This window comes from Amborella trichopoda, chromosome 11, assembly GCF_054954075.1.
Source record: "Amborella trichopoda isolate Santa Cruz 75 chromosome 11, AtrichopodaSantaCruz75HAP2 v2.0, whole genome shotgun sequence".
In the NCBI taxonomy this organism is placed as follows: Eukaryota; Viridiplantae; Streptophyta; class Magnoliopsida; order Amborellales; family Amborellaceae; genus Amborella; species Amborella trichopoda.
Genome location: NC_142346.1, coordinates 16473457 through 16545545, shown reverse-complemented (window position 1 = coordinate 16545545; position 72089 = coordinate 16473457). Strand labels below are relative to the sequence as shown.

At 39.3% G+C, this 72089-nt stretch overlaps 1 protein-coding gene and 1 long non-coding RNA gene across 6 annotated transcripts; both read left to right on the top strand.

Annotated features, from left to right (window-relative positions):
* Positions 1–22550: 22550 nt before the first annotated feature.
* Positions 22551–26449, top strand: LOC18444878 (L10-interacting MYB domain-containing protein). 3 transcript variants are annotated; one of them, XM_020673942.2, is made up of 4 exons: positions 22551–22673; positions 25003–25353; positions 25422–25993; positions 26118–26449. In XM_020673942.2, exons 2-3 carry the CDS (start codon positions 25015–25017, stop codon positions 25983–25985), a joined length of 903 nt encoding a protein of 300 aa, XP_020529601.1. In that variant the 5' UTR covers positions 22551–22673; positions 25003–25014; the 3' UTR covers positions 25986–25993; positions 26118–26449. The 3 variants fall into 3 exon arrangements, with proteins under 3 accessions (XP_020529601.1, XP_020529604.1, XP_020529605.1); XM_020673945.2 differs by having other exon boundaries at positions 24993–25353; XM_020673946.2 differs by having other exon boundaries at positions 22622–22911.
* A 1721-nt stretch (positions 26450–28170) lies between these two features.
* Positions 28171–49310, top strand: LOC148779775 (uncharacterized). Of its 3 annotated transcripts, XR_016044749.1 has the most exons (4): positions 28171–28309; positions 46703–48086; positions 48450–48548; positions 48657–49310. It is a non-coding gene; the product is annotated as an uncharacterized LOC148779775 (long non-coding RNA). The 3 variants fall into 3 exon arrangements; XR_016044750.1 differs by lacking the exon at positions 28171–28309 and having other exon boundaries at positions 48450–48553; XR_016044748.1 differs by lacking the exon at positions 28171–28309 and having other exon boundaries at positions 48445–48553.
* Positions 49311–72089: the final 22779 nt, after the last annotated feature.

The window sequence follows — 72089 nt, the reverse complement described above, 5'->3', positions numbered from 1 at the left end:
AGGATTAACTCTTCTATGAGGTTATTTAATTCGTTTATTCAGAGTATGTGTTTGGTGGACCTGCCTTTGTTAGGAGTTTCTTATACTTGGACGAATAATTGCCATGGGAATCTTATTATGATAAAGATTGACAAGTTTTTGGTCTCTAGTGAATTTTTGGAATGGTTCCCCTTAACTGTGGTAAAAGAGCTGCCCAGGCTATCTTCAGACCATACACCCCTTCTCCTGTATTACAGCTCGCCTTTAGGAGGACCAAAGCCCTTTAGACTGGAGATAGGTTGGTTGATGGAGAAGAGGATGATGAATCTTATTAGAAGGACTTGGGAAAATGCAATTACTTTTGGTTCCCTAGATTTTCAGCTGCATAAAAAATTGCTTCATGTGAAACACAAGTTGATAGAGTGGAAGAAAGATAATAAGTATTAGTTGAAGGCTAAGATTGATCATCTTTTGGAGGATATTCAGGGGATCAATCAAGCAATCCAAAGTGGAGGGGCTTATTCTGAACCACTTGTTAGTGAGAGAACTGAAAAAATTAAATTTTTAAATGAGCTACGCCTCACTGAGGAAATTTATTGGAGCCAACTGTAACAATCCTAAACTTTCAAAAAAAAAAACTATTAATACATTTCAATTCGTTTGAACATGATGGTCCTTAGGGACCATCGTTACTTTTAAAAGCTTTTGTTTTAAAAGCTTTGTGTTTCCTTGCTCTTGCCACGTCCACTAAAGGACGTGGGCTTTAGGTGTTTAAAGCATAAACTAACGCTCACACCTGTAACGTAATAAAAGCTTTAGGTGTTTAAAGCGTAAACTAACGCTCACACCTGTAACGTATTAAAAGAATAAAATACTATGTTAGTAGAATTTAAATTTAGAGCGGTGAAGACTCCTACCTTAGAAAACTTATGAGATTTTTCTCTCTGGTCGAAACACAGTGAACTCCTCTCTCGAGCCGAATTTTTATCGGAATCTCCCTCTCAAATATTTGTGTGTAAGTGACATCATCTTCCTGAAAAATAGTCTGTTTTTAATAAATAGTGATATTTCGGTCCAAAATCTTTATTTTATAAGTTTTGTGTGTAAATGACCTCATTATCTTGAAAAATAATCCATTCTTTTTAAAAATGAAATGAAATAATTATTTCTGCTTATTATCATGAATTTTAGGCGCGATAAATTTTATGCGCACGTGACCTCATTATCTTGAAAAATAATTTTTTAATAAAAATTGTGATATTTTATCTATGTTAGAAATTTTTAATGCTGTAAATTATGAAAAATAAATTTATTTATTTTTCTTGTCTATTGTTAGAAATAAATATGATATTTCTGCTTTTAGTAAAATTGTGATATTTCTTTCTACTGTTTTGAATATTTAGACATTGTAAAATTCATGTGCAAATGACTGCCTTATTATTTAAAAATTGACATTTTTGCAATTGATTATAGTATTGTTGTGAAATGTTTATTTGTGGATTGATATCCCATAAATTGTGATAATTCTGTATTCTTGAATTTCTATAAGAGTTTTTCTATACATATTAAATTGGCAATTATGTTAGAATACCTTTACAAACTGCTACCTTTCTAAATTTGAGCCCAAAATATTTGATTGGTTATTTTTGAAATGTTATAGAGAGTGACTGTTATTAATGGTTTAAGTGAAATTCATATTAATGATTTCAGTGATATGTTGAGTACATGATATTGCTGCTTTCGAATGTTTAAAGAGATTTAGAAATAATTTAAGTATGCAAGTGGACTCATCTGGTTCGCCGGTGAGGTATAAGTGGACCTATCTGGGACGCCGGTAGGGATTAAGTGGACTCATCCGGTACGCCGGTGAGGTATAAGTGGACCTGCAGGGATTAAGTGGACGTATCTGGGACGCCGATAGGGATTAAGTGGACCCATCAGGACGCTGATGGGGTATATAGGTGACCTACTTGGGATGCCAGTAGGGTATTTCGTGAAATCCTTTGAATTATGCACTGCCGTTAAAAGTGTTATAAGCATTTCAATTACTCGGATTATACTTAATTATGCATTTATTGAAAGTGAAACTGTTGATGCATTTCTGTTAATAGATCTCATTTTGGAAAATATTGATATCTTTCAATCATGATTATTTTTAGGATTATGATGATCACTTACTGAGTAGCCAAACTCATCAAACTATGGTAAACATTTTTTCAGGATAACTGCGGATTCATTTTGAGTGCTAGTCAAGATCAACCTTGGAAGATATTGTTGTTGTGCTAGCTTTCTTTTGTTACTTTGTAAGACCTTGTCACTGTAAATTTGTCCTATCAATAGATGTATATATGTTTTGTCTGTCACATCTCAGGAATAACAGTATTGTAAATTCTTGGGGTGTGACAATTATGGTATCAGAGCAATAGGTTTAAGATTCTTAGGAAATTTAAAAAGAATGTACTTAAATCACATTTATTATGTGTACAGACCGGGACAAAGTCAAGATCCAGAATAGCTGAGGCTAATATGGAAGGAATTCACAAAGCCTTGAAAAATATGGTTACTCTAATGCAACATCAAATGGAAAACAACAATCCACTCAGGCAGTCAGTTACAGGAAATGGTGAGAGTAATATCAAACAATTTAAGAAATTGAACCCACCTTCTTTTAAGGGTGCTGTAAACCCACTGGAAGCCGAGGGATGGATTATGCAATTGGAGAAAATATTCGAGGTAATGGAATGTCCTGATGATAGGAAAGTGGCCTTGACAGTCTTTATGTTAGAAGGTGAAGCACAACACTGGTGGCGAATGGCAAAAGGAGTATTGGTCAAAGAAAATAAACCCTTGACTTGGGAAGTATTTCTAGAGGCATTTAATGAAAAGTATTTCCCAGATTTTATTCGAAAACAAAAAGAAATGGAATTTCTAGAATTAATCCAAGGAAATAGGATAGTAGCACAATACGAGGGCAAGTTTACTGAATTGGCTAGGTTTGCACCACATATGATTAACAATGAGGCAAGAAAGGTGAAGAAATTTGAAAGGGGTCTCCGGCCAGCTATTAGAAGCAGAATATCAGTCTTGAAATTGAAAACTTTTGCTGAAATAGTGCATCGAGCCCAAATTGTCGAAAAAGATTTTGAAGATTACCAAAAGACGAAAAATCAGAAAAGTCTTGTTAAACCTACATCATCTAATCGACAACAGTTTGAAAGGCCAAACAAGAAGCCAAGGCCCTCGCCATTTCAAAACCCAATAGAACCATGTAGAAAATGTGGGAAAAATCATGGATCAAGCCCTTGTTATTAGAATACCGGAGCCTGTTTTAAATGTGAAAAATTGGGACACCAGATTAGACAATGTCCTAACTTACAGACACAACAGCTTCCGAAGCAGGGAGAGATAGCTCCAAAGCCTCAGATGAAGGGAAGAGTATTTTCGATTACAGAGCAAGACGCTCAGGCCTCAAAATCAGTGATCCAAGGTACTCTTACTATCTTCCAAAAAGCAGTTCATGTTTTGATTGATCCTGGATCTACTCATTTATTTGTGTCACAACACTTTGCATGCCACTTAAAGGTAGAACCAGAACAATTAGAATACATTCTAGAGGTAGCCAATTAGAATACATTCTATAGGTCCTATCAATAGATGTATATATGTTTTGTCTGTCACATCTCAGGAATAACAGTATTGTAAATTCTTGGGGTGTGACACCAACGGTCTAGGATGAAGTGGCTGAAGGAGGGTGATATGAACACTAAGTTTTTTCACTCTATAGCCAGTGCACGTAAGAGACAGAATGATATTTTTGGGATTAGGATTCAAGGGGTAGTGCAACATGATGTAGATGGACGCAATTTAGCGATTATTGATCATTTTCGCAAGGCCTTTTCATCTGAAGTCTACACTACCCCTTGTTTGAGTCAAATCCCCTTTGATACTCTGTCAGAGGAGGCTATGATGCATCTAGAAATGGAGGTCTCTATGGAGAAGTTGAAAGCTGTAGTCTTATCTCTGCCGAGTGAAAAGGCTTCAGGACCTAATGGTTTTCCTTTATGTTTCTTTCATAGGTTCAGGTCTATGCTATCACTAGAGCTTCTAGGCATGGTTCGAAGCTTCCTTGAGAGAGGTGAGTTGTTTAGAGCGGTCAACTCCACTTTCATTGCTCTGATTCCTAAAAAATCAGTTATTACGGATCTTTTTGATATTAAACCCATATCTGTGTTGACTAGCCTTTACAAAATTGTGGCTAAGGTGCTGGCTATGCGACTAAAAAGAGTTTTGACTATTATAATTTCAGGCCACAAACTGCTTTTATTCAAGACAAGCTCACAACAGATAGTGTCTTAATTGCACAGGAATGTATTCATTCTAGAGTGGGGAGTAATGAACCGAGATCATTATCAAGTTGGATATGGAAAAGGCATACGATAGAATTGAATAGAGTATCATGCTTGAAATTCTTAAGTGTATGTGGTGAGAAATGGTGTAAATGGTTTTATGGTTGCATTTTCTCCGACTCATTTTTCCATTCTCATTGATGGGTGCCCAAAAGGTTACTTCAAGTCTTCTAGAGGCCTCTATCAAGGTGATCCTTTATCACCCTTTCTATTTACTATTTATGATGAATGCTTTAGTTTGATGATATCTAATGTTATCAATAGGGGGAAGTTTGTAGGCTTTTCTGTTGGGGCCAACAGCCCTATTATCTCGTATTTACAGTATGCAAACGATACCTTATTCTTTGTGGGCTAAAAAGGAATATATTGAATATATTGGCAAATTTTTGAGGTGTTGTGAGGTGGTATTGGGGCTAAAAGTTAATATAGCCAAAACCTCTTTGGTGGGTGCGAATTTCCATGGGGGTGTTTGAACGTATTTTTCAACACCTTGGTCCCTAGTAAGAAGCAGGTTAATAAAGCCTACAAAACAGTAGAAATTTTTGACAGTCTCAGAATGGGTCAAGATCGTCATCAGCACTCCAAAAGACCATCTGTCAAGTTTCGTCGCATTTCAACATGTCTAAGGCAGTGAACACAAAGGAACAACTTTCGAAAAAATGGCCTCTAGCACCTTGAAATGGATCCTACAATTGGAACTACATTTTCAGTATCTCAAATCACTGTGGGACCACTGCCGTTAGATCCGACACATTCGAAACCCCTATGAGCCAAGTTTCGGCTTAATCAGACACTCTAGAACAAAGACATGAGCAAAACATTGAAACATGAGGGATCGCACACTACTACCGTGTGGCCTCACTGCACTAAAACACCAATGATGGTGGTTGTTTTTACAGTCATGGGCAGTCAATTTTGGGGCCTATAACTCACTCGTTCCCACTTGGATCGCTCCCAAATTTGGTGAGCGTATTCATCTCATCAAGACGAACAATTCGATAAGTGGCAAGACCCGTGACGATGTCCGAGTAGGGAGAAAAGTTAGAGATAAGTTGTTGATCTGTGAAGAAGTTGTAGAAAATTCAGCAGCGACATGCCTCGCTCGATGGACCAAATTGCGACGCTCGCGCAACAGATCAATGCGAAACCAACTCCATTGTGTGTGTAAGGTCTAGAACTATCATTGGTCCAAACTTCGTACATGATGGACGGTTAGATTTCATGCATGAAGATCGACGAAGTAACTGAAATTCCGGCTGCAGAATTCCACCGACCAAAACTCAAAAGTTGTGAAATCTTCGTTCGGGCTCCAAATCATGTTTTGTTTATTGCCACACTATCGTGACAGCATGCTCAATGCACTACGAAAAAAAATTATAGATCCAAAGTTTTCAAGATTCAAGCAAATTTCAAGTCTCGTGATCATGGCTCAAAAACATGATTCATGGCTCGAAGTTGGTATCAAAACGATCGCCATGCCGAGCCCTACAAGAAAACAATAATCTTTCGATCAAATGGGCATCAGAACACCTCGGGTCAGCTATGGAAGATCACGCAAGATCTCGAGCAGCAGCAGCGACTATTCTGGAATTCCACACATTGTTAGGCAGGGAAAAACAGTCCTTTTACACCCATTTTTATAATTTCTTTTAATTCTTAATTTCCAGAAATTAGGTCTAATTTTGATCAATTCACTCATATTTGGGCACAATTCTATATAAACAGGTACTGCCTCATTGTAAGCACACAAAGACACACATGGACCCCCTCTAGATGCTCAATTCATTCTTGGAAGATTCAATAAAATTTTCGTTCTTACTTGAGCCTGTGAGTACATCTTGGAGAGAGAGAGGAGATAAAAGAAAAGAGTTGGTACCCTTCGAGTAGAAAACTTTCTCTCTCCTCCCCTCTCTTCCTCTTTCTCTCTCTTCTCTCTCATTCTCTCTCTTCTCTCTCTTTTTCTCTCTTCTCTCTCTTTCTCTCTCTTCTCTCCCTCCTCTCTATTTCTCTCTTCTCTCTTCTCTCTTCTCTCCTCTCTTCTCTCTTCTCTCTTCTCTCTTCTCTCTTCTCTTTTCTTTCTTCTCTCTCTTTCTTTCTTTCTCTCTCTTCTCTCTCTTTCTCTCTCTTCTCTCGCTGTTTTCATCTGTATCTCTTTCTCTCTCATCTTCTCTTCTTTCTCTTCTTCTATCAACTGGCAAGACCTAAAGCCGGTTGGTCTTCTCTCTCTTCTTCTATCAGTCGGCAAGACCTAACATCGGTTGGTCTTCTCTCTCTTCTTCTATCAATCAGTGAGACCTAGCACCAGTTAGTCTTCTCTCTTTGCTCCTATTAGTCGACGAGACCTAGCGCCGGTTGGTCTCCCCTCTCCTCTTCTATCAATCGGTGAGACCTAGCGTTGGTTGGTCTTCTCTCTCAGCTCCTATCAGTCAGCGAGACCTAGCACCGGTTGGTCTCCCCTCTCCTCTTCTATCAATAGACGAGACTTGGCACCGGTTGGTCTTCTCTCTCCTCTTGTCAGTTGACGAGAATTAACGCCAACTGGTTTCCCTCTCTTCTTCTGTCAGTTGGCGAGACTTGATGCCGGTTGGTCTTCTCTCTCCTTTTTTGTCAGTCGGTAAGACTTAGCACCGACTGGTTTTTCCTCTCTTCTTTTGTCTGTTGGCGGGACTTAGCGCCAGTTGGTTCTCTTTCGCTCTTCTCATCTGACACAATCGGCGAAGCCTAGCGCCGACTACTTCCTCTCTCTAGCGCTGATTGCATCTCTTCTTCCTTCTTCTCCCTCCTCTCTTCCTTCATCTATCTCCTTTCATCTATTCCCTTCTCCTATTTAACCATTCCTCTGCTGCTCTTTCATTTGGCCAAGAGGGATAGAGGTTAGCATCTCATGGCGGTCTTGTCGTGTAGCCGCAATATTCTTGTACTAGGTTCACTTAGCCCGCTTTACTGTCATGACAGACCGACCATCGTGATTAGCTAGTTGATATTGGCAATAGCGTTTCGTAGCAATCCAGTGAGCTGGTCTCAGTTACCAAGCTCATTTTGCTACCACATTATGCCAATTATCCACCAGCCTAGTCATTGCTCTAATCTTCTCGCTTGGTCGAATCCTTCTCTCCCCTTGTCTTTCTTTCTTGTTTTTGAATGCGCATGCTTGTGTACGTTCTTCAAAGAGGAAAAGGATAAGGCCTGACCCACCTGTCCGATAATTACATGTATGTGATTGCAGGAAAGCAGAAAATAAGAAGAATACGAGTCGACTAAGGCGATTGTGAACCAGTTTCATTATTGGGGGGCTTTCTTTATGATCTAAGAGGTCGCCCACGCGAGTCAGGCCGAGTAAGTCCCAAACCCACCTTTTAAGTTAGTCTCTCACCGATTGGTAACACATGCGCCTATTTTTTAACTAGGTTCCCGAGAGAGCGATCTCACAAACATCCTCTCGAAACCCAAGACGCGTGTCGCCTGATCCTCCAGGGATCCGGAGGGTGAGATCAAGGCACCTTACCAGCTTGGCGACTCCACTAAGGACTTACTACCCCTTAGTCGGATCGTTCATGTTTGGCTAGTTTCTTCTTTATCTACTTTCATTCTTTTTTCACATTCACTTATGGCTGCTAGATTCTGTAACCCATTTATCCGGATTGAGGATTTTTTATCCCCTTATTCGAGAGTGTCCAAGGTCCTTCAACTTCGTTCTCGACCATCCTCTTGAGAAAAGACCCCTTGTCTAGCTCTCAGCTCTTAACCTGAACGGGTGTGAGGAGGAACTTGAAGGTCCCTCACTCCCCATCTCTTCGCTCTAGTGGAAACTCCACCAATGCACCATGCATGGGCAGCACTTATGTTTCCCCACACAGCATGCACACTCCCCATCTCTTCGCTCTAGTGGAAACTCCACCAATGCACCATGCATGGGCAGCACTTATGTTTCCCCACACAGCATGCACACAGCCACTGGCAAGTCACTTGCCAGTCGTGTTTCTGAGGTATGTCGGAAGGCAGCCCAATCCCTTTCTGTAAAAGGCAAGCAAGTAGTCATTGCTTCTGCCAGTCGCCATAAGGATACCCCCCACATTCCTACACTGTTGGTCTCTATCCTTAGAGGTTCGATACATCGAGGCAAAAACCCCATGATCTTCACCCCTCACACACACCACAAGGCTCGTGGGTCACCCACTCGAGTCACACCTCGAGGCAACCCTTCTGTTGCCTCGAGACTGTGTTCAAGATCAAACCTTCCAAGGCCAGATCCTGCACATGCCACTCATGTGCATCTCACTGCTCGGGGCAATGCCATTATTACGCCAACCCGAGTACACAGGAGACGACCTTCTCGTCCTCCTCCTATGCACACACAAGCGTACCCTGTAAGGGGCAGGCCTACACCTGTTCTCATACAGACACCTGCTCATAGTTCTTGGCCTTCTAAGGCCATATCACTTGCACGAGCCCTGGTTGACCCTCTGGTCTCCCGTAATCCTTCTTCAAGGGATGCACACATGTCACCATCTCAAACGTCCCCTCATCCTCGACTCAGGTCTCCTTCATCGAGCAAGCACCTTCAACCTTGGTACTTGAAGGTTTTTCCCAAGAGTACCATCCTGAACCAGCCCCAACACTTTGGTCATGTCTCTGGAGCTCATAAGAGAGCTCGGGGTATAGACCTCATGAAAGATCGAGTCCTTCATCCTCCCCGGTCCGAGATGACTCCAGTTCCTGACCCTCATCTATTGTCGCGCCTGATGGAGACAGCTCTCTCCTCTGCGAGAAGAGTTGACCAGCCACAACCTAGATCACAGTTTTGGCAAAAGGTCCATCAAAACCTCAAGGCTAAATGCGATAGAGGTCTACAAATTTTGACTAAGGAGGTGACCAAGACAATCAAAACAATCAATTTTGACGACCCTCTTCACCTGAATCCCTTCTACCCCCTTTAGACGATGAAACCTGAAGAAGAGCTCAATGAGCCCTGTGTTGTGGTTACTGCCGCAGAAGAAGACCCCGCCACTCAACAGCCACGGTCCCAAGACCGTCGTGAAACGACAGCTCAACCAGGTCCCAAGACCGTCGAGAACCAATCCAAACACGATCTGCGTACAAAAGTCGAGTTCAGTCAAGGCATGCTGACTGACTTACCATGTACGACCCATAAAGCTCATAAATCCGTTGTTGCCACTAACGTCGGCCCCCATAATGAAACGGTCATCGTAATGGTCATTAGCGAGCCTAGTGATGCGCAGGAGGATCGCATGAACAAGTTTGAGGATATGGTGCATGCGATGATGGAAAAGATCGATCGTATTGATGTTGCACCCGTCGACTAACCATGAGGCCAATTCCCATCACTCTGATGGTGTACCTCCATGATAGCCTCCTCCGTCTACCTCACAAGACAATTTTATACCTCATTTGGTTTTTTAGTCAGATATTGACGCTATGGTCACCCATACCCTAAAGAATAGACAAATTCCGGGCATACAGGGTGCGACGCCTTATCAAAGACCATATCATTCCTATATTGATCAGGCCTCGTTCCCCTCAAAATATAAGAAAGGGAAGTTTCCTCTATTCAACGGAACCACCGCCCCAAACTAGCATATCGCGCACTTCCAGGCAGCATGTCGAGAAACCGCAGCTTACGAGAGACTTCTTCTCCACCAATTCGTTGAGACCCTTAATGGCCCAGCATTCCAATGGTATGCCTGACTTCCTCTAAACTCGGTGCATACATGTGAGGAGATGGAGAAATTGTTCTATCAACGATTCTATGAGGTCGAGAGAGAAGTTCAAACCATCAAGCTTCTCACCATGACTCAAGACCCTGATGAGCCCGTAGATCAATTCATATCAAGATGGAGAAACTTGGCTTCCCGCAGGCACGATCCTTTTTCCTCTACATGTTGACATAAACCAGTTTATCTTTCAAGGCTTAGTCCTACTAAAGGTATGCAAGACCACATTCTCTACTGCCGGTCGTCTACCATGGATAGTGTGATGCTCTACAACTGTCACAAGTACTCAACCATCGTTCAATTGGATTTATAGATCATCTATGACCAAGTCTCATTGGACCATATCACATTTAAATTTATAAAAAGATTGACTCCAGGTGAAAACTCTTTCTGATGTGTGCAAAATGGATTCTAAGTACAAGGATGGATGCCCACCACCAATTTTGAAGTCACTGCCTTCTTCATCATCGCACTCTTTGCCTGTCAATACACCTCCTCCATCGCCTCCATATAAACTGGTGTATACCTCCTCATACCTCCTAATCATATACCTTAGAAGGAAGCAGTCCAAACTTGCGTGCGGAACATGCGACCTGAAATCACTCTACATGTTGAGGCCTCTAATCCGACAGCCATCTACAAGTTCAGCGAACAACTGGGGCAATGGTGGCTCTCTGAATAACACACGGGGCAGTCAACAAAAAGGGGTAATTAGTGCAACCGTTATGGTCACTGATTCAAAGAAGGCTCTCTCCCAAACTTTGGACCTCTCTAAAGAGGTAAGCACGACGAAAGTAACACCCTAGGCTAGCAAGCAGGAACAGGCGCACGATCGGGTACCTCCACCACTCAGTTATGTTCAGAGTGACTATTTCACCAGACATATGAATAAGGAATATCCCTTCGAGAAGGATTGGGTCCCTGTGCTGCTCCAGTTATTATGAGCATAATATGATCCAGCTTCCAAAAGCCAGGTTCCTTAAGCAATCTGGCCTTGACACTCAGACAAATTATTGTGCCTACCATCGGAGGATCAATCATCCCACAAATGACTGCTACACGTTGAAGGATATCATTGAGGCCCTGATTTTGAAAGGTCAGATAAAGCTTGAAGATTTAAAGAAGGCCTTCGGAGCAGCTGAGGCCTCCCATGTCGTAACCATTCAAGTGGAGGACGAAATGCCGGGTATCCTCTGCGCCATCTTCATTATAATGCTTCATGAAGGCATAATCACGCTAAACAGGCAAGGCAACCCCTTTGCCTTGCTAAGGGGACTGAAGATCGTTGGTGCCCATTGCATCAGATAAGAGGTCAGTAATTGTCAAAATGTACAACTTTCCTTGACATATTCGCAAAGAAGATGCGAGAGTGTCAAGAATGTTACAACTTCCCCGTCAGTGATCCCCAAATCACTTCCTCATTGGGGAAAGAAGATCTCACATGGCAGGACCTTCCTATCAATGACTCAAACTCTGCAGAACCCTTGACTTCCCGGCTATGGATGATCTACCATGGCCGAAGCAGACTCAAGTCCTCAAGCGGATCGCCAAGCTAGAGCGGTTTTCCATCTTAGCGAGAGGAATCAGACATCACTTCAGAAAACCAGAAAGAGATGGGCACCAAGGGCTGCTCGCCAAAGAAACAAGACCGCTCAACCCACAGTCGAGCAGGAATTTCTCAGGCCCCTTCGTCCGTTGCCAACTTTGCTAGACTTCATCGCCGGCACGATCCTTTTTCCTTCTTCATCCTCTCAAGAAGACGTTCACATTCCATCTTCCACTCAGCGATGTTAAAGCACTCCCCAACAATCTAAGCAAGGGAAAGACCTAAAAGACCCCTGCAACCGTCCAATCTTGGTGATGACGTAAAAAGCTGCCCAGATCGGTCTGATGAGGGGAATGACCTTAAAAGTCCCCCACTTTCTAACCCTTCTACACCTTCTTCTCCTTCTTCTCCTTCTTCTCATTCTCTTTCTCCTATGTCTTCTTCAGGTACGACCTTGATGTGCCCAGACTTCGAGGCTCTCGACCGTGAATTCGAATGAATCAATATAACTAGGATGCAACGGAAGCGATTGAGAAAGACCCTAGCATAGGCAGCAGGATTCTTAATAGTTGTTAATGCCCTGGCAACTAAAGCTAAGGAAGTGTCACCTACCACAAAAAAGCGTAAGAAGTCGAAGCCAAAGAAACCCCAATGGCCACCTGAGCCTAACTTTGACAGAGATTAAGAGAGTCGAGGGCGCAAAGATTCTATTCTCAGGGAGCTTGCCACATGGTGCAAATTTCAGGAGCTATACCCACCGCGGGGTTGATAAATCTCAGATCAGGGAGGATGTTGTAGCCTCCATCGCAGAAGTCGGGCACCTTGAACTTCCCCAGTCCACCACTGTCCCTTAATCCCAAAGACTAATCTGCCTATCCTACAACTCCCTGGACTTCATCTTAAGCCCAATACCTTAAAAAATCCCCCTACCCTCCGATTTCCTGGGATCCCTTTGTTCCCATACACTCAGTCTCTTCTAGAACCTCAAACTTCCATCACTCAAACCAAGCCCACTGTGCAATCAAGTCAGCCAGCCAGCCAAAATAAACCCTCTTTACCCAATCCTACTCCTCAACCCAATATACTTGCCAAATCAGTGGCAAGACCAGGAGCACAAGGCCTTAATCAAGAGAAGGTGAAATATGATGTGATAGGGCATCTACGGAAGTTTCCTGCCCTTCTCAGTGTCTACGACGCCCTCATGCTTTTAAAGGATTACCGGATGGCTTTGGTTCAAGCTCTCTGTGACCTAGAAGTGTACGAGACCAGAGTAGAACCTATTGAGGTAGACCCGGCATTTCTACTAGGATGTATGACAATGACCTTTTAAGATGACAATCTGCAATTAGGGGAAATGTTTCATAATCGCCCTCTCTTTGTTACTGGCGAATTACATGCATGCCCCATCAACCGAATCATGTTAGATGGAGGGTTGGCAGTCAACCTCATCTCAAGAAGGATCCTTACTCGATTAGGGTTGGGGCCTGAAGATCTTACCGCGACCCACATCACAGTTCAAGGTTTTAACCAATCAAGAGAGAAGCCGGCTGGCGCAATACGCCTTCATTTTAAGATCGGTGAACTGAACGTTTACCCCCAGTTTCATGTAATTGACACCGACACTTCTTACAACATTCTCGTCGGTCGGCCATGGCTCCATGATCAGGGGTGGTTCCATCAACATTGCACCAATGTTTCAAGTATAGCCGAGACGGGAGACAACATACGGTCTATGCTAACAAAAGACCATTCCCTGTGGCCGAAACTCACTATGCATATGCAAAATATTATTTCACAGATCTGGCGTTGCCTCAGAACCTGAGTGATGAAGGTCACGAGGCTACAAGCAAGACTGCATCTCTGTCTCATGAAGATGTTGAGGATGTTGGGAGGACATTAGTCAATATGTTCAAAGAGGAAGAAAGGCAGGGCAAAAATTAACCCCTAACTACTCTTCATTCCAACATCCCAACCATCATCCCTCAAGAAACTCCTTCTTCCTTTGAAGAAGAGTCTACGTCCTCTAGCCCCAGTTCTATGTCACCTCGGCCTGAAGATGATCCAAAGGTCACCCCCGAGATTGAGCAAGCCATGGGGGTAGAATTCCTGGCTCCAAGGATCCCCTATATGCCAGACCATCAGAAAGTCCTGCATATCCCCAATGCGTTCTTAAGAGTCGGAGCAGTACGACAACTGTCATGAAAAATTTTCAAAATCTGGTTGCTATAAGTATAGAGGATGTTCCTCAGACCGTTGTCCAACTAAAAGTTTTACTTTTCCCCGACCTCTCAAGAGAGAAGTTCGATGGAGGGCAACCTCGTTCCCCTCAAGGGCAGGATCCTTTAGCAAACTTGAGAACGGAAGTTCGCAGTCTCCAAAGTCAGCTGGAGGTCATGCATATCGCTTCAAAGCATCTCAAAAGAGTTCATGCCAAAGACTGAAAGCTCTGATGAGCCTGAAGTAAACGCGACACTAACGGAGGTCAAAGCTCCTCCTGACTGGACTATCTATAGCAATTAGGATCACCAAATCATGAGGAAAATGAACTATGAGCCCTTGGCCAATTAGACATTGAAAAGAGAAAAAACAACAACTCCCTATTTCGAAGCTATCCAAGCCGCAACAACCCACCATGAGGCTAAACAAGGCCTAGGGTATTAGTCTCTTGGGACAATGAAATTGTCGAGAGGCATTCAAAAGAATTACATGAAGTGCGGCAAAAGTAAAGAGAGAATAAAATCATGCAATAAAGTTAATCAAAAAGAGAAGCGCTTTATTCATCAATCAAAACTTTTACAAGTACAGAAAAAAGGGGAATGACATGCTCATAAACAATCAATCATCTTGTTGATCTCTGCGCTGCATGCTTCAGGAGGAGTCTCGGTGCCTTGAACACGTGCCTTCAGCTCTGCCATTGTTTGAGTCGCCTTTGTTATCATCACAGTTTTCGACTCAATTGTGCCATTTGAGTTCGGACAAATCTGCAACCAAAGGGGCCTCCATGGCCTTCCTTTGAGCCATCTCCGTCTTGAGGCCCGTGAATTCTTCTTTCAGTATTCGCATTACCTCTCTTACTTCGATCATTCTCTTGAAGCTCCCTTGTGCCTCTTTCTTGAGGAACTGTTGACGATCAGCTATCAAGGCTTTCTTCTCAATACAAGCATTTATCTTCTCGTGACTGCACAAGATCGACTCTTCCAAGGAGGCTACCCTTCTGGTTTCTTCCTCATGATGTAACACTCCCAATCACCAGCTCTCCAACTCGTTTAGAGTTACACCAAAATAAGAAAGCACCTCTGGTGCAGTCCTAATCGCAATAGTCCTAGCAAACGCCCTCAGCCTGGCCAGACCTTCTCTCAGCTCATTGAAAGGTAGCTACCCTCATTGAAAGGTAGCACCCTTGACGTCGGTTCGTCTTCTCTCTAATCTTCTATCAGTCGACGAGCCTTAACGTCGACTGGTTTTCTCTCTCTTCTTATGTCAGTTGGAGAGACTTAGCGCCAGTTGGTCTTCTCTCTCTCCTCTTCTGTCAGTCAGCGAGACTTAGTACCGACTGGTTTTCCCTCCCTTCTTCTGTCAGTTGGCGAGACTTAACGCCAGTTGGTTCTCTTCTTCTCTTCTCATCTGACACAGTCGGTGAAACCTAACGCCGACTGCTTCCTCTCTCTCCCATCTCCTAAAACAGTCAGCAATGTCTAGCACCGACTGCATCTCCCTCCTCTCTTTCTTCTTCTATCTCCTTCCGTCTATTCCCTTCTCCTCTTTAACCATTTCTCTGCTGCTCTTTCATTTGACCAAGAGGGATTGAGGTTAGCATCTCGTGGCGATCCTATCGTTTAGCCGTAATGTTGTTGTGTCAGATTCGCTTGGCCCGCTTTACTGCCACCACAGACTGACCATCATGCTTAGCTAGTCGATATTGGCAATAGCATCTAGAAGCAATCTTGTGAGCTGGTCTCAGTTACCGAGGCCGTTTCACTACCACGTTACGCCAATTATCCACCAGCCTAGTCACTGCTCTGATCTTCTCGCTTGATCAAATTCTTCTCTCGCCTCGTCTTTCTTTCTTCTTTTTGAATACGCATACTTGCGTACGCTCATCAAAGTGGAAAAGGGTGAGGCCTGACCCACCTGTCCCATAACCTTTGCCATATATGTATGTGATTGCAAGAAAATAGAAAATAAGAAGAATACGAGCTAAGGGAGACGATTTCGAACCAGTTTCATTACTGAGGGGCCTTCTTCATGATCTACAAGGGCGCCCATGCGAGTCAACTTGAGTAAGTCCCAAATCCACCTTTTAAATTCCTCTCTCACCGGTGGTAACACCTGCCCCTGTTTTCGAACAAGGTTCCTGAGAGAGCAATCTCACAAATGTCCCAGGTCTCTCCCAAAACCCAAGAGGTGTGCCGCCCGATGCTCTAAGGATCCGAAGGGCGAGATTGAGACACCTAACTAGGGGGTTGGCAGAGGAGTCGGCTATGATACTAGAATGTAAACTGGAGAATTTCCCTATTACTTATCTGGGGCTTTCGATCTCTGATTCCAGATCCCCGATTTCTGTTTGGGTTCGTGTTTTCCAACGTGCTCAAACTAAGTTGGATTTGTGAAAGCCCAAGTATTTGTCGCTTGGAGGACTTGTGACTATGGTCAAGTCGTGTATGGCAAACTTAGTGTCCATTCTGAAAATGTCAGCTAGTATAATCAAGAAAATTGAGAAGATGATGCGTAGTTTTCTGTGGGGCTCATTTGAGGATAGGAGGAAATATCATTTGCTAAGGTGGGATAGAGTGTGTACTCCTAAAAGTGAAGGAGGTATTGGTATTCAAAGATTGGTGTTGATGAATGAAGCATTACTGACCAAATGGTGGTGGCGCATGTTTTTTTTTAAAGATCAGCTTTCGTGTAAGGTTCTCATTGCAAAATATGGTATTGATAGGTTTGGAGTGTGGATTGGAGGAGGTAGAACAAGTGCATCAAGGTCTGTATTTTGGAAAGTCATCTTTCTTTTCAAGGCCTACGTACATAGAGATATAAGATGGAGTGTGGGGAATGGTTCTCTAGTTCCCTTCTGGCATAATAAGTGGCTGGGTGATAGTCCGCTGAAGTTCTCTTTCTCGCACTTATTTGCTAAGGCAACCTCCCCTAATTCTTTGATATGTGAGAACTTTCGAATGGTTGGCGAGCAAGTTGTATGGGATATTCACTTTCCTTACAATCGAGTTAATGACCTTTTTGTGAATCAGGTTTCAAGTTTGTTATCTAAGATTCATGAAATGGTCTTAAATGATGATATGCTTGATGAGTTTATTTGGGAACATAATAAGGATGGTCTTTTTTCGGTCAAAGCAATGTATGCTATATTGTTCTATAATTGTCACATATGGTCCTTACCTCAAATTTCACAAATTTGGAAATGGGCAATCCCTCATAAAGTGCAGTGTTTTATGTAGTTGGCTGGGTTAAATAAGGTGCTCACTATTGATAATCTCATTAAAAGAGGGAAGGTATTGCCAAATGTGTGCTTGTTGTGCAAAGAGGATGGGGAGTCCATTTCACACTTGCTGCTTCATTGCCGATTTGCGACCAAAATCTGGAATTTATTCTTCAGAACTTGAGGCTTCAGTGTGACTCTACCTCAGAGTGTGTTGGGTATAATTACTCAGTTAGTCCTGTTGGCTTTGCCTAAGATGGGTTTGAAGATTTGGCAAATTATAAGAGGAGCAGTGTGTTGGGAATTGTGGAAGGAACGCAATAGGCAGACCTTTGAAGGAAGTTTCCTGCCTTATGAATGTCTTATTTAGCTTATTATTCATACATCTTGGAGCTGGCTGTCAATCATAGATGAGGGGAGAGCTATTAGGGAAATTGACGTGAGGCTCAATTTAGCTAATTTGGTATTCTCAAGGGGTGCTAGAAGGAGACCGGTTGGTAAATGGATACCTCCTTCTCGAGGTAGTTTGAAGCTAAATTTTGATGGTAGCTCCCATGGTAACCTAAATTGTGCTGGTGTTGGAGGTGTGGTCCATGATTGGAGTGGAGCTATTGTTACGGCTTATGCTAGACCCATTGGAACAACCACTTCAAATATGGTTGAGTTCCAAGCATTACTCATGGGTTTAAAGTTTATTAAACCCATGAATCTGGACCAATGTATAGTGGTTGAAGGTGACTCCCAAAACGTCATCAGTTGGTGTAACAAGGAACAAAGAGTCCAGTGGTTGTTGCGATCAGTTTGCATCCAAGTGATTAAGTTGGAAAGGGAATTGTCATTATCTTTTCAACATGTTCTGAGGGAATCAAACGATGTTGATGATCGCTTGGCTAAAAGGGGTGGTTTCGATGGATGCTATTTCTATTTTGAATGATGTAGTGAGTGTTTGATGTAATATTTTTCCATTATTAATAAAAGTGATAACATTTGTCAAAAAAATAAAAGGAAAACAAAAGGGTCATTTTAGTTTTTATTTAGGTAACAAATTTATGTTCAAATAAGTCCAGGGGTTGTAAGATAGAAAAAATAGAGACCTTTTGCTTACAAGTAATATTTTTATTCCCTGGGTCTCAAGAGATACAGAAGTAAAAAATAAGAGATAAGGAGATATTTTTCTTTAATTTAATATTAGACCCTTTTTTTTACACTCTATATCAAAAAAATTTTGATATGGGATTGAACAAGTTTTTATTAGTAGGCCTTTCCTAAACAAGTTAGTTATCTCATCCATGACAATACTACTTGATAAACCCTTTACAACCCTCTAATCCTTATTCAATCTTTTTCTAAACCCACTTGTCATCGTTAAAAGCGAGGTGTAAGAGTATTTTCACTCCCCAAACCTGCTCCGATGGAATTATACTACCTAGTAGCCGCTCAGGTCAAATAGCTACTCAAGATAATATTTCTAATTTATAATTTTCGGATCCACCTAAAAATCATCAGATGGTTATTTCCCAAAAGAAAAGAATTTTTGAGCATGCAAGTCGAGAAATTGGATGGTCTTTGTTCAATATTTTGACATTAAAATTTTTAGGCTCTCATAGGGTTTAATTCAAGCTTTCGTTTTTAGACAATATCATTTAAAGGGGTACAAAACCCCGAATAAAAATTGTCAAGGGGGTTAAAAAGATCCCGATATATATAAGAGGTTTGGCTTTCTGACTTTTCATTTCACTTAGTCACCTCTTTTAAAATACATATTAAAAAATACTTAAGTTGCCCTTGTTCAGCTTAGGAACCCTAAAAATGTAGGGGTATTTTAGCCATTTGAACCCTTGAACAAACAGACATACTTTTGACCTTTAGTTCGAGCCTCTTAGGAGAGTCAAATTTGTACACTATCGTTATTTGATCAGGGTTTTTAATCACAAATTAGAGCATTTGGTAAAGTACTTTTTGAGGATGTAATTGAGCGAAATAAAACTAAACTCACACATGTTAATAGGGATAGTTTTATCCTTTAATGATTTTGTAAGGGGTTTAACCCCATAAATTATATTTTTGTCCTTTCCTATTTTCTTGATACAAGAAGTAGCGTCCCCAAAATTTGGGATCTTAAAGATTATTCTAGGTTGCGTGGTATGAAGCTGGCACCGAAAAGTATAGATCTGAGGCCAATTATGCAACGATCAGACTTCCTTGATCTTGAACAACATAATGAAGACAAAAGGTATTTTCGGTCCCTAGTTCTTGCCAAACTCTAGGTCTCACAGTACACAATAATGGCCTTCGAACTCAAGGTACTCTTAGTACACAAGGATGGAAACTCTCGCTCACTCTGTCTCTTTAACAAAGAGGAAGAAAATTTCATTGTTATCAATAAAAATAACCAACTATTACAACAATGTTCTATATATATAAACCAGTTTGCTAGAACTAAAAAAATGATCAAAATACCCTCAACAAGGTATGAAATTGACTAGATTACCCATGTCCGTTATCTCGTATACTTGCATGCAACTTCTTGCACCCAAGTTCCCATACATGAAGCCAAATTTCAATGCATTGAAACTACACAATTTTTACTTTTGGACTCATGTAAACTTTTATACAAATTACTTGTGTCCACACCAAAATTCCTAAACCTTAACAATTCCCAAAAAAGACCAACTAACAAAGAGAAATGTTAAACTTATCCCAAGGCTAAAAAATAAAAAGACAATGACAAATACAACCTAGTGACAAAATAATATTCTAAAAATAAAAATCTCATCTTGGTGACCAAAACAACTTGAAAATGACAAACTCATCTTGGGGCCAAAAACTCCTAGATGTGATTTGCGTCATCCTCCCTGAGTTGGAGAAGACTCGACTCCATTAGGTACTCGTCACCATGATACTCGAATAGGTCTTGCACATTTTAGATCGAGGATATATTCTATCATGTTGGTTGCTCCACTTCATAAGCATTGTCCTTCATTTTAATTTTTGATTTTACATGGGACAATCTTCTTTGCTTTGAGTTTTCCATAGGTACTAATGGGAAATCGCTACTACCTAAGATACACTGTAACAAGGCCTCCAACTTTGAAATATTGTAGTTGTCGGTGTCAGTTTACGATATCTTGATACTAGGCATAACTTTCTACCAACTTCTTTCGAACCTTTTCATTTGAGTCCTTTATGTAGTTAACCATGTTTCAAGCATCCATATCAACATGCTCATGCATAGGTAAAGATGCTAGATCATGAAAATGCAAAGGTGATATGGCATGTACTACATTAAATGGCAATTTTCCAATTGACTGATTTAGAGAATTATTGTATGCGAACTCAGCCTGTGGTAATACCAAGTCCCATACTTTCAAATTCTCTCCAACCAAGCTTATTATAATATTACCAACGTTCCTATAACCACCTCAATTAGGCCATCAGTTTATGGGTGATATGCACTACTAAGTTGCAATTTAGTTCCCATTTTACTCCACAAAGTTCTCCAAAAGTGGCTCAATAGCCGAGTGTCACAGTTAGATATGATGGCCCTAGGAAGACTATGCAAGTGCACAACTTCTTTGAAGAAGAGATTGGCTACCACCGTGGCATCAATGGTTCGCTTACACGGCATGAAGTGTGTCCTTTTTTAAAGCCTAACCAGCACCATAATTGAATCATGACCTCTTGATGTCCTTAGAAAACCCACTGTGAAATCCATGGGTAAATGAACCCATGGCTTGGTCGGAACCGGCAATGGAGTATATAAACCATTAATTTGTAAATTTCCATTTGCCTCTTGGCATTTCATTCACCAGTCAATGAATCTATATACATCTTGCCTCATACAAAGCTCAAACTACCTCGCCTCCATTAAAGAAAAGGTCTTATCTCTTCCAAAATATCCACCAAGACCACCAGAATACAAATTAGTAATAAGATGCTCCCTCAAAGAGGTAGTAGGTATACCTAAGTGGACACCATAGAACAAATAGTCATCGGACAAAACAAATTAGTGGTAAGAGTTTCCATTGCTTGTTCGACACCTCTCCATTATGTCTTTGAAATAGGGGCAATCTTGATAGGCTTCTCACACTGCTTCTAGACCTACCACTTCAACTTCTAATGTCCTCACCAAATTAACTTGCCAACTAAGAGTATCAACCACTTTGTTTTACTCTCCCGATTGGTGCCTTATAGTGAAGGTGTACATTTGCAAATAAGCCACCCACTTAGCATGTCTTGCCCTCAAATTCTTTTGGCTATTAATATGCTTGAGTGCGTCATGGTTAGTGCAGATAACAAACTCCCGGTGAATCAAATAATGACTCCATTGGTGAAGAGCTTAAATGACAGCATAGAACTTAATGTCATAAGATGAATATTGTCACTTCGTGTCATTGAATTTCTCACTGAAAAATCCAATGAATCTATTCTCTTGACTCAACACAGCTCCAGTTCCCATATGAAATGCGTCACAGTCTACCTGGAATGCCTTATTGAAATTAGGTGCTTCTTTGAAGACTCTGCTTTAGGTGCTTCTTTGAAGACTATGCTTTTCATTTTTTATTTTCCCATATATAATAGTTTCTATTGAGGTGAAGTAAATCATACAAATGACACTTTTTGGTATATTATGCACTACAACGGCATCCATGATCTATTATTGATGATAGACTCAAGAGGTAAATCACAATGACAAGCATTAGATTGCTTATGGTTTATCTATGTTCTCCTTCATTGGAAACGGACAGGCGATTTGCCTATGTTTTACACTTCTGCATAGAATTTGAATTCGCAATACAAACTCCAAATAAATTAAGAAAAAAGTTTGTCTAAGAATGCTACCTTATAATGTAGAACTACGGATGCCCTTCAAAAATCCATTAGAAAAGGTAGTTTTAATATTGAAAAGCCATTTGATTGATCCGCTCGACATTGAGATGTATGACTATGAAAAATAAAAAGATTTGAAGTCTCATAAATAGTGCATTTTACATTATATTATCTACACCATCTATTTTCAAGATTTTTATATGTTTATAGATCTACTTGATTTTAACTATTTTTAAAATTTAAAATTTTATAATTAAATATAAAAATAGATTTTGAGACAATCCTAATACCATTTTACATCCAAAGTATATACCATGATAAAATTTGAACGGCAGGCGTTCGTATGCCAACTCCACCCTTAAATTAATATCTTTGAAACCACACATACATGTGTTTGTCACTTATATTTTATGGTCATTTTCAAGTGTATGTGCAGTTCGCATGGTTTGGAGTTTGGACTACTGTATATGCCATGTAATACAAGGAAAGGTATACAGTTTTATATGTATATGCCATGTAATAGAAGGAAAGGTATACAGTTTTATACGAAGGGATTCTATACAATGAAAGACCATTTACCTTTGCCACAAGGTCAAAATTCTTCCATGTTCGGTCGACGAGTCGCAGAACATACTGTCCTGTGTACCGTGTGAAGTGTTGATGGTTTCTTCCGCCATTTTATCCCTACTCGAATGCTCTCTTCGCGATTTTAATTGACCTCCCTCCTCTCTCTATATATATCTGAGGTTTGTTCTCTCTCTCGCTCTGTTCATTCTGATATGCTTTTGACGATCCATGGTGTCTTTTGGTTTTACGTATGTTAGGGTTTTCTCATGATTGATGGTGCCTTGGAGCTTCTAGACTGAAACGTGTGCTTATTGTTATCTTTGGGCAAACTATTGGGTTTTATTTGACTTTGTGATGACTGTGGTTGTATGTGGCTTATCCAAGCTTCGCACTTGATGAACTTACGGGTTTATGAGGGTAATGTATTTAGGAATTTTCGGAATAAATGGTTCGGAATTTAGTGTTGTTTTGATATTTGGGTTTATTTTAGAGACTGAGAAGCATTTTCATGTACTAAGGTTCTGGATTTTTAATATAAAATTGAAAGATCTTCTTATGATTGAATGGGGTTTGAGAAGGGACTGGGTTTAATATTTGCAATAGAGGAGTCTAAGCTTGAAGGAACATTTCCTTCTAATTTAATTTTGAAGATATGTTTCATCTTAACAGATTCTTCTTGTTACAACGAGTGTAAGTTTGTGTATAGAATTGTCAGTTGTGGTGCACAACATATTTTGTCTTTGTACTTTGTCTTTTGTTGTTTGTGTTTCATATCAGAGGGATATTTTGTGTAGAATTATTACTCGAAACATGTGTTTTCTTATAATTTGTTTTTATATTGTTTTCCTCTTGAGAATTGCTTCAACTCTCTCTCTCTCTGTAGCCTTTCTGGTGGTTTTTTTCCCACATCTACGATATTTTGTGAGTATATGGCCTAGTTTTATGCTCGTTCAAAGTTTAATTAAAACAAAGCTGCTCTACGTTGATCAATATTGGTAAGACCTTAGAAATGCAGTTTTGGGGTAGGGAAAAATAAGGGTCTTTGGAAAGTAGAGTATGGATCTTTAATCTTAGACAGATCAAAAAGCAGTAGTAGCTTCTTTGTGTGAAATGGTAGAGAGAGTGTAGTGTGCTGCCTGCTTCTTTCAAGTTTTTGTGGACACAGAGAAAAACCTATTTCATATGATGAGACACTTATCCAAGTTAAACTATATAGAAATCAAATAAATATGCTTTCTTCTTTAAGAAACAACTCTTGTTCAGAGAAGAATAGCATGACTTTGAAAAGCCCGAATATTGTTAACCTCCCAGAAACCCAAATAAAGTTAGTAAAAGTTATGGACTATACTGATTCATTAATGGGGAAAAAAAGAAAAAAAGATGGAAGAATTCTTGAATATGCCTTACCAGGTGAGGTTACTAAATCAGGCATAGACCATTGGAGATGGTGACGACTCTAGGGTTCCATACTCTATAGAAGTGAATGCTTTTGGTTTATGTCAACCAATATATGTTGTCATAATTCTTTAGTGCAGTGCTGCAATATTAGTGCAGTGCTGCAATATTATCTATGTTCTAAATAGTTATTTTAGGGTGAAGCAAATATACTAATATATAGTTCCGGTTATCTCTAGGCTTCATTGTGATGGTAATGCTAGAACTTCATGCTATAAAGAGTAGTGTGTCTAGCCAAAAGAATAGTATTAATGCTTCACTGGATGCCTACTTGCATAGAGATTATATTTTGCCTCATTCAAATTTATTTATACTAAATACATTCAAATCAATAATATTATAGACTTCATTCTCCTGGATAATAGTTCTATAACCTATAGACTGTTGTAAATCGTGCAGTTCCTCCCTTTCTCCCTCTGTTGTAACATGCTCTCTCTCTCTCTCTCTCTTTCTCTCTCTCTCACTCTCTCTCTCTCTCTTTCTCTCTCTCTCTCTCTCTCTCTTTCTCTCTCTCTCACTCTCTCTCTCTCTCTTTCTCTCTCACTCTCTCTCTCTCTCTCTCTCTCTCACACACACACACACACACACACACATATCTCAGCTAGGAATACAAAAACTGCCATTTCAGATTTTGAAACTCTTCATCAAGAATAGGGCTCTTGGCATGGTGGTCAGGGTGGCAGAGCCACAATGTGATGTCAAGAGTTCCAATCTTAGTGATGTCAAGAGTTCCAATCTTACTCGTTAGCATGTTAAAGGAAAATAAATAAATTCCTTATCATATTGCATATCTAATATTTAGTTGTTTCATAATTGGAGGTTCAGGAATCTTTCTCTTCTGGATAAAGTTAATGGGAAATAAGTGAGTTTATTCATCAAGAGATAAAATTGTACTTTGATGAGAAATTTCCTGTTTAAGCATCTTTCTCATAAGAAAGGGGTTTCAATTATTATTTAATTTAAATTTCTATTTAAATTTGATGTTTCTTTGGGCTGAGAACTAACTTATGAATAAAATTCATCATAATCGAGATTCATTTAAGGAAAATGCAGGGATTGTGAATTATGGGTACGCATCGTCGTTCTAATGGTACTGCAGAACGAAGAAGGCTAGAGTGGAATCCATATTGGGATGAATACTTTGTCGTCCTAATGGTCAACCAAGTAAATAAAGGAAAAAAGAGAGAGAGTGGATTCAGCAAAGATGCATGGCGCTCTATGGTCATTAAATTCAACAGGAAATTCAACCAAACCCTCCACAAGCAACATTTAAAACATCGTTATCAATACCTTAAGAGAGAGTACAAAATTGTTAAGACTCTTCTTGACCAAACTGGGTTTGCTTGGGATGAAAGAAGAAAGATTGTGACAGCTAAAACTGAAGCCTGGGATTGCTATTTATCGGTATGTTGAATACTTATTAAAATCCCCAAATTTGCATTTTGCCAGTAGCTTAAATTGTGTACTTACAGGAACATCCTGAGGCCAAGCTTTATAGAACGAGGGGCTTGCCACTGATGGGAGAATTGGGCATAATTTTTGGAAATTCAACAGCTGACAATCAACAAAATCATCACGGGGAAAAGATGGAAGAAGCACCACGAGTGAGAAGAGCTTTACAACCTCCTGTTATATTCACTGATGATGATGTAGCTACATTGGACTCTGAAAGTGATGAATCATCATGTTCAAGGGAGGACATGAATGCATTGGATCAAGGCAACAAGCGTAAATTTGAGATACTCAGTCCATCGCATTGCGACAAAAAAGCTCGTAAAATGGATAAGCTTATGGTGGAGGCCCTACAAGAGATGGCAGACAGTTTGAGGTTTAGGACAAGTCGAACAGTGGGACCTTCCTCAAAACAAGAGCTAAAAAACTGCATAGAAGAACTACAGGCTATGAAAGATTTGGATGATCAGCTATTTGGGAAAGCCTGCAAAATGTTGAAGGATGAAAAGAATGCAGTTATATTTATGACGCTCAAAGGTCATCACCGGCTGCTATGGGTGAACGAGATGTGTGTTGCACTGTAGCCTTCGAGGTGATTTACACGTGTACTTCTTTTATTATATGTATCTTTTTGGTTTCCCCCTGTTTTGAGCAAGTAATTTGAAAGTGATGAATATGTGGATTTCTTTGTTTTACCCATTTTGTTTTCTCTGTAGGATGCATAATATCATAGCAACCACTCTGTCCATTTGATCACTCAAGCTATGGGCTGTCATTGAAGAAGATTCAATCAATAATGATGGAATAATAACTGCCTTACAAAGTACAATATTCGAAGAACTTACTTACTTCCTACGGTCACCACTGATTCTTTCTCAACTTCATTCCATCCGCTCTCAGCTCATCAATTTTATGTTTCTTTCCATGCATATTATAATTCACATAAGTGAGCAATGTCTTCTGTCGGATCTATCACTCCCCATTTTGGCAGTTATTTTCTGGAATATTCGTGAATGAAACAAGTAATAGGAATTATTATTCTCATTTATATACTTGTTGGAATCAGGTATGACTTCATTATTGTTTTACAATGCTTAAGGAGATGTATTAGTTTAGGAGAGAAGACAAAATTTTGGTATTATAAATAGGAATTACCTTGATAACTGACATCAGACCAGTTCTGAATTGAAAATCACCTTTGTAGATTGTTCCTTCTCCAGGAGGATGTCAATGAGTATGCGTATTCATATGAATATAATAAGAACTATAGCTGGTTTATGTGTTTGGCTTGAAAGCTCTTACTTAGAGAGCGCATGGTCAACACATGCAACACGAGTGAAGGTATGTAACAAATCAACATTCTTGGTTAAAATACAAGGAACTCAATACATTCCAAGATTTACTTCCTGTAATGGTTAAGAGGGTAGATAAAACAGCGAAGTGGATGGGTTTATCTGTTCCTTCTAATTGCATCAATCACTCAAAATTATTTATGCGCCTTTGAAGATATTTAAATGGGGCAAGGAATCATTATATATGCCATAGCACTGTTCAAGAACTTGTCTGAGTCAACACGGACTCGGTCATGTGGCTCAGTCTCAATGACCTGCTGCGCTGAAACAGGGTACTTAACTGTACCCTATTTGGGCAAGTATTATACAGACTCGTCCAAGTACTTTAAAATTCAGGCATGACTCACCCGAGTTTTACAATAGTTCGGCAAGTCACTAAACTCTAAAGTAGTTGCGTAAGTACTGTACACTCTTTAAGTTTAAATGTGGGGAACAAAGATCCACCCCTTCTTCCTTGGTTTCTTTGATTTTTGAGGTTTCCCATTATGAACCTCACAAGGAACTTGATTTAGCCTACAAAATGAAAACTGTAATAATAAGATAAAATATTCATACCAAATTCAAAAACAAAAGCTGTTTCTTACCTGTTAAAAGCAAAAATAAAAATGCATGAAAAGGGCGCTCATCAAGCAAAACACTTGGTAAAAAAGCACTGAAGATCAACATCAAAGAAAAGAACAAACTTGCAAATGTGAGAAATTTTAAGCTGTAATTTTCGAAAGGCATCTATCTGGTCTGAGAATAGCATCGACATGTTGATTGTTTGCAATTCCTCTAGAGACATGTCCAAGTATATTAGGAACCCTACTGCGCTCCCTCATCAAAGCAGCCCTCAAAAGGTGTTTCCAATTCTTGTCGACCATTGACATCCTAAATGGGATCTCTATCTCATAGTTTGTTGGGGGCAAATGGTGTCATGGGAGTTCACTGCTCGCTTTTGAACCTTAGACATTATTCTGATTAAGGTATGATTATACAAGATTCTTTTCTTCTTACTCATCTTTTATTTTGGCACACTTATTCCTACATGCTTTTGAATTTGAACCATTGATAATCTGTATTTTTGGATTTTTCATTTATTCCCTTCTGTTTTTTTTCAAGTCTGATAATCACACTCAAAGGAATGACATCTCGGAGGTTGATATGGACAAAGAACTGAATGTTGGATCAGTGGATGCTTTTTGAAGAAGTTGAATTGTGTCCAGTCTTGGTTGGGTTGCCTTGAAAAGAGTGGTCATATGAGTTGTCCTTAACTGAACTATGGGGGATGTGAAAATGGGGTTGTTCTTGCTATGGAACACCACTATACTAGAGGTGTCATATTTCAAGATTACAAACCAAGGAACCAAGATATAAAATCAAGGAAAATAATTGACTGTTGGGTTCTCATACTGAAGCTTCTTCTCATACAAGGATCATGGCTTGTAAGTTTGTTAAAGCTTTGAAACTTTGGAGTAACTACATTGTATGAGTCTACTGAAATAGGATTTAAAAGCAAGGATGATGCAGCAGTTGGATTCTCTTCCTAAATCTTCTCATACCACGACCCTTTTGCGGTGAGACTTATAAATCTTTTACATTATGAATATTTTGCGGTAACTACATTGTTTCTATTATTTACTAATGGAAAAAGTTTATGTAAGTTTGCAACCTTATATTATAGAAGTAAGGTGCACCTCAAAAATCCTTCAGAAAGGAGTGTTCCGAAGTTGGAAACGTTCCAATTGATTATCTCGATCTCGAGATGTATAGATATAAAGAAAGAAGAAAAAAAATTCAGGTCCTAAAAATGCATCTTGTAACGAGTGATTTGGATCATCTACTTTCAAGATTTTCAAGTGTTTATGGATCTGCTCGATTTGCACTGTTTTTAGAATTTGAACTTTTTTTATTATGTTGGAACATGGATTTTCAAGCCGTCATAAGGTTTCCAACACAAGAACTACTTCTTCCGTAAAAATTAGAGGTGTGACTTACTTGAATAGTATATAAGATGGGCACCTTATACAAACCTCACCCTTTAGTAATTGTTTATATCTCAATATGGTGGATTGGATCCAAATATTATTATCATTATTTTTTGGTAATTTTTTGGCAACGAGACTTTTGCTGCCAAGGGTGACACTATTCCATCTTTTTAGTGATAAGCGTGGGATTCAAACCTGTTTAGAACAACATTGATAGAAGTGAAGCCTGCATTTAAATCAGGTGGTTGTTTTATAATTGGTAGTTTTCTGTTTATAGTATGTTTTGTTTCTTAACATGGCTTAGAATAGTATAAGTACTTGGTCATGTTTTGTTTATAGTAGTGTCAATCTCTTGTGAAGAAAGTGAGGTTTAATCTTCATTAAATGACTCTACTAGTTTCTAGTGGACTTTCTCAAGGAAGTGGTCACCGGGTGCCCTGAAAGGAAAAAGGTGATGTTTATTGTTTGCTCTCCCTCCACGAACTCGGTGTCTACCACCTATAAACACTCCTTGTTAAAGAACTGAGGTCAGTTCATTCATCTTCTTAATATTGCAGCCCACTGCCGCATAGTTTTCTTTCTTCTTCCATAAAACTTGGGAAGCAGAAAGGCATAGGCATCAAAGGACTTGTATTTAATGTGACAAAACTACTCTTTCGTGGATTTTGGTTACTGTGCCTGCCAATGGAACACCTATCTTTTCATATTTATGGTTACTCACTGTAGCACTAGGCCCCTTTTATAGTATCCACCTAGTTTCGTTCATCCTTTCCTTTGTGACAATCTGATCATATGTAGCTCTCAAATTAAGAATAGTATCAATATATTCTATGTGATAGTGCTTTGATGCTTCTTGTCATTCTAGGATCATGACTTTGACTTTGTTACGTCTCAAATACTTTGGACTAACTACATTGTAGATTGCAAATCTAAAACCGTGTATATGGAGCAGTTGGATTCTCTTCCTAAAGTTTCTAATACCACAATCGTTTTGCAGTTCGGATTTATAACTTTGCTATGTTCTGAATATTTTGTAGTAACTACATTATTTCTTATATTTTTTTAGTTGGTTATTTCTCAGTGGAATTGAAGTGTGGAGGGGATCCAAAATTGTTTTGTAATTTTTAGGGGTGATTTGGTTCAAGTGGAAGGCTTTAAAAAGGCAAGAAGAAAGCCTGGAAAGGCATGAATGGAAGTGCTAAGAATAGATATGGTGATTTATAGTTTGACTAAAGGTATGACGCTTGATAAAGCGAAATAGCAGAACAAGATTTGTGTAGCCGACTCCAAATAGTTGGGATAAGGCTTAGATGATGATCATCATCATTTACGTGATTGAAACCCTTTATAAAATCATTAAAATGGGCATGTGATGAACATTTAGGGGGTTGATTTTTCTTTTTCATTTCACTTAGGTACCTCCTAATAGAAAAATCTTAAAAAATTTCTAAATGGCCCTTGTTCATAATTGGAAAGCTTGAATAATATGGGAAGATTGAATAATTTGGGACATTTAAGCAATATCTTCAAGAGGCCCCAACGAAATGACAAAATACCCATCTGCTTGTTTAGAGTTATAAATAAAAATACATTGTTCTGGATTAGTTATGCAAGAGAATTTGAGGGAACAGTAAAATCAGCAAGGAACAAGCCAAACACAAGCACAAGTCGAAGAAACCCAGGGTTTCTTCTCCGTACCCCAAGCTAGAGTTCCAGAAGCCTCATATTTTCTCTCTTTTAATTTCAAAAAATCATGTGGACTTGACTGCCTCAAGGCCCCGCACACCTCTTATATATTATAATATAATATTTTAAGTGTCCAAACAAATAATACTTTAACCCATATATTCTAACTTAACTTAAAGTTCATAATGATAATTTTACGCTTGTGAACAGTACTCATGAATAGTATTTGTGAATAAACTTATGAAAAAAATAAAAAAATATAAAAACCTTAAAATTTTGAAGAAAATCCAAAACCCCTAGAAATAAACTCTAAAGCTAAGACTATAATATATGTCATTTGAAATTAAATAAAAATAAATAATAATAATAATTTTGCCCTCCATCATTTTCCTCTGGTTGGAGAAAACTCGACCTCGAGTTATGAAGTGTCCTAAGATGAATTCAGCATCAAAACCACCTCCTTCAACCTTATTTTTCTTTGTCGGCTCAAATATTATTTGGGGTAAAAATAATTTCACAAGAAATGGATCCTGATATGTATATTAAGGAATCAATACAAATTTATCAAATTCAGATTTTTGAACTTCCATTGAAAATCATGTAAGATACTCCAAACTCAAATTAGTGCCACAATTTGCGGCTTATGAGTTAACGACATTTCATTTGTGCATCTCTAATTCTAATATCCTAAATTTCGTGAATACTCTACCTCTTTGAAATTAATGAGATTTTCAAAGGCCATAATTTGGATATTAATATAAACTTACTATTAAAATTTCTATCTCCATATTCTTCAGTCTCTTTCAAAATGTCTCCATCATCATCTTGATCCTTATCATAGATTGAATCTCTTAAGAAATCTTGTTGTTCATCTGAGTATACAGCAAAGATTTGTGGTGAATCCTAATGTACACCTTATTGATTTTCGATGCAATCTGTGTTAAAAAAAAAAAGTCTCATCTTTCAAATCGAAAACCGTAGAGGGATGAACCCACGTCTAGGTCTTTGGGCGCTATCCTCATCACTTGACTCAACACGCAGAGCGTAAAAGTGAAGAGGCTTGTGCTTGAGATCCTCTTGGGTTGAAGGATCATTGTTTTATCTATTATTGAGGCTCGTTAATTGTTGCATCACTAGCTGAACTTGCCTTTCAAGTTCCTCAATTCTGTCATCTATGAAATCACTGAGCAGATCTTGGAAAATTCCCCTTCTAAGGTCCCTGCTCGTTGTCTTGGGTTCGTCGAAATCACAAACCCTGAGCAAATAATCAACAAAGAAACTGCTGAAATCAACAAGATCTAGGTTGTTGTTTTGGCAAAACTTTGGCCAAAAATCAAAAACCCTAAACCCTTATTATAACTGCCCTGCTTTGTTGTTGACCTAGAGCACCAACAAAAATTGATGCTACAATAACTCTGTACAGTGATATAGTAACTATATACAGTGCTATAGTACCTTCCGTGTAGATCGAGGTCTCTGATACCAATTCGATGCATGAGAATTTGAGGGAATAGTAAAATCAGTAAAGAAGAAGTCAAACACAAGCACAAATCAAAGAAACCTAGGTTTTCTTCTCCATACCCCAAGCTAGGGTTTCAAAAGCTTAAGCTTTTCTCTATTTCAATTTCTCAAGGTACCACACGCCTCTTATATATTATAATTTAATATTCCAAGCACAAAATTGTCCAAACAAATAATACATTAACCTATATATCCTAACTTAACTTAATATTCGTAATGACAGTTTTACCTTGTGAACAGTACTAGAGAATAGCGTTTGTGAATAGTACTCATTAGTAAAAAAAAAAAAAATCCTAAAATTTCTAAAAAAATCTAAAAACCCCTAGAAATAAACTTAAAAACTAAAAATTTAAAAAAACAAAAAAAAAAAAAAAAAGTTTAGATAAGGATGCTGCCTTATAATGTAGAACTACGGATGCCCCTAAAAAATCCATCGGAAAAGGTAGTTTTAATGTTGAAAAAACCTTTGATTGATCATCTCGACATCGAGATGTATGACTATGAAAAATAAAAGGATTTGAAGTCTTAGAAATAGTGCATTTTACAACATATTATCTACACCGTCCATTTTCAAGATTTTCATGTGTTTATAGATTTACTTGATTTTAACCATTTTTTAAATTTAAAATTTTATAATTAGATATAAAAATAGGTTTTGAGATAATCTTAAGAAGATTTAACGTCAAAATTATATACCATGATAAAATTTGAAGGTGCACCTTACCTCTACACCTACAAATGCATCCGTATGCAAACTGCACCCTAAAAATAATTTTATCCTCCATCAGGTAGTAATGAGGAACAACAATGAGAAACAACTAGGTAGTTTTGTCATTTGGCAACTAAATTCCTTTCATGTGTTAAATTACATGAATGCCCCTATTTGTTCCTCATTTGGAATCCCCTGTTGCTTATTACAGGGGTATTTTATGTCATTTGGTTGAGGCCTCTAGGGCGGTCAAATTATGGAAATGCCCCTTGACTGGTTTAAACAAAGGGAATTTGGAAACTTTTTGAGATTTTTTTGTGGAGGTATTTTAGTAAAATAAAAATGATAAAGCAACACCTCAACTATTATTCGTGGTCATTTGACCCTCTAATGATTTTTTAAGGGATTTCAACCTCTTAAATGGTAGTTTCTTTTCGACAATTAAGTCTTCGCTACCGATGGTTACATGAACGACATGAATGATGCTAGAGTGCGATCCTCTTTTTTTTATAGTTATAAGCATGGTATTTGAACCTAGAGGTTAACAACTCCAAAATATTTTGGACCAAGGTCTTAAAAATTACCGATCAGGATTGGAATTGCTTGGTAAGATTGGGATCGGTTGATTTTCGGTCGATTTTTGTCCCAGAATCGGAAACGGCAAGGTTATTCCTTGTAGCGAATCACCAATTCTAGGCCTGAAATTGGAAATCTTTCGATGAAAAATTAAGCGTTCCCCCGAAATAGACTTTTGAAACCTATGGAGGACGTCCAACGAGTTCGCAGATCTCTTGGCGAAAAAGGGAGCTAGAATCCAAGTAGAAAATCAAGCCAGGCCCGACTCCTTTCTTGCTCAGGACCACATGCACATAGCATAAACACTTTGTATTTGGGCACCTTGCAGCCCTGCTTTATTTTTTGAAAGCTACAAATAAATCTTTGTAATGGGGCGGTTCCTATAAGCCCCTATTTGTACATGACAGGCTAACGCATTTTTTACCGAGTCACCCCAAGTGGCGACATCGGACTCGCATATCCATGTAAACATCTCTCCTCAGTAATACAATGTTTACCTTCTCTCAAAAAAAAAAAAAAAAACCTCCTTTTTAGCTCTAATTATTCATTCTCTTTATTTTTCCATCATTTTGCATCTACTTTTCTCAAAAATCATCTATATTGATTGTCTTTAAATACACCACAAGATCCATAACAAGATTTTTTGGGTTCACAAAATCAAAAGTTGAAATTTTGGGAATTTTTTTCAATTTAGTTATTTGTTTATCCATTAAGTTTTTGACTCACTGGTTTTTTTCCACTTACTAAAAAACGACTTGATTCAAAAAACAAGTTAATAAAAAAAATGCTTGATTTTTGAATCACTGGTTTTATAATATAACCAGTTTAATCTTATTTTATTTTTCACAGATCGAACTGTTTTTCTAATATGTTTTGAATCTTTTGATAGTTTAATAGGTAGCTTGAATCTAGAATTAAATTGGGTATTCGGCACTGGTTTAGCCACTGTTTTGATTTCAGGCTATGAAATTTAAAAATTTGTAACTTTGAAATTTTAAATTTGATAAATTTTAATTCTTTAGTAATTTTTGAATTTGAGAGTCTGAAGATTTTAAAATATGAAGGTTTACCCTATAAATCTTTGAAATCTGAGCAGATTTTAAATTTAAAAATTTAACATATGAAAAACTTTAATTCTTGACTTTAAGATTTTTCAGGCTGAAATATTTAAAATTTCAAGCATTTTTCAAATGTTTTTTTTTTTTGGGATATTTCTGCTGAAAAAGATGAAAGATTTCCACCTGAAAAACCATTTTTTAGGTCCTTTTTTCAGATTTAAACCACTTTGAGCTATTTTAAAATCGAGATTTTAAACACCCAGGTCACTATGGTTTAAATCTCTGAGGGGCATTTTTTAGGTAGAAATTTAAATATGAAAACTTTTATTTTAAAATCAGAAACCAATTTTTGAAATGTACTTGTCTAACCTCAAAAATGGCAATTTATTTCATAAACATAAACAAAACTCAATTCTTATTTGAATTGCCTTTTTTGAGATTCTATTTTTTAATCCGATTTAAAAATCACCATTTCCTATAGGAAACTCTTCATTTTTGTTTTATTCGTTAAATCAGATTTATGTTTATCAAATTAAATTGTTTTATTCATTTCTTTTTCTCTATGTTTGAAAAATCGATTAGTTTTTCTTTTAATCAGATCAATGTTTGTCAAATCGTTTTTGAAGTGATGTTAACATAAAAAAACGTCATAGATTTAAATCTGTCACCTTTTACTTCTTAGAAAACAATCATTGCAACAAGTACTTTAAATAATGGTTTGCAGTCTCAACCCAGTTTCGTTCATCCTTTCCTTTGTGGCAGATTGACAATTTGTAGCTCTCATGTGAATAATAAGCAATGTTCAAAAAAGCTCCCCCCCCCCCTTTTCCCCCTCTCGCCCTTGCCAAAACAAAAGGTCTAGGAAGTTCTTAAGGCAAGATTTAAGGCATACGGAGTTTTTAGAGCAATTTTAGAGCCCCGAAGCCTTTGTGATAAAGAAAAAACAAATATTACACAACAAATTTACAGATAATAAAGACTCAAAGAGATTGTAAGATGCATCAAATTGCTTGAAATCCCAAATGTCTAGAAATAATACATACAACAAAGTCACAAAAGGGTTACTCGGCCATGCATCAAAATCAACAAGACAAAAACAAATAACAAAAACATGTCACCACCCTAAAAATCAAATATCAACCAGACAAATCTATGGCATCGCCTCAGCATTAGGGTTGAGTGTTACATTGCATTGGTTGAATGCAGCCATGAAACCTGCTATGTATCCCACGATCTATGAAAGAGTGACCAGGGTTAAAGTAGTATCCTGCTAAGTATAAGAGCCTTTCAAGCTGGTAGTTCCATTTATCTTCAATAATCTTCAAACAATCTTCATATTTTTCTTATCATGCCTAAAAAATCTCTTGATTTTTTCCTTTGCATCCTCCATGGCTTTATAGATGTGCCCCATAGCTGGTTTCTTCTTAGCATCAAACATTGTAGGAACCTTTACTAAAGGCTGGTAGTTCCATTTATCTTCAATAATCTTCATATTTTTCTTATCATGCCTAAAAAATCTCTTGATTTTTTCCTTTGCATCCTCGATGGCTTTATAGATGTGCCCCATAGCTGGTTTCTTCTCAGCATCAAACATCATGGGAACCTTTTCTAAAGGGAAAAAGACATATAAGGCATATTGGACCTTATTCCAAAATCTTGAGTCCATGATAATATCCAGAACAACTTTTCCATCAGTTTGTGTTGACCACTTGAAATTGGTCCAATCCTCAGATATAATCGTGGTCCTCAAGGACAAGTAGAAGGTGGAAAATCTAGTCACCCCAGGCCTCACCAAGTCTCTATTATTATTGAACTTTCTCATCATGGCTAAGACCTTACCATTACAAGCCCTAAACCATCAAATGCCATCTATGATATGGCTTTATCAAAACCACCATCTGTGAAATTTACCATCAATCAAATACCCCTCGATTGTACACAAGCAAGACCTTCTTTGACCTTCCTCTCTAGCATCCGCCTTCCTCCCTCCCTCTGTGATTCTCTCCCCATGGTCTCCTCCTGCTCCCATATCGCCCTACATAACTCATATGATAAATCAAACCAACAACAAGATCATTCCCTCCTCCTCCCCTCCCCTCCCCTTCTTTATTTTTTGCCCCAAAAAAGCTACCCCCTTTGACATCTCCAACTCCTCTCCAATCAATGGCCTCCCCCCACAGTCCATCCTTTTTCCACCACCCTACCCTGATATAGTAGATGCCTACTTTATGTTTGCCCACTATTACCCAATTCTACCCGCATTACACACCTTTCACGTGGCCCCAAGCTTCTTGTACTAACATTGCCTCCTTCCCCCTAATCCAACTCTTCTAGCACCCTCCCTCCCACTCAAAAACAAAGAAAATGCTGACTCCAACTCATCAAACCTACACCACTGTGCATCCAATCAACCACCACGAGCACCCTAGCTGTTCCAAAGATACTAGCTGACCTAAACCCTACCCAACCCAACCCCTGCTGCTAACAAATTTTTGAGCCACTCCAATGGCAGTACAACAGCACCCTAGTGCCTAAAACTTGGAGAGACAAGAACCCCTCAAATTCCTTAGCAAACCCCACTCACTTCCATTCCATTGTTGCTGAGATTCAGATTTTCCGTTATCCTCATCCCTTGGAATAAACCCCAAAACTCAGAAATGATCATCAACTCTTATGATGACTACGAGCCATCAGAAGAATCAGACATCGAATTGTACTATGCTGATTCCGAGGAAATCAAGAGGATCAACAGAGCCCAAGAGGACATCCACAAGGTGTTTAAATCTATGGGACTGCACTGTGATTGGTCAGAGTGATATCAAAGACTTCCTCAAATCCAATTCTACCACCGACTTTCAGGAAAGAGGAAAAGGGCCGAGACAGGTTTGTAATCTCTCATTCAGAGTCAGATATGAGGAGGACCGCAATTCTTCCTATAATCCTTTTCTTGGCTCACCTTGCTTGTGTTGCTCTCTTAAGCACCTGGCCACTCCAAGTCCCGCCATGAAGAGAATAGTTTGACACATAAGGGGTTTGGCTCACCTCACTCTTGTTGCTCTTTTAGGCTCTTGGCCACTCCAAGCCCCTCCAACTGTGTCGCCTACGTCCATGGCTCCCTCCGATGGGGTTCCCTCTCTGCCTTGCCTCCCCACATCCGCATCCCCCTCCCTAACAATACCTGAGCTTGCCTCATACATTGCAGCATCCCCTCCCTCACCATGTGACCTCTGGCTCCCCATCCTCTTCCTTCCCAGTCTCCTCCTTTTCCCCAATCTTTGAAATCTATGTCCACCTGGTCCATCCCCCCAAATCAACCTAGGTCAATACCCTTAGCCTTACACCCTTAACCCCTTCCTTGTCCCCCTCCCCCACCTCCACCTCCACCTCCACCTCCACCTCCCTCCTGCTTACTCTGTTCTCGATTCCTATTGGTGGCAAACACTCCACCTTCATTGAACGAACCATGAAATTCCCCCTGGTGGACCACTTCCAACCTCACAAAGATGATGTCAATGGCATCAAGAGATGGAGTAGAGATCTATGGGTTGCATTGGACCTCCCATGCTGTAGACTTTCATCAGGTGACTTTCTATTCTCTTTCCCCTCTGAGGAAGGCCTCCTCAGAGCTCTCTGTAGCCCTAACCCTCATTTCAAAGGTGCAACCCTTTCCCTTCAATAGTGGAACAAGGAGATGGCTTCTATTAAACCCCAAAAAAATGTGGCTGAGAATCTCCCACATCCTTCTTTAAGCTTGGCACGTCGCCACTTTCAAATGGATTGGCAAGGCCTGTGGGGTGTTCATCATGATCCAGAAGAAATCCTCTGGTTTCTTACCCCTCAACATCATTCAACTTTTATTGGAAACCATTATCCCCTCTCTCATTCCTCCATATATCTGGTTGGATGTCCCCTCCCCTTCCTCCTCCCCCTCCCCCCCCCCCCCCCCTTTCCTCTCGCAACGTCTATGAGCACAAGGACCCTGTAGCTAGTCCCATGGTCCAGGATCTCGACCCTCTTGTGAGTTAAGCTGGTGGTTGGACTACGATCGCTCGTAGACATCCGCCTCAGCCCCATCACAATCGTCGTTTTGCAAATCCAACACACAGAGGTGTTCCCAAGCTCAATCCACAAAGGATCCCCTCCCCGCCTCAAAACCCTTTCCTCTTCCTTGTTGAGGCATGTGTTAACCCTCCTTGTGTCACTTGGGCCCCTTTAGACCTGTGCAAGAGGCTCACATTATCAAGCCCCTTGAGAGTCTCATAGTGTCACAATGTGACACTTCCTTGTTTGCATGCCTGCCTTTACGTGCTCAACATGTTTCCCATCCAGCTCTCTCACCCCTTTCTTTTAGCCTGAGTGAGGCCGCACCATCTTTTCTTGCGGACGGACCTCATATGGCCCTTCAGATTGAGACAACTGGCCCTCCTCTTCATGTATGCCGCTATAATTTCCCTCCTCACGTGATCTCTCCCCTCCCCATCGCCACTTCCGAAGAACACCTCCCATGTGGCTCGCCATGGGCTGTATGATTCCCCAGCCTCGTAACTGTAGCCATCCCCGCCCTTGGCTTTTACTGCCATACCTATGATAGCTGGACATTATCTCACATCTACAACCGCCCATCCCACACCTTCTTTCTCCATCTCAGTTATCCTCAACTCCCCCCTTGGCTGGTGCCTCTTCCCCTGACGTCGCCCCTACCTAGTCGACCTCCCCTTCTTCTTGTTGCCGTTGCCCATCCTCCTCTCCCCTTGGAGTGGGTCTCTCCTCCGTCCCCACTCTCCTTCTCCCCTCCCCATTCCTCAGCCCTGCCTTGCCTCTTCCAAGGGTTTCTCTTAGCCCCCCTACCATCCCTGACCCCCCTCCTCCATCAGCCTCTTCTATTCCTCCCTTGGCCTACTGTCACTAGACCACTTGTGGTTCTCATTAGGCTCTTTGTCCCCCCCCTCCTCCCTCATCCCTCCTCCTCTGACCTGCCCCTTCCCCATCCCCATCCCCATCCCCATCCCCATCCCCCTCACTCTTCTTCCCTCCTCCATTACATATCTGGGCCCCCCCTCAATCCTATCACCTCGCGGCCCTTCACCTGGTTGCCTACAAGCCCCACCACCTTTCTCCCCTATGTTCTCAACCTGCATCCCTCCATACCCCATTTCAATAGCGCCTTATCCCTCACCCCCAACCCTCTCTCCCCTGACCTTCCTTCTTCTCCCACCCCTTTAGGCTTCCTTCCCACAACCCCCATCTTGCATGAGGACCCTTTGACTTCCCTTTCTGGTGTTCTCACGCCCCCCCAATCATTAGGGTCAGCCTACAATCTTCACAGATTACCCCCATGCCCTCTTCCTTGCCCCTTCCCAGCTGGGTAAGGATCCCCTCTTCCTATTTCGGCTGCATGTTGACCAACTCTAAACCAGCGCCTCCCTTTCCCCCTCCCTCTTAGCCTCCCATAGGCCACTTTCACCATCCTCCTCTATTGACTTATAGCCCCACCCACCACCAAGAACCCTCCTCTCCACCCCTAACTTTTGTAGACAGTGTCCAAACACTATCAGTGGCATTGGTGGACTCAAACTTTGTAGAGCACTTAGACAAAGCTCAATGGGACCTTCATGAGGTGCTCAAAGTCATGGGCCTCAAGTATGACGGCCCAAAAGAAGCCCTTTAAGCCTTCATTAGAGCAGATGCCCAAACCAGAAAGAAAACAAGATCCAAAGGCAAGGTTGTAGCTGTTAGTTCCAATGGCAGCCGGGAACTCTATAACCCCTCATTTGGTGTAAATTATTATAGAGGGGAGCCCTCAGCCTCTCTGCCCCCCCCGTTCATTTGAGAGATATGGGGCTGTGCTCGAAGCCCAAGGGGCCTTTAGGGGTATCTGGGTCCTTTAAGATCTGACCATTTGCTCCCAAAACGTGGAGTTTCCAACCCGACAACATTTGCTCCCAAAACAAAGCCCTGCTTTGGTCCATTCACTCTTGAATTCAATAAAAGAAACCAGACCCCTCTCCCCTAGTGAAAGTAAGCTCTGCTCTCAAGCTAAACTTGACTATCAGCTCGTCGCTCGTAAGGAAGAGAATTATTGGTCTCAAAGAGCCAAGTTCAAGTGGCTCAAACTCAGAGATCTCAACACTGCCTATTTCCACAAGGTAGCAAATTGCCGAAGACATGAGAATTCCATCTCCCACATCAAAGTGGGGCACCGTGTCCTTGACCAACCCCTTGTCATCGAACAGGCTGCCATCAACTTCTTCTCCTTCCTCATTTCCACTCCCTCGGGCCCAAACTCAGAGATCTCAATACTACCTATTTCCACAAGGTAACAAATTACCAGAGGCACGAGAATTCCATCTCCTACATCAAAGTGGAGGACCTTGTTCTTGACCATTCCCTTCTCATCGAATAAGTTACCATCGACTTCTTCTCCCTCCTCTTTTTCACTCCCTCAGGCCCCAGACCTGCCATGATCGGTATCTCTTTTACCTGCCTACCGCCTAATTTATCAGAATGGTTGGAATGCCCATTCACAGAGGACGAAATCATTGGAGAAATTAATGACCTTTGCTCCGATCGAGCCCGAAGACCTGATGGTTATCCTGTCCCTCTTTCAAATCTTTCTAGGACACCTTGAGGCATGACATCATTGTATTGTTTGAGGAATTTTACTCCTTAAGGTATCATTCATAAGGCCATGAAGGCTACGTTCATAGTGCTAGTACTTAAGTTGGAAGGGGCAAAAGAACTCAAAAATTTCAGGCCCGTTAGCTTTATTAATATCTCTTACAAGATCTTGTCTAAGGTCTTGGCGTATCGACTCAAGGCTGCCCTTGGCTGAGTTAAAGGGCTTTCGGTAAAGATCGCCAAATCCTTAACAGAACCCTAGTAGCCCATGAATGCATTCACTCATGTCATCTTTCCAAAACTCCTGGCTTAGGCATGCAACTTGACTAGGGGAGAGCCTACGATCATGTAGACTGGAGCATTGATTAGACCCTCCTCAGAATGGGCTTTGGTGCTAGAGGTGGATCCATGGCTGTATTTCTAGTCCCTTCTTTTCAGTGTTCATCAATGGTTCCCCTAAGCGATACTCTCGAGTGTCGAGAGGCCTAGGCAAGGGTGATCCTTTAGTGTCGTTCCGCTTTGCCATCGTAGCTGAGGTTTTCAATGTTTTTATCTCTAGGATGTATCGAGTGGGCCTCCTCACAGGCTTCCATACAAGAAGGCTGGGACCTGTCATTTCCCATAGCAAATACATAGATAACATGCTTCTTTTTTGCGATACCTCCTGGCAACAGGTCAACTACCTCCTTTTTCTCCAATGCTTCAAGTTGGCCGCTAGTTTCAGAGTCAATATGGCAAAATCTAAGATGATGGAGGTATGCATCGACAACCTGTTAGTCCAAATCCTTGCTGACAAGTGGGGCTGCTCAATAGACGACCTCCTTCCACTTACTTGGGATTCCCTTTGTGCCTCGGATTGCTGAGACTCAACCAATGGATCTCTGTCTTTGACAAGTTCGTTCGGCAGCACGCAGGCTGGAAAGGGAGGTTTCTCTCCTCTGCTGGCAAATTCCGCATCAAGGCAACTCTCTCGAGCATCCCCATATTTCAAATGTCCCTCTTTAACATGCCTACCTCTGTTGTTGCCAGGCTGGAGACACTAATGCGGGACTTCCTTTGGTCAGGAGAAGGAGGGCACAAGTTCCATCTCATCTCTTGGGCTAAGGTGTGTACACCAAAAGAGCAAGGAGGTCTGGCCATTTGTAGTCTTAAGTTTAACCATAGTTACCAGGAGCGCTCAACTAGGGTGGCACTCTCGCTTTGGAACCCAGCTCCGTGCTCTGTGGTCGAGATCTCGTCCGGAACTCGTTCCTAACATTTTGGGAGCTCACTCCTATTAGGATTCTCGATCCCATTCACAACGGAGCTCGCTCCTCCTATCGCATGGATCTATCTCCTACTATCCCACATAACTCATTCCATAATATTGTAGACGTGGTTCCCGAACAAATTAGATCCCCACTCCCAAAATTTTAGGATCGTGATCCCTACGTTCCCAGAACTCTATCCTTGGGGAGGATCCCACCATGAATAAAAATAGAGCCACCCACCGTTAAAACAATAGGGTTATCAGATAAAAAACTCATAGAAATTGGGCCTCCAAGACTCAATGCAGCTATTCTAGCCCTAATTCCACATATCCTCCATTAAAAGTTGCTTTTCTAATCCCTTACAAAGGTTTTTCATTTGAATTCCTATAGAAAATTAGTCACCCCAATTCTTGAATTCGTCAAGGTCAGCTTTTATAACATACCTGATATCCTCTTGTATATTTAGGTTTTCATGGCTTCCATGTAAAATGAACAGCTTCCCATTTGATTTCTCTGTGTTTTGCATGAGTTTTTTTAAAAAATAAAGGAGCTTGAGCTCTTCTCCTCCTCTGTCAAGGATATCACCAAGCTTCACAACCATGGAATTGCCTGCAATCCAGGGATCGTTTGCATCAACGATTTTAGCCATTTTCAGAGCTTGTTTGGCCTTTTGGAGATCTCCATGGAGGTCCCCAACTGCTAGCAAACAAGGTTGAGATGGGTATGTAGATTTTTGTTATTGTTGTGCTTTCTGAGGAGAGAGAAAGAGTCCGTTCACTATGAAGTTGACAAATGTGTTCATGACGTTAGAGTGAGAGAGGGCATGTCTTGCCAGATGGGTCCATTGGATCAAGGGTGCGGAGGTTGAAGAGGTGGTGAATGTGAAGATCTGGTCGAGAGAGAGAGAAAACAGGTGGAGATTGGCTCCAGGTTAAGCGGAATGCGATCCAACATTGAATGGAGCTCGATCCATTCCAAATAGAAACGCATTTTTTTAGATGGGGGCGCGACTCAACTTTAAATGGGATCTCGTTCCTGTTGTCTATGGGAGCGCGATCCTAATGAACATGGGAACGCGATCTCATTTTACATGGAACACATTCCCGTTAAATAAGGATCTTGATCCCAATGTATCGGGAACACGCTCACTGTTCATACGGGATCTCAATCCACAACTTTTATCCTCACCGGAACTCGTTCCCTGAGCTCCGGAAGTTTAAGCAGCCGTCGATCTGACAATCCCACTCCTGGTAACTATGAGTTTAACAATATGCATTTCTAGGAAAATGGTGGTGGTGTTTTGCCACGCAACCCAATCATCTTTGGAAAGATGTTATTTGTCGCAAATACTACCCTGGATCATGCTTGGCTCCCAACGTGAAGGGGCAGGGGTAACATCTCAGGCTTTTGGGGATCCCTCCTCCACAGCCACAACCTCTTCTTAGATCAAATATGTTTTCGTTCGAAGGAGGGTAAGAGGGTCTTGTTCTGGTCCGACACCTAGGTAGGACATGCTCCACTTAGGAACTAGTTCCCATGCCTCTTCCTCTTCCTCTTCCTCCTCTTCAAAACCAGTGATTCTCGCTCTACAGTGGCCGATAAATTTGTTAGATCAGGGCCTGCCAAAATATGGAACCCCAATACAGGAGGCCCACAAGATGGAAGAGTTTTTCAAGTTGGCAGCTCTCCTCCACGCGGTACCCTACTCTCTGTTGGGGAAAACAAGATTGTTTGGTCACCGGTTTCATATGGGGGCCTTTTCTATGGTTGCTTCCTATCCTATCATCATCTTGCCACATACCTCCTTGCTGGCCCCCCCTGTCCCCTTGGATGTCTTGGCAGATGGGTCCATTGGATCAGGGGTGCGGAGGTTGAAGAGGTCGTGAATGTGAAGAGGTGGTGAATGTCTGGTCGAGAGAGAGAGAACAGGTGGAAATTGGCTCCAGGTTAAGCGGAATGCGATCCAACATTGAATGGAGCTCGATCCATTCCAAATAGAAACGCTTTTTTTTAGATGGGGGCGCGACTCAACTTTAAATGGGATCTCGTTCCTATTGTCTATGGGAGCGCGATCCTAATGAACATGGGATCGCGATCTCATTTTACATGGAACACATTCCCGTTAAATAAGGATCTTGATCCCAATGTATCGGGAACGCGTTCACTGTTCATACGGGATCTCAATCCACAACTTTTATCCTCATTGAAACTCGTTCCCTGAGCTCCGGAAGTTTAAGCAGCCCTCGATCCGACGCTCCCACTCCTGGTAACTATGAGTTTAACAATATGCATTTCTAGGAAAATGGTGGTGGCGTTTTGCCACGCAACCCAATCATCTTTGGAGAGATGTTATTTGTCGCAAATACTGCCCTGGATCATGCTTGGCTCCCAACGTGAAGGGGCAGGGGTAACATCTCAGAGTTTTGGAGATCCCTCCTCCACAGCCGCAACCTCTTCTTAGATCACATATGTTTTCATCCGAAAGAGGGTAAGAGGGTCTTGTTCTGGTCCGACACCTAGGTAGGACATGCTCCACTTAGGAGCTAGTTCCCATGCCTCTTCCTCTTCCTCCTCCTCCTAACCAGTGATTCTCGCTCTACAGTGGCCGATAAATTTGTTAGATCAGGGTCTGCCAAAATATGGAACCCCAATACAGGAGGCCCACAAGATGGAAGAGTTTTTCAAGTTGGCAGCTCTCCTCCACGCAGTATTCCTACTCCCTGTTGAGGAAAATAAGATTGTTTGGTCACCGGTTTCATAGGGGGCCTTTTTTGTGGCTGCTTCCTATCATATCATCATCTTGCCACATACCCTCCTTGCTCTCCCCCCCCCCCCTTCACATTCTATTATAGCTAAAGTGTGGCTTTCCTTCATTCCACCCAATATTCAAGTCTTTTGCTGGGTTGCCCTTTATGAGAGAGCCTTAACCAGTGATCAAATCTAGAAAAGGGGCATCCCATTACCCAATTGATATGCCATATGTTTGGAGGCTGAAGAAACCAACGCACATCTCTTCATTCATTGTGAAATTGCTTCGGCCCTATGGAGCGACCTACTCCGTCTGTACTTTTGTCCTTGGTGACCCCTCAATCAATCCCTTCTGTCTTTTCCACCTTCCTCAACATCCCTTGTCTCAGGTCAGGCTACCTCCTGTGGTGGGCCTTGATAACCGCAATGCGGTTGGTTATTTGGCTCGAAAGGAATAACAGAATTTTCAGGGAGGAGAGAGCCACAATCCCTACATTGATCGAAAAAGTCAAAACCCTAGTCTCATTTTGGTCCAAAAATCACAAACGTTTTAGAGATTTCTGCCATACTGATTTCCATCACAATTGGCAGGCCCCTTTGAACGTGAGACCCTTAAGGATCTCACATGCATCTCTGTGGAGACTGCTCAAAAGTGGTCAAACAAAGCTAAGCTTCGACGTTGCTCTCTTGGAAACCCGGTATCATCCGTCATTTATGGTATATTCAGAAACATGGACAGCACTGTTCTTCTCTCTTTCTCCCTCCTTATTGGATTTGTGGACTCTACATTTGCGGAGGCTCTTGCTTTCTTAGAGGGTCTTCAAAATTTCAACCCTAGCTAGAATTCAAAATTGGTAGCCGAGGGTGACTCAGAAATGTCATTGCTCTGCACCTTGCCCTTGGAGACACGACCATATCTTCGATGAAATTTTACAGATATGCAGGACTACATGCATCACTTGGCGGCATACCTTTAGGGATGCCAATGCGGCTGCCAACGCTTTTGCTAAGGAAGGAGCAAGACTTAGCTCCTCCATGGGAATTGTTGGCAATTTTTTGAGCATGTAGTCCCCATTCTTGTTACAATCATTTTGCTAGTCTTGTTGTAAAGCGTTCTTTGGGCCTAAACGGGTTTCTGTACAGCGCACCCATGACCTAGGTTGCATATTTTTTGTATACGCTCATGTTTTAAATCTCTTTATTACTGAATACAATAGTCAACAGAACAAACTATTCCAGAAAAAAACATAATAGGTTTGGGAGACCCCTGTAAGAAGAAGGTATTAGCACTATTAAATGTTTTGTCCTTTGCATTTAAGATTCATATTCTTATGTCTATAAATTTATGTAAGGAAAATGTTTATATAAGGGTGAGGCCCTAAACAATCAAATTAAGACTCACATAAAAAATTCACTAGAAGAGTTTGTTTCAATACCCAAAAATCCTCAAATCATTCATCAAGACCGCGAGATGTATGGACATGAAAAATAATGGATTTCAAGTCTTAGAAATAGTGCATCTTGTAATGTGTTTTCTAGACCGTTAATTTTCAAGATTCATAGATTTGCTCGATTTTTACTAATTTGAAGCTTTAAACTTTACAATTATAAATGAAAATGAATTTTAAGGATGTTACCAAGATTTGCAGTACCGAAACAACGTCTTTCAATACTATTTGAAGGTGCGCCTAACTTTGATTGTTTAGGGCCTCAGCCTTATACAAACCACACCCTCTATGTAGTAGCCCTCATTGTAATTTCTCATGTACATAATGATATAAGAATACATTGCTTTATACTCGAACACTTTTATCAGGTGGTCTTGTCATTCGAATTATTGGGCAGTTGAATTCTGCCCCCTTGGGAAAATGGTGATGGCACTATGCTGCTCAAGAAAACCATCTGTGGCAAGCACTTGGCAGGCATTAAGTATCACCTCGAATGCAATGTCCTCGGGGGCATAGCACTCTATAGGGGCCAGCATTAACCAGTTCATGAAAAACATTTGCTTTAGCACCAGATATGGTGAGCGTATTAGTTTTGGGAAATGATCTCTCGATTGGGGATTTCCCCCTCCAAAGTCTATTCCAATCACTTTTCATTTTGGCCAACCAACGTAGATGCAATGGTGGCTCAATCCCTCAAGACATTGGAGATATCAGGAGCATGGTTCCCAAATTTTTGGAAGGCGCTGCAGGAACACGAGCACGTGGAGTTTGCTGCCCTTTCAGCCTTTCTTCAGATTCCCTACCTACCTACAAGGGTACATCACAAAATCATTTGTATTCCCTCCCAAGGAAAGTTCATGATGTCATCCTTCTATGGCACATTTAGACACCCTCCCCTCACCATGCTGAAACCTGTTCCCCTAACAGACTTTCAGTTCGATCGCCATTCCAAAAGAGCACTCATGGTGGACCAAATACAATGGAGAGGGATCCCCTTCTCTAATCAATGTATCATGTGCGTAATAGCTTAGGAATAAACTAGCATCTCTTCCTCCATTGCTAGTGGCTGTGGCTCTATGGGCCGATCTGCTACAAATATTTCAGTCGTCTTGGGTACGAGCGATATCTATCCCACAACCGTTTCAAGCCCTACTGTCTCCACCATGCTCGACCGTTGGTTGTTTCCTTTGGAGAGCTTCTTTAACAGCAACTATTTGTGTGCTATGGACCAAAAGAAATGCTGGAATCTTTGAATGAAAGGAGGGCAATATCAAGGTGCTTAAAGATCGTATGAACTCAAGGGTGTAAGCTTTTGAGCAAAAAATACTAAAGCATTCAAATTCCACACCAACAGACTTCTTCAACACTTGGCAAGCAATGATAAAAGCAAGGTGAATTCCAGTTTCCACTGGAAAATGAGAAATAAGACTAAAGTTTGATGGCCGGTCATGTGGTAACCCTGGCCCTTGGGGATTATTCATAGACCAAATTGGTGGTATTCTCAATTCCTACTCTGGTTTCATCAGGCATATTGATTCGATTATGGCGCAAACTGGGGCCCTACAAGAGGGTATCATCTCTTTAGTGATAGAGGTGACTCTGGGCTTCTGATGCTTCACCATGCCCTTGGCACCTCGAACACATTTTTTACGAGATACTTGATCTATGTAGGCACTTTAAATTCTCCTTTCAGCATGTATGGCTGAAGGCCAACGCCACTGCTGATTCACTCGCTAAAGAAGGAGCTTCTGGGTAAATGTTCATGGAACTCTTTTGGCAATTTTTTTTAGCTCAACTCGACTTAAGATTTTGGTTTCTTTTAGTGATTTTCAGGAGTTCACCAACCCTACTCTCAATGCAGAGTGCATCCCATTTTGTGATCTATAGAGCAACCTACGCTCAATGCAGAGTGCGTCCCATTTTGTGATCTATAGAGCACCTGACTTATGGGATGTCATGTTTTGAATACTGTAGTTACCTCTTTATCTACATACAACAATTAACGTTTACTCAAAAAGTAGGTTTAAAGAACCTCTTATTCTTATGCCTTTCTTTTTAATCTAAACCCTTCTTCATTTATTTATCATTCTTTTTTTCCTTAATTCAATAGTGCAGGTGCTTATGCAAATCAAAAGTGATTCGAGTAGTTCTCATGTGCTTCCTCTTCTACTGATGCTGAAATGGAGGAGGGCTTGCCGCAGCCTACTAGCTGGCGTAGAGTAACTCTTCTTTGTCCGATTGTTGCTAGTCTAGCAGTAGCATTTAGAAGAGGCCAACTGTAAATTTGTGGGACCCAGTGAAAACATTTCATTAGTTTTGCAGATCTTCTACTCGACCATGAAGCTCAAAAGAAAATGTCAGTCTCGATTGGCCCTCAACTCTGAAGAAATCCAAGCTCTCGAGGATCACCATGATGGATTGTCAAATAAATTAAGAAAAATGACTGCTTGGTGTATACTTTGGGCCTATTTCAAATGAGAGAAGTTGTGGGCTAGAGAGAGTTGCAATATTATGTTACTGCAAACTAATCCAGATACTGATTGCAAATGGCTCCAGAACATCCAAGGTGGGTTAACCAACACGCACGACGACTGAGAGCTTGAACCATTAAGACAATCAGCTTGGTTTGCATTCAAGAATTGCAAACACCTTCCTTTGAATCTGCGTAATCATTAGATTCAATACGAACTCCTTTCTCAGAATTGATTGATGTGTGATTAATTCACAGTCGTGTACGCCATGGAAGAATTATGAGCACCTTTTTTTGACAATTCATTGGGAAAAAATGGGCATACTGCTTAAATGCTATTAGGTTCTCAGACACATGGACTGTAACTGATAATTTTGGTACATGGTGTGTGCGAGATCTAGTCCATTGACATCTTTTCTTGGTGACGTTATCGTTTATTCTTTTTGATATACAGTATACAATATCATTAAAGAGTGATGATAATGAAGATCTTCTATTTTTGACAATTCTCAGTGAGAAAAAATCTTGTTCGTCTCGACTTGTATTTGAATGAACAATGCATACTACCATTCTGGTGCATCTAGTGGATGGCACGTGCAATACTCAAACCTCATGACTGAATAAGTTATCCAAGATGTCCAAACCCCATGAAATCATCACCTCCATCTCTCTACATTTTATTTTCGTTCTGGCAATTGATCTTAACACTTGTTTTCGTGCATTTTATTTTCATTCTAGCAATTGATCTTACATTGCTTTTATTTTCCTTTTTTGAGAAAAATTGATCTTGCATTGTTTTGTTTGGTTTGATGAAATTAGAATCCTAGTCACATTTCTTTGAGATTGGTATTTGTTGGAAACAAATTCGTCAGACACGATCCAAGGCGAAAATCAAAATTAAAATAGACAAAGGAGAGCGGTAAGGTATTATTTTTTGAGATTGTATTCCACCCCCTCCGAGTAGCAACCGTGTTGACAGCTGATATGTCCTTGCCTTCTTGGGATATATAGTCAATCCTAGCATACGCCATTTCCAAATCATTATCATGATGCGAGTTGTATTTCAACTATTTGAGGATACACTATTTTCAAATATTAACTTTTATTCTAAAGAAAAGAGCAGTATCTTGTGCAATTTGCTCAAGGGCCCTTTTATAGATAAAGAGAAGAGGATAGATAGTATGACGTAGATTTCATAAAATTTTAGAAAGAGACTATATTAAATTTTAGAGAGAGTAAAGCACCTAAAAGTTGTAGAGGGAAATTATCTCAATTTTTAGATAGACAATTTCAATTTTTAAATTTTGGATAGAAAGTATATTAAATTTTATAGAGAGAAACCATATCAAATTTTAGAAAAACTATCTCCAAAATTTTATTCACACACTATCCCAAATTTTGAGTTTTAGAGAGAGAAAGCATATAAAAATTTTATATAGATAAATTGTATCAAGTTTGTTTCCAAACAATAGATATGGAAGTGATTGCAAGGAATATATTAATTTTGTATAGTTTATCCTAAAAAGAGATTTGAAGAATCCATCACAAAAATCCTTGATATTGAAAATCCATAGATTTCTTTAGGATTTCAAATATCTAAGATTCCTAATTTGCTCCTATCCAAATGAGCCTTTAGTTGATTTTTACAACATGGATTTGAAAATGAAAAAAAAGAAAAAAAAAAAAGAAAGAAAATAATTAAAACCCTAAAAATGTTGTAGTTTGTAATATATTATGTAGATCATCTCACAAATTGGGTAGATCTATTCCATTTGTTTTTGTCAAAGCTCATAATTAGAGGCGTAAATAGATTTCTATATCATAAATAGAGTTTTTAGCACTGGAATTGCATTTTCTAGTGGAGGTTAACGTGCATCGTTACTTCTTAGTGTGAAGCCTAAGCTTTATGCTAAACGTCTTCTTTAACTGATCATGAAGAGCTCAAGATTTCAATGACAATAGGTTAAATTTTCCATAGAAAAAGCTCATAACAAATTTAGCCTTTAGGGTACGTTTGGTTCGCGTATAAATATTCCCTGGGAAATAATTATATATGTAGTGACCAGGGGGAAAGGTTGCAGTGAAAGTGAAGGGAAGATAATGGCTGCATAGAGGAGGTGGTAATGGATTGGAGGAAAGCTCCGACTAGGAGTTTGGATGTTGGTAAGCTTAATGTGTCCTCATCCTCTTTGGTTGTGGCGGACCGAGATGTTTGGAGTCATCTCAATATCAAAACTGAATTTTCATGTCGAGTTATTTTTCGCCTCCGATCTCTAATATTTTTGGCCTTTCGGATTGGGCTCGAAGGGGATGGAACTTTCCCTATCTTCCAAATGTGAAGTCAATCGACCCCAATAAATTTGTCTTTAAACTACGCTCAAAGGATGAAGCAAAACGAGCCCCGTCTAATAGATTATGTCGGGTTCAGGGAAGCTTTAATTCCTTGAATCAATGCAAACCGTCTGATCACTCATCCTTTATTCTATTGGAGCCAGTGTGGTTGAAGTTGTGGGGCCTTCCTTTGTCTGGTTGGAATTTGGTTATCATCAAAAAGGTTGTAGGATATTTTGGGGTTTTTCTCGATTTAGATTGGGACTCTTTTCTGAGCCCAATTTGTTTGTGTGTGCGTGTTAAGGTTGGAAGATGCCTAGGTCTGGTTTTCCCTAGGAACATTTTACTTTGTATCAATGAGATCTTTTTTGATATATCAATTACGGATGATGTTGGTGCCAGACTCCTGCTATGGTTTGCTAAGGAGCATGCCTTGGATCCCTCTCCTACTGCACTCACCTCCCGGCCGGAAAATTTGCCTAAGGTGACCGGAAACTCTGTCGCCGGTAATCAACTCTGCAACTCCCAGAAGAGGAAAAATAAGCATAACTCTTGGTTCTTTAAATTTCAAAAATCGGTTACTCCCAAGATTTTCAAAAGGTAGATCCCTGTTGGCAGATTCTCGGAATCGTTAGCAAGACTCTTGTGCAATTTAAGATCGCATGCCCCCTCTTCGCCAGCATATTCGATGCATAATATAGGTCATGGTGGCGTGCCTCTGTATGACCATGGGAATCATGGTAGTCTGACGGGTGCACCGGATGCAAGTTAGTCTAAGACGGGAAAAAAATTTGAGATGGCAGCGAGTCCATGCCCCAAAAAGGACATGCTCAGTCACCAGATCTTTGATAGAGACCTCTCTACCTTTGTGGCGGAAGCTTCTCCTACAGTTTGTCCTTTTCGGAAGGTTCCCTTTTTTCATCCCTCCTTGCTTGATGAGAAAGTAAGTCGAACTTCCCCTTCTTTGTTGTTGTTACCGTTGTTCCTGCTTTGTCTCCGTCTGCATAAGAAGTTTTCGCCTGGGTGCTTCAGCCAGTGGTTTCTGTGCTCTCTACTGATTCTCTGTAGGAGGAAGAAGATGTATCCTATGTCCTTTCAGTTGGCAGCAGCGAATGGCTCTCGAAAAGCTTCCTGAAGTAGGTTTGACCTGTTGCTTCTTGATCCTATTGCTATTTTGGTCATAGAAGAAGATGAGGAGATTGAGGCTCCTCTGCCACTCGCCATTGAAGCACCAGAACCTCCAACTGCGCAAACAGAAGGTCTAGTTTTAGATTTGGAAGAAATTACCGACTTTGGGGACCCATTTCCACTTTCTGTTGTGACGCTAGAGGCCCCAGTTCTGAAGGGAGAAGCCTTTTCGATCGCCTCTTCCGGGAATGAACCTCTGTTTACTTCTCAGACTATTGGCTCTTTCCAGGCTGGGGGGTCGGAGGCTCAAGAACCTCAGCAATCTGTTTTCAAACAGACGAGAGAAGGGACAGATAAGGAGGAGTTGTCCCAAGAAGAGGCAGCTCTTCTTGGCAAGTTGATTGTAGACATGAGCATGGATGATATACCATTACCGGTGATTTTAAAGGACATTAAGGAGAGGAGGACTCGTTTGGCCGTGGAGAGGGATATGGTAAGTGGGAAACTCCCAAAAGGTTTTTGGGACCCTCCTACTGCTGTTAAAACATCCAATAAGGGATTTGCTACCCAGCAAAAACTCAAGATTGATGGGAAAGGTGTTCGGTCCTCAGCAAGACTTCAGGCCTGTGACAATCCGAGGGGCAGTGGCCCGTCTGTGTCTGATGTCATGTTTCGTGAGCCGAAAGTGGTGGAGGCTGATTCAACATTGACTTCTTTGTTATATGGAGAGAAGTATTTGAACGAAGCCTTGCAACTCGACGAGTTTTATTTTGTCAACGGTCTTAATGGACCAGGTTCTTCCTCTAACCCTTACCATTTTGTTTCTTAATGAATTTCATTTCATGGAATGTCAGGGGGCGCGGTCATCCGAGTAGGAAAATGGATGTCAAGTTTTTGGTTGCTGAGTTTAATCCTGTAGTGTTAATTTTGCAAGAAACTAAGTTCCTGAGTCCTAATGTTTTTGGGACACGGGAGATATGGGGTCCAGGTATTGTTGGTTTTTGCGAGATTGATGCAAATGGTATTTCTGGTGGCTTGTGGGTCCTATGGGATCCTTTGGTTTTGGTAAATTTTGATATTATTATTAAGGACTACTTCTTATTGGTGAGTTTCAATGGCTTGAAAGCTGGTTTTTCCTGGGGTTTTTTAAACGTTTATGGGCCCACAGTCCCTGCCTTGAAAGAATTTTTTCTTGATAAGTTAAGTTATATTATTCAATCATGTCCTTATCCTGTGGTGATTGGTGCGGACTTTAATATGATTAAATGGCCTAATGAAAGTCTTGCAGGCACCCTTATTAACACTTCGATGAGAATGTTCAATAGGTTTGTTGAGAATAACTCTTTGTTAGACCCCCCTATTATTGGTTCCAAGTTCACTTGGTCCAATAATAGTATCACTAATTTATCCATGTCGAAATTAGATAGATTTCTAATTTCGATAGAATGGATGGAGGAGTTCCCTCTCATATCTCTTAAAGCGTTACCCAGGGTCTCCTCAAACCATTTCCCTAATTTACTGTCCTCTGGTATGTTGAATGGTGGGCCTAGATGTTTTAAGCTGGACGTGGGGTTGCTGATGGAGAAAGATGTTGTTGATTTGATACGGGGGACGTGGGTCAATACTGTAGTGGAGGGTACTTTGGACTTTCAGCTTCATAGAAAGCTTCTAAATATCAAACACAAGTTGATTGCAAGGAAGAAATAAGAAATTTGATGTCAATGCTAAGATTGATGTGGTACTTTCTGATATTGAGATGTTAGATGTCAATGTCCAAACGAATGGAGTGTTGTCTGAGCAATCAGTGGTAGATAGGTGTTCGAAGATGAAAGAATTGGAGGATCTTCGTAGAGCAGAGAAGATTTACTGGAGACAAAGATCTAGATCAAAATGGTTGAAAGAATGGGATCTTAACACAAAAATTTTCCATGTAGTTGCCAGTGCTAAAAGGCAACAAAATGATCTTTCAGGTTTGTCTATACCTGGGATTGATTCAGATGATGAAGGAGCTTTACAAGGGTTGTCATTAGTCATTTTGAGAAGGCTTTTACTTCATAAGTTAAATTTACACCCTCCTTTAATGGAGTCCATTTTAAAGTACTCTCGGGGTGAACACAAGGGGTTTTTGGAAGGGAGATCTTTATGAAAGAGTTACATAATATGGTTTTTGCTATGCTTGAGGATAAAGCTCCAGGTCCTGAAGGTTTTCCCTTAGCTTTTTTCCATAAATTTTGGGATTTGATTAAAGGTGAATTGTTGGAATTTGTTAGAAGTTTCTTGATTAGAGGTGATCTTTTCAAATGGCTGGATTCGACTTTTTTGGCCTTAATTCCAAATAAGTCTTTGATTTCTATTTTGTCTGACATTCGTTTGATTATCCTCTTAACCAACCTCTATAAAATTATAGCGAAAGTTTTGGCAAAAAGATTGAAAACAGTCTTACCCTTCCTTATTTCTGACACTCTATCTGCTTTCATTAAGGATCGTCATATCATAGATAGTGTTCTTATTACACAAGAGTATGTTCACTGGAGAGTCCTGAGCAAGAAGCATTGTATTTTGCTAAAATTGGACATGGAAAAAGCTTATGACCGTATGGAATGGGGGATCTTGTTAGAAATTTTGAAAGTGATGGGGTTTAGTGAGAGATGGAGGAGTTGGATATATGAATGCCTTTCATCTGCCCACTTTTCGGTATTATTCAAGGGTAGTCCGATTGGTTTTTTCAAAGCTTCTAGAGGCCTTCATCAAGGGAACCCCCTCTCTCTTTTTTTATTTACAATTTATGCAGAATGTTTCAGCTTGATGATGTTGAGCAATGTGGAGAGGAAGGAAAATTTTTCGGGGTTCAATGTTGCTAATTCTAGTTTGGTTATTTCTCATTTGTAATATGCTGACGATACTATCATTTTTTGTGAAGCGGATTCCCTACAAGTTAAGAACATTGTCAGATTCTTGGAAATTTGTGAGGTTACTATTGGCTTTAAAGTCAATTTTCATAAATCTTCTTTGGTTGGCATTAACTGCATCGAGGCTTTGACTGCTAGTTTGGCTATTGTGATGGTGTGTAAAGTGGGATCCTTTCTTCTCACGTATCTCAGTTTACCTATATCTGACTCAAGTTTATCCATTGTTATTTGGGATAAAGTGCTTGAGAGAGTACAATGCAAACTTGATTTGTGGAAACCCAAATACCTTTCTTTGGGGGGGAGGGTTCTCTTTTGAGATCTTGCTTAGCCAATCTTCCAGTTTATCAAATGTCGCTAATTAATATGCCTGCCTCAGTCGCTAAAAAGATTGGAAAAATGATGCGAGATTTTCTTTGGGAATCTAGCAGTGACCTTCGAAAGTCTCATCTTCTCAAATGAGATAGAGTTTGTACACCAAAAAAGGAAGGTGGACTGAGCATTCGAAGCATTAGACTGATAAACCAAGCGCTAATGTGTAAATGGTAGTGGAGGAGTCTTCATCTAAAAGATCAGCTCTGGTTCAAAGATTTGATGGCAAAGTTTGGTGTGGGTAGAACTGGATTTTGACTTGGGGGTGGTAGGGGTAGGGAGACCTCTAAGGCGTGGAGATCTATTATTAATTGCAGGCCTATGATCTCAGGGAATTTCAGATGGAATGTAGGCCGTGGTGACCAAATCTCACTATGGCATCATAAGCGGGTGGGGGAGTACCTTCTTAAGTCAGTTTTCCCCGATCTTTTTGGGATTGTTTTGAGACCCAATATTAAAGTCTATGAGGCGGTTGAAAGAAAGGGTGACTCTATTTCCTGAAATATCTCATTGGCTTATAACAGGCTTAATAGTGTGCTACTTACTCAGTGGCGTGCACTTATGGAATTGCTAGATAAAGTTTATATCACGCAAAATGCGGAGGATGAAATGGTCTGGGAGATTGAAAGTGACGGTATTTTCACTGTTAAGTCTTGCTATAAAATTCTTTTTCACGATCGGTGGAGATGGTCTTGCCCTCAGATAGCCCAAATTTGGAAATGACACATACCTCATAAAGTCCAAGTTTTTATCTAGCTGGCTGCTATGAATAAGGTCTTGACTATTAATAACTTGATAAAAAGGGGTAAGATTTTACCAAACGTTTGTCTTCTCTATAAATCTGATGATGAATCTGGTGTGCATCTTTTTATCCACTACCCCTTTATGATCCAACTTTGGCACGGCTGCTTGGGAATGTTAATATCAATTTGGCTCTCCCCCTTGCTGTGGAGGGTATTGTTACCCAATTGTCTTTACCTCATCTGCCAAAAGTAGATCAGTCTTTGTGGAAGATTGCTAAAGGTGTTCTTCTATGGGAAGTTTGGAAAGAAAAGAACATAAGGACTTTTGAAGGAATCTCTTTATCCCTGAATGGTTTGATCCACTCTATTAACTTACTATTTGGTCGTGGCTATTTGTGCTCAAAGTGGGCTGGGGAATCTCTAAGATTAATGTTATAACTAATCTAAAAAATTTGTTTCTTTTGGAGCAGACCCAAAAGTATTTGGATGGCACCTCTAGTGGGTACTTTGAAACTCAATTTTGATGGAAGCTTTCTTGGTAATCCTGGTTTAGGAGGCATTGGTGAAGTGTTGCATGATAGCTTGGGTAACATCCTCCTTTTGTATACTGGGCCGATAGGGAGTGAAACTACAAATTTAGCCGAGCTAAGTGCACACTATCATGTTTTGAAAATACAAATGGTGCAACAAGGAGCAGAGTGTCCCATGGGAACTTTGATCTTTATGGTTACGTATCATGGTTCTATCCTCTTCCATTATATTTCTTATACCTATACTACATTAATATACCTATACTACATTATTAAGCCAGAGTTAAAGGGTAGATACATGTCGCAATAATAGGAAGAGACCCTAATGCTATTGAGATTATAGAATATGTGGTCCTATTGTGCAAGTCACATTCCTCATCTTTAGGGGAGGGGAGAGAGAGAGAAGAGGTGTAACTACATATATACCTTTACGTGGTCTCAACTGAATGAGAAAAAATGAACACACCGTCATGGTTACAAACAATGAATACATTGTTCAAGTTTCATAATGAGAATAAATTATGGGTACTTCTACTATTTGATACATGCAGAACATTTGGGTGTCAAATAACAAAAATGCCATGTTCATTATGAACAAGCTAGTGTATTTTTGTCATTTGGTTAGGCCTGTTAGAAGTCAAATTACTAAAATGCTCTTGAGTGTTCAAACTTTTCAATTCCGTCCACAGGTAATATGGAAATATTTTAAAACTTTTTCTTTAGACATATCAAAGTGAAATGATTTTAAAGTAATGGGACATGAGTTTCAATCCAATTTTGAGATGGCTTTTGAACTTAATTTTTTAGGACTTTCTGATCTCTAACATGGGGAGCATTATTATGTAAAAATAAATAAACTTTAGAATTTAAAAATGAAATTTTTTTTTTTAAAAAAAAAAAGGTCATAAGTTAGGGGACGAAAATGTAGAATTACATCCCCTGATGCACAAAGCAATTTTTTTTTTTTTTTTATAAATAGTGCTTTCCCAGATAACAAATATATCAAAAGATTTCCTACTCCCGTGAGAGTATACTATCCATCTACTCCCTTAGGCAAAACTTATACTAGGAATATCTTTTGGGATTAAATACTATGACACTATTTATTTTTGGTATAAGGAGGTCACAATCATTTTTAGCCCTTGAATGTGAATTCTAATAGATGAAAATGTGTCACGATATTCGAAAAATTTTATTTTGAACTTTGTGTCCAAACAATGACACAATCTCAATCACTCAATTTCAAATCTAAAGTCATAATAATGTGACCTCTTGAATCAAAAGTAAATGAACTCATTGTATATTTTTCTACATCTTTTAGATCTCAAATTGAGGGGATATGATCTCAAGATACTGACGATCAACCTCTTGGGGGAAGTCTCCCTCTCCATGTGCCTAAAAAAATTAGCATCCCACCATCCAAAGCGAATAATCTAAATGTTCAAAAACTCAAAATCCAAAAAAAATTCTTTCGCAAAGATGGATCCCAAACTTTTAAATAAAACAACTCTTTTAGTGTTTCGCCTGAGGGAGTAAATATGTATCATGCTCTTCTAGGTGGAGAAAGAAACACAATTTAGGCTGAAATAGAGTCTGGGCTCTAGGTATTCGACATCTGCTTTGTTGGCTCAATGGTAATGGTAGTGGATAGCTCTACGATCTATTATGGAAGCAGTTGGTGATTGTGTTATATGGGATTAATACCTTCTCTATTTTGAGAAATGTTTGAAGGTACCTTCTCTATTTTGATAAATGTTTCGGGGTATTTTGTCTCAATAAAATTATTAAAGGCTTCTTCTCAAGAAATAGTATCAAATAAAAGGGAATCAACAGCAGGGTGCGGCGAAATCAATAAAATTATCGAGAGGCACCTTTCTACAAAAAAACTAAGTATCCAACCAAACACATTCCAGCATTCCAAATTTTAATCTGAGATGCCATAAATTTATCCCCCAAATTTCAGCTCAAACCAACCTCAAGTAATAAGGATATGGATCTAGCAAGTCAGGAACCCAAACGAGATGCCCTAAAATGGCCCTACAATTCCCAAGAAACCTTATGGAAATTGTATGATAATGATCCCATATTTTTATAAAATGTAGGAACCATGGTGAAAATCTCAGAAGTCAAATTTGAGGCCAATCCTATTTCGATCGTGGAGATGCAGATCTGACAAATTTAAAATTTCAAGCTGGACCGACACATTTTACAAATAGGCCCCACCAAATATGTATATCCAAATGCCTTTCAATTCTTATGGAAGGAATAATATGTTATAAAAGAGCTAGGTTCCAAATTTGAGCTCGATCCAAAGTCAAAAGAATAAGATATGACCATTATAGTATTGTAAAACTCAGTGAGTAGAAAATGTAAATAAAAAAAGCCATATCCCCCAAATTTCAGCTCGACCTAGTGTCAAGAAGTACATGTTCTAATGCTCTCTTGGTCGGACCACAAATGAACCATCAATCTCTTCTTGAAAATACCATAGCTATATCGTCCGTCATGGCGAGTTGCAGCACGAAAACATTTTGGGCAAATTGAGAGACATGACATCACCAAATGGGTGCAAATTTCAATATTTTGTCACTTATTACGTAGGCTTTCAAATGGTTTATATATCAAGGGGTTCGTTGACTAAATTATGGTTATTTCAAAGGAAAAAAAAAGGGGGATTGAAATCATTGAAAAAGTTGCAACCCTTATGAACTCTGATCGTTCTCTGATCAATATCTCATTAGTATTTTAGACTTAAATTTAGCGAGGAGATTCCTGGCTCGCTACCGCTTGTATCAATATATCAAAATTTGAAGATTAAAGTCAAATTAATAGAGAAATTGTAGAAAGAAGTTGCTTCAATATTTTGGCATCATAGTTTTCAAAAATAAAAATAAATAAAAGAGTCATATCTCTCCAATCCGGAATCATCTTGAGCCAAATTTTTCACAGACCATCGGTCTCGGCGTCTTCCATAAGAATCTACCAGCTAATCATCAAATAACAGCCAAAGTTTAGGGCAATGACGAGGTGTAGAAATGGGCATGCAATTTTACTGGAAATGGGAAATCAAAACTCAAAATGAGTGAAGCATGATGAATCGATGACAGCTTTCGTTCAATTTTTTTGCAAAATGATTGTGATTGATTATTCCAGAATTTTACACAATAAATTTGGGCCAAAATGGTGGGAAAACAGTCTAATTTGATAGGTTTTGATGGTAAGTGACGAATGAAGCCTCTTTAATGGTAAATCATTGGAAATTCCAAGGCTTAGATATCTTTTTTTATCATTTTCAACCTCAGCCCAAATTTATTTTTAATGATCCATTCTCCTTTGAGCCATACCCATATCCCAAAATTACCCCAAAGAAACTCAAAACTTCCCAATAAGTTTTTAGTCGTCGGCCTAACCCATAAAAAGTCCAAAATCCAAGAAAGCCCAATTCTTAAAAGAACTTAAAACTTTCAGATATCCCAAACTTCAAAACTTTCCACTTCTGATTCGTAGCCTCAGGTGAAGGTTGGGAAGGAGTTAATTACATTCCCCGAGGTTCTTCGGTTGGCTTGAGGTCCTAACTAATTAACCTACAATTTCATTTACATAAAAAACATGCTCGGTGGTTGATGCTGGAGGCATGGTTGTGAAAGCCAGCCCCTATTTTTTTTTTCCACTCTTCTAATTTCTAAATTTTTTATGAAAAGGGGAGTCTTGAGACCTTCCTAAACTTTCTCAAGAAATGAAAAGCGTGGTAATATCTGAATTGAAGCGTTTCTTGTGGGCAGCGCCGGAGCAACACAAACACAAGAATGAGCAGCTGCCTCTAGGCATCAACCCAATCATGTTCCGAGATGCTCGGAGTCCGTCAAGTAAGAGAAGAGCACCCCACCTTGAATTGTTCCTGCGTTATCCCTGGAATGTTACTCTTTGATGGGATCGTTCCTGCTTTATCCCCGGAATGTTACCACCACATCGTAGAGAAGGTAGAATTTTCAAGATCCCAGAGGATTCCTGCAGAATGAATACCATATTGATCCTACAAACTCTTTGATGCGTGCAATCGTCGGCTAGGTTTAGCTTTTGGATCTTCGGTTATTGATGCATGTGCCAGATTGGGCTCTGCCCACACTAGACCAAAGCAGACCACTTAACCAGCCCAACCATTCGGCCCAACAAGAAGACCTGAACCCAGCGCAACCTAGGTAGAGGCATGACTAAGCTATTTCTTTTTCGTTTTCTTTTTCTTTTCTTGGATATATTAACGGTGAGAATGGAGGGTAGAACATTTGAGATACCTACCCCCCAACCCCATTCTTGGGCATGACTAAGCTTTTTCTATTTCAAAATTTTGTACACCCGGCTCGGCTGGGCTGTCCAACTCCCACCATGCCCGCGTATAGTCATAGGGCTCTAGCCTTTGCTCTTTTCATTTTAGATTTTGTATATCAAGCTGGATCCGACCCTAGGTCTCAGTCTGACATTCTGAGGTTCGACTTTCTTTTTTTTATTCTTCAAAACGTAATTGTCAACGATGTCTGGGGCTGGATTTGAACCTGGGACCTGACCTTTTTATTCAAAGATGGCTGGTATCCTTTGGGCCCAAATCTGGCTAGGCTATATGTGAAGTGGAGAGAGACCCTTTGAACATCACATTTGGTAAAATTCTCTCTCCTAAACTTAACTAGAAGTTTATTTTTCTTTCATGCATTTAACAAAAGGAAAAAGTTTGTATACAGATGCCCTTAAGAAATCATTGGAAAAGGTAGTTTTAATGTTGAAAAATTATATGATTCATCATCTCAACATCAAGATGTATGACGAAAAATAAAAAGATTTAAAGTCCCAGAAATAATGCATTTTACAACATATTATCTACACCGTCCATTTTCAAAATTTTCATATGTTTATATATCTACTTGTTTTTGACCATTTTTGAAAATTAAAATTTTATAATTAGATATAAATATAGATTTTGAGATAATCCAAACAATATTTTACATCAAAGTTATGTACCATAATCAAATTTGTAAGTGCACCGTACCTCCACACCTACACATGCATCCGTATGCAAACTGCACCCTTAACACAAACATATTTATATGATTTCTTTCTGTCTTGAATGGTACATTGATGTGATAGTTTGTACTAAGGACATCCGGAGTTCATACCAACGGACACTTGTACAATGGTACTCAATAGGAGCTCCAATAGGGGATATAGGCCTCAACAGGCAGATTGGGTGGCGCACCTCCAAATTTTATTATAACATATAATTTTGGTTAAAAAAATTTCTTAGGATTATCTGAAAATTTATTTTAATATCTAATTATTAAAGTTTAAAGTACAATAATAGTTAAAATCAAATAGATCTATAAACATATGAAAATCTTGAAAATGGACAATCTAAATAATGTGATTATGAAAACATATGATCATCTCTTATTGTGAAATATGCAGTTTTGCTGCTAAAAAGTCTTGTGAGAGCATGAAAACATATGATCATCTCTAATTATGTAAACAATTTTTTAAATTTTGAAAATACATGGTCTAGATAATAGCTCCAAATGGTGATACTGAGCCAAACTGTTAAAAGAGGCTTCATTTAAGCCATAATACCATATTGCAAAGCAAAGGGTCTTAAGCCATGCGCAAAGGAAAAAGTGACCCTCAAAACATAGAAGACATCAGAAAATTATCAGAAAGCTGACAGGTTTGTGAAGTATCAACCTGTTCAAGAACTGCTCAAATTACCAATGTGAAATGTGAGCTTCCATTGTTCACTATTAAAATGAATAGCTTATTTTACATTTCTTCGTTTCTCATTCACCCTTTATTTGTTACACGAATTCCCAATCTGAGAGGAGAACGCGTCCCGTTTAGGTTTCCTATGGAAATACAGAAAAAACAAAGTAGGAATGCAACAATCTGGAATGGATACCATGTCAAAAAATATTTCAGCATCAAAGAGCAATTTCGGATGACTTTGTGAATTGTCATCATATATGGGGAAAGACAAAAATTTGGCAACAATGAGAATGGTGAGAACAAACATGGACATATGCAACTTTCTCATCTAAATAATAATGTAGCCTGAAGGTTAAGCAATTCAGCATGTAAATCTTAACTAGAATGGGCCATGATTATCTCTACAATTTTAGTTCTGAGATTCAGACTGAAAGAGCATGAAAGACATGGGAGCAAAGGACAGAGAGAGGCCAAGTCTAATCACCCAAATAAGAACATAGTATCATACATTCTTCACAAAACGGATCCCCAATAGTGTTAGTGATTGCAAACCCCTTGTGCCTAGGGGTCATTGAGAGACCCATAAAAGAAGCTGCTCATTTCTCAGACAATATAAAGTACGTAGGGCCAGAGAGATGCAAAGATAGCGTAAGTAAAAGCAAAGGGGCCACAAATATCAATATGGGCGATACCTTCGAGGGGCCTTGTCATCACCACCTTGTCTACGTCCCCCACCTGAGCCCCCTCCACCCCCACTTCAACCACCTCGTTGTGATGGTGCAGGCATATGAGCACCTGGTTGTTGCCTGAGGTACAATGCAAATGTAACGAAAGCATGAGCAACAGAGATATTGACTCTCTCTCTCTCTCTCTCTCTCTCTCTCTCTCGCTCAGAGAACATAATTTTCCTATATAAAACCCTCAGATATTTGTTTTCTTGAAGAAATTGCCTTTATATATTTAATTATATAAGTTGTATGCTTCTAGTGTTTATCTAGACAACTAAGAAAATTAAGAAAATGATAAACTGCTCGCTCCAATAAAAATGATAAGTTTCTTTCTAATTATAGAAGCTGTATGCTTCTAGTGTTTATCTAGATAACTAAGAAAATTAAGAAAGTGATAAACTGCTCTCTCCAATAAAAATAATAAGTTCCTCTTGTATGCTTTTCTAGACAATGACAGAAATTAAAAAAGTGGATAAGCTGCTCCCTCCAATAAAAACATTAAGCTATCTGCTGAAATTCTTATGCTTGATGCCCTTGGAATTATCAGGTTCCAAATATTGGTCATTCACCAAAGTAATCAGAAGTTTTATGTCTATTCCTTCAATCCAAATTTATCCCTGAGAATGAGGTGTCTTCAAAAAAAAAATCATACCTTGCATAACCAAAGGAATTAAATAGAAGATATCCAAGAGTGCTGGATCTTTTCAAACTCTGAGACTTATAACATGCCATATCCCCAATAAAAAACTATTAAAATAAGCAAAAATTTAAATAAGAGGCAAAGCTTAGAGACTTAGAAGACATAACCCAGCCATCCATCTGGAAGCAGCATCGGAACCATGGTCATACCTGCTGGAGTCGGGCCTCTACCATAGATCATAGGCTGCACAAGCACCAAGACTCATTATAAACAAGAGATAAATGCAACTATAGGCTAATTGAATAGTGCAAAAATAATTGTTTTAGAAAACAAGTAAAACATAAAAAAAGCCCTTTACAATTTTGGATAGTCCAAATCTCTTTAAATAGCATTCCCTTTCAGATGAGCAATGAAATTTTATTGGAGTTAGAAAACAAGTAAAACAGAGAAAAATCCCCTTACAAATTTGGATAGTCCAAATTTCTTTAAATAGCATTCCCTTATAGATGGGCAACGAAATTTTACTAGAGTAAACTTCATTATACAAGCATATGCATCAAAATAAGGCTACAATTACAATATGAAAGGGAAGAAAAGAAAAGGGAATTAAAGTAAGGAAGGAAAGAAAAAGATGGAGAAAAATGAGAACGACCCAAAGAGAAGAGATGTCAAGATAACATCCCAATTCCATTATCTTACTCCAACAAACATCCACACAATTACTAGCTCTTCCTTGTGGACTCCTTCATTAGCTAGGCGCATCTGCCACCTCCTTGGCTCCCCTTAATTAAAATTGAAACCAAAACAAAAGCTAGGGGGGCACCAACAAGCAAATAAGCTTCAACAGTTGCAGATCAAAAAAGGGGCAGAACATATTTTCAAGTGAATTACACCAACACACGGCCTGATGCATGTCATGTAGTGCAAAACCAGGCCACACCATCCATTCTATAAGATGGATAGCAAAGATTAACTTACTTGGGTCATCCATCATTGGGGGAAAACAATTTATATCCACCACCCCATAGTTTATAATGGACAGTGGATTCCCGGACTACGTACTATGTATGATAACACAATCAAGTTTCTCTTTTCTTCTTTTCTGCCATTTATGCTTCTTGTTTTTGTAGTTTTCCCTCTCAAAACACACCATAGCAGCAGGACAAGAAAATTTTTCAGGACAAAAGAACAAGGAACAAGCATGAAATAAAACAAAGAAGGAACATGAAAATTAAATAAATGGAAAAGGTACCTATCCAAAGTCCCCAGTACCATATCTGGCACCGAGAGCATCGTAGGGATCCATGCCATAACCAAGACAGCCAGGGTAGGCCAGAAGCAAACCAGCCTTATGTGAGTTCAGGCCTGAATTAGGGCACTTATCAATCTGAGGCTCAGCAAGTGAACATTCAAGAACTTGGCCTGTCAAAATTTAAACAAAGCATAGGACACCGTAAGGGACACATCCTAAAATAAAGAATTATAAGATCATAATATCATCCAATGGAGTATATAGTATATGGTACTCCAAAGATGGGCACACCATCCACTCCCGATTACATATAAAGATTAATAGGAACGGCCATTGGTGCTTTGCATTTGAATTATTCCATATCATAGTCCATTGGATTATAGAATACCTTTACTATTAGTAATTATTACTAATCCTGGGTTGTCGACAGGAAGAACTACCATCTATTTCGTATTTTTCAGTATTCTTAAGTGCTCGTACTACACCTGCCCTTTGTGCAAAAGGAAAAGGGATAAACCCATAGTTTGCGTTTTCTTGTCCCTTCTTAGCAGATGGCAGAACAACTTTTGTAATTTCTCCATGACTCTCAAATAGCTCCTTCAACTTATTTTGGGTAACCCCTTTAGGTAAGTTTTCACATACACAGCCTTCACCTGTATTCCAAATTGGAGTTAGATAACATGCAAAATTGTTTGCCATGAGACTCCCACACATTAGTGAATTGTTCCATTCAGCATAAACTGAGTCTGTGATTTTTGGAAGCTATACTATGTTGCAATTTTAGTTATCATCATCCAGTGAAATATTGGACAATGGTGGAGAGAGGGATAGGACCCGCAGTTTTTTATTCACAAGTGTGGTAGTCCCAGATTACAAATAACCTCAACAGTAATATCATATTCAAATTTACAATTGAAGTTAAAAATTAATATAATTGAGACGGAAAAGTGAAACCACTAAGATGTAACTGAAACAATAATATGTACCTGAGAAAATGCAGCAGGATTGTCGTGATTCTTAGGGTCAGCACAGCTAACAGTTGGGGCACTGTTGTCAAGCTTGAATTTGGGATTCGACATTTTGCGTTTCACATATTCAGCATATGCAACATTATAATAATCAAGGAATGCAAACCCACGGTCGCGGTCTAGGTTTTCAGCATCCTGCAAATTAAAACAGAAAAACCATAAATAAAATTGGATTGCAATTGCATGCAAAAGATAATCCTAACAAAGAGAAATATTAAAATATCTGATCTTGGCAGATCAGGGAAGGCAAGTAAAGGTGTAGGCAGAAAATAAATGATAACTAAGCAGCATACTCATCAACTTCAGAAGTATAATGCTTAATAACCTTTATAATGTCTGCACGTTCAACTCCAGGCCCCTGCTCTGCTACAACTTTTACAAATCTTCTGGTCCCTAGCTCCTTGGAACATTACCAATGAATAATCGATTCTTTACTTGAGCAGAAGAAACCTTTAATGTTCTTCCCTGCAAGACATAATGCATCATGAAGCACAAATTACACTGTTATAGTGCATATATGAGCATATTATGAGCAATTTAATCAGATGATCATAGCAAGTTACATATTTATATCTTGTGCTAATACTTTAACTTACGTACATAAATCATTTAAGGTAAATTTAATCTATATTAATATATATATGGCCAATCAAAATAATGTGCGAAGCACGTGCCTCAGCTAGTTATTAGAGTTTTTGAGGTCTTATGTAGCCATGGTGATAATGTTGTACTCAATCATCACCATCCAGGTGATAGTCAGCAATGGTGATTATTGCATGCTTTCCACAATAATTATTGCATGCTTTCCAGCCCATAATGGAAGTATGATCTTTCTTGCCTCATCACACACTCCTTCATGACTTAAGGCTACTATTGTGTCAAGTTGTGCTGCTGAAATTTATCATAACAGTAAGCTATCTTGCTCAAACTTTCTTCTTGAAGTTCATTAATGTTTGAATTAAAGAGCTTTTATTGTATCCTCTTTTTGTTGGTGTAGTTTTGATTCTTATTTAATGCAAACTTTAATTGCATCTATGTTGCTGTAAATGCAAGCATGAGATGAATAGCAATGAGCTCCTAGTGTGCTTCACACACCAAGCCTAACCCACTTGATCCTATAGGAGTTTGGATGTTTCAACGAATCCTAGGGCATCAACTACTGGCTCAGTTTTCTCCCGTTTTGGCTCTCTTAGTCATGTGCCCTATTTGAAGTTATTTTGGAGTCATTTCATAAGAGTAATATTGTCATGATGTACTGTTAGTGTGGTTGTTTCCTGAGATTAGATCAAAACCATGCCCTTCTTGCGCTATCGGTTCCGAGTGATGGTAAGGGTTGTGATTATACAGTCGTAGTATCCGCATGTTGAATATTTTGAATCAGCTTCCCATAAGACATATTAAACTCATGCACATTTGCCTCTTTAGTCTTTGCTTTTAATGTATTTTATTTAAATTAAAATGTAAAAGATCTATGCTCAAGTCATAAGGCTGTTGTTGTTAGTTGAAGACTATAGTAGTTTCAATCTTGTAGTTTGTCGTAATTTGGGGTTTTCCCAAGGTTCGTCGAAGATTATGTAAAGCACTTTTTAAATTTTTTATTTTGTACCTTGTGTGATTCCCGTGGTACTACTGACCTAAAAACAAAAAAGAACGAATTTTCACTTTGACATCCTTTTTCCTGTTACAACAATGTAATGCAGCAAAGCCCATAGCTATCAAAATTATTGCATTCAAGACAACTGAAAAGAAAACTCCTACAGAGTGACAAGAACTCTCGCATTTCAAAATCCCAGAATGGCCGCTTCTATCTCCACTCTCCTAAAGCAATCAAGACTAGGAATCATAACTCAGAAAACCTTTTCCAAAAGCAACTATAAATTCAAACTTCAGCTTCATTTTCCATACCAATCCCCAAGATGGCCTCTTCTATTCTTCAGCCAATGTTTTTTCAATATCAACCTCCAGAATGAAAAGATAATGATGATGATAATAATAATAATAAATAAATAAATAAATTTAGAAGCAAAGAGGAATTGATTCATCAAAAAGCTGAACAAAAAGAAAAGAATCATGGTTAGAGCTCAGCTAACGCAAAGAACCTCCAAAACAAGGGAAACTTTTTAGCAAGGCAAACAAGTCCCATAACCTCCCCTGTTTCCAACCTTGTATATGTCATAACACAAATTCGATGGCTGAAAGGATAAATTAGTGGAATTCATCTACCATGAATATTTTAAAGAGCTTAATTAGTCAAAGCTACATTAAGCAATAGAAAAATGGGCAGATATTGCAAATTTGCAATAAAAAATAGGCATACTGGGCAGAGATAAAGAGTTGCATGGATATAACGAGATCATAATACACATTAAAAAGTCAGTTCACATCATAAAGACATTGATAGCAAAGAAAAGGATCTCAAGAATGAAGCCTCACTGAATCCTTTCACAATGATTACATTATGAGTTGTCACTCCTATTACTAACTTGAATAACCACCAAGATGTTTTGGTATACAGCCACAATGAAAGAAGGATGCCAAAGGGCATGATTTACATCAAACTTTCAGTCCGATTGTTGCTCTAACCAGTTAAGCCCATAGACTTCAGTAGTTCTATACTCCATTGCCAAGATTACAATCAAGCATATTCAAAATTCCACAACAAAGATACTAAAGTTACGATCCAGATCAGGCTATTGAACAACACGAATGCTTTCCAGTTGAGCAAGTACACCATATGATGTTTGATGTCTGTGGCGCAAAAGTAAGTGAAATGCGAAGAAGAACATGTCTACAGAAGAAGGGCTAAAGCTTCAATGGAAATTACTGTGATAATCTACGCTTGATATCTGCCTGTGGTTACTTTCTCACAAGGAAATAATGAAGTTGGGTGTAAGAATAAAGACCATACAAAACTATAATGGAGAAGCTAGCTACCAAAATGGTGATTCATTAACTGTAAGCATAAGGATGAGAATAAGAGCTTGATACTTACATGGCAGGTAGGACTATCATCAAGTTGAATTGTAACATTAGCTACAAGCCCTTCGATGCCCCAATCCTTTTGTATTCCCAAATTCTAAAAACAAAATAGGAAGAAAACTGCTTCAATAGTCAAAATACGAACCAAACTAAACCCACTTCCTAAGGATTGTTTTATAGGAATATCAAATCACCCCTTTTGTTATAAGATGTTTCAGGGCACCCACATAACACCTCGTTAAGACAAGTTTACTTTAGAAAGGACACGGTTAGCATGCGGCCAGCCCACATGTTGTAGAAATGTGGACTTAGCAATAAATATATTTCCTAAATGTGATTTGATCCTAATTTTTAGAGGACATATAATCTTTAACATGGAGATCTTGAATATGAAAAAAAAAAAAAAAAAAGTTGAAAACTAAAAATAATAATTATATTAAGAAAACATTTGGACCGTTAGTTACAATCATTCTTAAATGGACCACCTATTTGCATCCTTCTTTAAAATGGATGCTTTATACCTTTGGACCATATATTGTAGAAATGCAGTCCAGCCTGCATGAAACAATTATTCCTTTAGAAAAGAGCACTCAATCACATCAGTTTATTCAGAAGTGAGCTACACTATGTCAAGGAAAAACATCTCCAAGTACGTGTATCAAAATAAGACATCTTAGGAAACAAAACAAACACAAAAACTTCCAAAGTCCCAGTTATAAGACAAGCATTCCATGTATCAGCAGAAATTCAGGCTTATCTTACCTTCCAAGTTCCAACAACGGTGCTCTAAACAATGAAGGTGTGGGAGCTGTTAGACTTGTAGATTCCGCATTTGAATCCAATTCTTATTTGAAAAAGATGGAAATTACACACCCTACATCTAGCTAGTGTAATCTATAGCAGCAAATAGTCATATTCATAAAAATTTATTAAAAAATTCAGAATCCCCCAATGAAAATCGAAGAAATCAAGGACCCACTTCAATACTATAGAGACATGACCAATTGCCTATCAAAATGAAGTAGCTACTACAAAAAATAGCTACCGGGATCTCCCACCTAGGTGTCAATCCCGCTCCTAGATCTTACTCTAGCACTCTTGGATAGGGATCTCGATTCTCATATTTTGAGATCTTAATCCTTGCTTTTCAGGGATCGCTCTTAGACACTCGAAGAGGCAACAAGAGACCAAGATGTTAATTCATTTGAATCTTAGTTGCTATTGTACTCTCTGTATTGCTAATGTTTTTGGATGTTGTAAAGTGGAAATTGCAAATAAGAGAGTCTGTTATGCTTTTGGATGTTGTTAAGGGTGAAATTGTAAACAAAATAGATTTCTATCAATAAGAAATCAGCTCCATTGTATTGTTATCGGTTTTCTCGATGTACTTCACCATAATGTTTTTTTTCTTTTTGTGGGATTATTGTTACATAAACTGTCTTGAAGGAGCATAAAAATATTACTTATTAAAAATATAAAATTTAGTCAACAAATAATTACTTTTTTATTGCCCTTTACTGTCTGCTTTTTTTCAATTGTATTATATGGGGATTATTAGATTTTTAAATTTTCCATTTCAATTTTTTATTCATTAATTAAAAATTGGTAAGGAATGCGCTCCCGGCCTATGAAGCTCCCTGAGTGTGTAGACCCATCACTCGCACCCGAGAACCCACTCCAAGCAACTATGCTCCAAAATATTCAAAATGTTATTAACATGAAAGATGCAACTACGTTCCATTTAATCCACTTTCAGCTGCTTTTTCCATATCAATCTCTAAGATGTTGTTCCTCTGAGTGTGATTATCAACCTTCAGAAAAGGAAAAAGAAAAAAAAATGGATAATCTATAACTAAATATAATCAATTGTTGAAGTCTAGAAGCACGTAGGAATATGCTTATCATAACAAAAGATGAGGAAGAAGAAAAGAATCATGTTTAAAAGCACATCATAAATCCAAAGAACTTCTAATAAGGAACTTCTTATAAAGCAAAAAACTCCCACAACATCAAAGAACCTCTAACAAGGAACTTCTTAATAAGCAAAAAACTCCCACAACATCATTTGTATCCAAGGAATTAAAAAAGACAGTGGGTGTCATCCAAGATGTCAATACTCAATGAGATCTAGGAGTGCATTGGGGTTGCCACACTAATGACGGGATACAGTAGGGGCCGTGATGATCCTGGAAGTCTCTGGAGGAATTGGACAATGAACATGTTTATGCTATTCTTAGAGCAGGACATAAATTTCATTAAGAAGATCTTAGCATTTCTTGCATATGCAAGTTCATTCTTGTTATTGACTTTGAACATCGCAGTGTCTCTTTGCTTGAATGAAGCCCGTTTTTTATGCATTTTTTGTTTTTATGAGGTAAGAAACTGCCATGGATTTGTGCATTTGGTGTCAATACTGCATCTCTCATTATTGTACGTTTACATTTGCTGAAAATATTATTTTTGCCCATATTTCAGTTTGAAAATAACATTTATTTACATTTTAGAATTGTTCTTCTTTGTTGCAGTATGTAAAGAAGTTTACTTGTTCTTCTTTCTCGCAGTATGTAGTCAAGCTCGATGGCATAAGTTTCATTGAAATGATGGAGTAGGTTTTTGCAATTTAGAACTACCCTGATTTGAGTTGTCAATGCAATTACCATGGATTATGCAAATTTTTTGCTTTTTGCATGTGCTGGTGACTTACGCACTAAGTAGTGAGTAGTTTTTCATTTTATAAAGGACATGATAGTGTTGCAGGTTCCTTCACTTACAAATATACCGCCCCAATCATCGAAGTTGCACCTGATTCCAATAAGCATATAAGATGCAGAACAGCGTCCAGAAAGTGGGGGAGTCCAAGCAGCATAGATATGATAACAATGCAGAGTAGTTCTTCGAAACTTGGC

What these genes read in the sequence shown, in the direction of transcription:
- LOC18444878 (XM_020673942.2), top strand. Translation starts at nt 25,015, where the DNA reads ATGGGTACGCATCGTCGTTCTAATGGTACTGCAGAACGAAGAAGGCTA. An exon ending in CCTGGGATTGCTATTTATCG is followed by an intron (nt 25,354 to 25,421) that starts GTATGTTGAATA and finishes GTGTACTTACAG; the next exon opens with GAACATCCTGAGGCCAAGCT.